Below are 72,089 nucleotides of genomic sequence, written 5' to 3' on the forward strand. Positions count from 1 at the left end.
TGCATGACTGACTTGTATATTTGTTGTTTCTGAAGCATGGAACCGTGTACCGTGAGTACCACAGATCACCAGGGTACTATGATGGTCGTTACTGGACCATGTGGAAGCTGCCCATGTTTGGTTGCACAGATGCAGTGCAGGTGTTGCAGGAGCTTGATGAGATGATTAAAGCTTACCCAGATTGCTATGGTAGGATCATTGGTTTCGACAATGTTCGCCAAGTCCAGTGCATTAGTTTCCTTGCCTACAAGCCTAAAGGCGCTGAATAAATCTATTGATTTCTCTCTTTCCTCTTTTTTTTCCTTTTGGCAATGCAATTTGTTCAATGAGGATGTTTTTGAAATAATTTTCGTTTTCTTGGTTTAGTTTGTATCTTTTTCTCCTTTCTCATCGGAGTTTCTCCGACTGAAATGGGATGGAAGATGCAAGGGTCAATTTTATAACTATTGAACATTTTCTTGGTATCAAATGTGAAACTATGTCGTTTTAAATTATTTTTATGGGTGCTATGAATGAATGATGGATTGATCTATTCTCCTTTTAGAATTCTATAAGAAATGCCTTTATTTTTCTTTAATTTAGTGAAGATTTAATAAGTCAAATAATTATAGAAACTCGATTAATATAAGTTCGTGAGATTTTGAATTCAAGTTTTAAAAAAAGAATTAATTATGTATATAAAAATAAAATTTAAACTTAAATGTGATTAATTTAAATTAATCACCTTCATACATTTTGTAGCTTTAAAAGTAATGTAAGATTAATTAGATTATTTCTAGGTGATAAATGTCTATATCAATTAAATACTAAAAAAATTAAAATTTTTATTTTTATTTTTTTATTTGAGTTCTGGAATATTTTTAGATTAACCTTCACACGTTGAGACTAAGAAAGTGCTTGGTTTGGCTACTTATTTTTAACTTTTAACTTAAAATATATTTTTTAATTTATGAATTAAATTAAAAATGCATAATTAATTATTTAGTAAAATTACTTAAAAATAATTTTTAAATTGTTTAAATATTTAGTTGAAATGTGTTTAAAAGTAATTTAATTTATTGAAATTACTAAAAAGGATATGTAATTAAGTGTTATAATTATTAAAATAAGAATACTATTAATATTTTTAAAAATTATTAGGATAATATAATTTTTTACTCGGTGAAAGAATAGTTTTAAAATAAATAGATAAACTATAAGTAAGATATTGTTATTTTGACTTGTGATTTATTTTAAATAATTATTTTAACTTATAAGTCAAAATAAAAGCTAATCCACTTACGACTTTCTACTTATAAGTAGTTTTGACCAACTTATAAGTTAAACTAAATACCCTCTAATTTTTTTTAAAATAATCTTCATAATACACTCGTTTACCTCGAATTGAAATATTTTAAAAAAAATAATACTATTCTACTTTGAACTTTTAATTTTACTTACACTAAAAGTAAAAAGTATTACTTAGATTTATTTGAGAGTTTTTTTTTATTTAGATTTAATTTATTTTAAATTTAAAATATAAAATATACGATCGAATTCACTCGTTAAATGAATATCATAGACAAGAATTTCAACATAGCACATCAATAGGATGAAATTTTAAATGCAAAGATATTTAGAGATTTGAATGGCTCTGCTTCATCTTATCTACAGCACCTAAAAACCATTCGGTCATGTGAATATATGGACGAAAATCAATTTTACCAACTGTGCTTAGGGGCTGTTGGTTTTCATTTGTCTTGAAGCATATGTGGTTATCAAAATCAATTCAATCCACATTTATTATGAGCAAATATCTACTTCACAAGGATAAGAATATCAACCAACAACTCAATATATGTTTGAAAAACTTTCACTTGTCAATTAGTTTAAACATTGAATCTTCAAGGAATAGAGAGTTGATGGCATGCATGCCTAGGGGAGAGTAGTTTTCGGTTTAAACCGAAAAATCGAATTGAATCAATTGAATTTGGTTCAATCGGTTCGGTTTTAAAATTTAATCGGTTTGGTTTATAATTTTAATAATTTTGGTTAACCGGTTCGGTTTGATTATTTTCATAAAAAAATAAAAAAAAATGAACCGAACCGAAATTATTAATATATATAAGAAATCAAAATAATTGAACCAAATTGAATCGAACCGAATCGAACCGAAATCAAAGAAAACCGAACCGAACCTTAAGATTTTTGAGTTTTGATTTCTAATTTTTTTTGTTTTTATGTTTTTATTATTTAGATTTAATGTTAAAAATATGAAATTTTATAAATTTCAGTTTGATCGATTTAAAATCGAACAGAACCGATATTTATAAGTTCGATTCGGTTCGATTTTCTCTTATCAATCAGTTTGGTTCGGTTTTTAAAATTTTTAATTTTTAATTTTTTATTTTATCGGTTCGGTTTGGTTCAGAACAGAACCGACCGTTTACATAACCCTATACATGCCTACATAATATAAATCTTTAATAATTAAATAAATAAAGTTAATTTTTATAAAAATTAATATTTTAACCTAAAATTATAATTCATAAAATAATTTAAAATTACTCTATATAATAATTCAAATAAATAATTTAAAATTATCTGAATCCCCTTGACCTTGTCTATTTGGCACCTTCATTGCACATACATGAAAAGTACAAAATCATGCAATTTTAACAATCTACCTAATAAAGCCTAGCTTGATTTAATTCAATAATTGAAGATATAGCTCTCGCTCAATAAATTCAGATTTGAATTTCTATTTCTTGATCTCACTACTAAAAAAAAAATTTACCTAATAGAATTAGGCTAAGGATGATAACGAGGTAAGGTACCCTCCAAAATCACCATACCCTAACCTGATTAATATTATTTAAAACTGAACTTATCCTAATCTGATTAAAATTTATTATCAACTAACCGAATCTATCATAAACCTAATTATTATTATTCGAAAAATATCGAATTCGTTTAATTTTATATTTTTAATTAATAATTTACATAAAAATATATAAAAATTATATATATATTTATTATAAAAATATATATTTTATATATAATTTAATATTTATATAAATAATTTCAAGTAACGAATACCAACTTGTAAAATTTAAATATGAACAAAATCACATATTATTCAAATCCGTCAAATTAAAATTCGATTGAATTAAATATCCACAAAAACTGAATCCATTGCAATCCATGGGGTCAATTCTCAACTTTATGCAACAAAAAATTTTGGACAATCAAAGCACCATAGCTTAATAGCAAACAGCTAGGAAACGATGATGTTTTCAAATTAGACAAACACCAAAGTAAAGGAGAAAAAAAAAATCTGAACATTTTAGTTTAAAAATATTTGCAAGAAACGGTGCGTCTTGAGTTAAAACGTTATTTAAAAAAAATAATTTTATTTATTTATTTTTAAATAAAAAAATTTTGGATTGACCAATCAATTCAAAACCGGTCATGTCACGACCCAACCTATGGGCCGGACCGGCACTAGGACCTGGGCCAGCCTAAAGCCCCCGAGGCCCGTAGTAAGCCTTAACTATTCATTAACCCAACTCTAAGGCCCATTTGGGCCCAATATCAAGAAAACAAATGGACAGAGTCCGGCCATAAAATGGACTTTCCAATGGGGAGTTTTCGACTCACCCGACCTGTAAACACAATAAACAATCCATTGGGGAGCTCAGCTTACCCTCCACATACTCATCAACATAATAATAAATGGGAGCTCAGCTCCCTCATCCAATCCATCAAACAGACTTAAAATATTAAGTTTACAGGTCCAACATGAATATAATATTACAGACCAATTTCAAATAATTACTGCTAACACATGCGGAAATTCTAGGAGTAATTAAAATTACACAATATTGATAAACAACCTGCGAGGTAAAAAGGCAAAGTTAACCTGAACAAAATATCCTCCTGTGGCTGTAAAATTTTTGAACAGAGTGAGCGTTCGACTCAGAGTAAAATATCAATCTTAACTATAATCTCTATAACTATCTCAAACTAATGCAACTTGTAGAGTGAAATGCAACATACACAACATTTTCACATCATAACATCAAAAGGTAATTTGGAGCACTCACACACCTGTAGTATCAATCATAACATATGGGAGTGATCCCTATCTGACTCTCTTAAATCCAACCCAGTGCCAATAATTACTCAAGCTCGGACTTCCACTTAATAACCAAATCGAGGGTCCCAATTACTCAAGCCGTGACTACCCCTCGAAGGAACGGTCCCAGAATTACTCAAGCCGTGACTACCCCGTCCTATCCATAGTCCACACCACATCACACGCACGCCACACCGCTGCTCCAAATTACCACAACAACATCCATGGCATATTAATGATTATGAATGCAACATAAATCGTGCCTAGAGTTTAACTAAATAAATATATGCATATAAGTGATGAATTGGCATTATGAAAATATAATAATATCGAAATTACAATTAAAATTAATATATTACTCACGGACTTGACGACAAATTACCGTGGCGGTGAGGCGGAGGAAGAAGGCTGTCGGCTCACGACAATCATATTACATTTATTTAATACAACTGACTCAATACAAATAAAGAAAAGACCAATTACGTCCTAAGTCGTAGAAAATCCTGAGTCTCCCTATACCTAGGACCTACCCAACTGCAAAAGGGCTAAAAACGCACTTCTATACTCACAATCCATACATCAACAGTTCAATCATATCACACAGCCCCTCCTCGGCCCATCAAATCAATCATCCATCACAATACGCAAAATTTCAATTTAGTCCTTATTATTGATCATTTTTGAAAAAACTGCCCAAACAAGCTCTAAAAATTATAAAACTTTGCCCCGCGGTCCTTAGCAATATTACTAAGCTATTGCAAAAAGAATCGTAATTTTCTAAGCTACCACGAATATTTTATGGATTTTTAATCCTATTTAAGCACTAGAAAATTACGTAAAAACTAGGTTCGGGTTTACCTTTGCCGATTCCGACTTCGGGGACGCGCCGACGTCGACAATGGGGGGCTAGCCAAAACCTCGGCCCAATTCGGAGACTTTTCCGGTCACGGGTCTGTCTGGCCCGAAATTTGCAAACCCGGTCAACTGTCGAATTTCCGCGAATCGAGGATACCTACACGAAGCCCATAACACGGGGGTTAGCACATAAATTTTTCAGAATTTTCTAAGCTCATTTAATGCTCGAAATTACACTGCGAAGTTCCGTGGGACCCACCGAAAAACGGTGTCGGAAAAATTCGAAATTTATGTCGTTGCGAAGCTCTCGACGAATGGAGGGTGCTGGTGGCCTCGGTTTCCTCGTGGGATTCACGGTTTTCGAGAAATCTAGCCCAAAAGTCGAAATGGGCTAAAATCTTCCCGAGCAAAAATCGGACAAACCGCTCGATGGATTTCGGCGTTCTTGGTGTCTATGGAAAGCTCTCGCCGAGTAGATGATTTTAGACACAAGACCCGGTCCAATCGGTGGCCGGATCGACCGGATTTGGCCGAGAAATGGAGCAACGCGCTGCGCAGGGAGGAGGAGAGAGAAAAGAAAGAGAAAAGAGAGGGACGACGCGCGGGAGAAGAAAAAGGAAAGGGAGCCGGTTCGATTCGACCGGTCCGATCCGGTCCGGTTCGATTCGGCCGGTTCGATTCGAAATACAAAATTTTAAATTTTTACTCTGCCTCGGGACCGAAAACGAGGTCCAAAAATTCCGAAAAAATTTCGTAAAACTCAGAAAAATACGTAGACTCCAAATATATTTTTAGTTTTGCCACGTGGTCTTTAAATTAATTTTTAAAAATCATCAAAGTTTATATTTTCGGAAAATCGAACACGATTTTTAAAATCCGAAAAATCTCAAAAAAATTCCTAAAATTTAAATAAAATTAAAATATCAAAAATACTCATAAATAATAAAATTTGGGGTGTTACATTCTTCCCCCCTTACAGAAAATTCGTCCTCGAATTTTTACACAAGGCAGAATAAAACACATGATTATGCATTGAACAAGTAAGGGTACTTGCTACGCATGTCCCGCTCTGACTCCCAGGTGCACTCTTCCACTGACTGACTCCTCCACAAAACCTTAACCATAGGGATCTGTTTGGATCTCAGCTGTCTCACTTGGTAGTCCACTATGGCTACAGGCTGCTCCTCAAATGTCAAGTTCTCTTTTAGCTCTATCACATCCTGCGAAGACATGAGAAGGATCAGAATGTATTTCCTGAGCATGGAGATGTGAAACACAGGATGAACGTGAGAAAGGTTGGGTGGTAGCTCCAACCGGTAGGCAACTGCTCCAGCTCTATCAGTAACCTCAAAAGGTCCGATATACCGAGGTGCCAACTTGCCCTTCTTTCCAAATCTCATGACTCCCTTCATTGGAGAAACCTTCAGAAATACATAGTCGCCATCGCAAACTCCACATCCCTCCGTCTGGGGTCTGTATAACTCTTCTGCCTACTGAAAGCTGTCCTCAGTCGTTCCCTGATTAAAGGAACTACCTCTGAAGTGTACTGCACTAGGTCTACATCATGCACTTTCGCTTCCCCCATTTCTGTCCAACACAGAGGAGACCTACACTTTCTTCCATATAATGCCTCATAGGGTGCCAACCCTATCTTTGGAGTGATAATCGTTGTTGTAGGCAAACTCCACGAGCTAGTTGCTCATCCCATCGACCTCCAAAATCCAAGACACTCATGCGAAGCATGTCTTCGATGTTTGGATCGTCCTTCAATTTGTCCATGCACGAGGGTGGAAGGCATCTTGAAGTTCAGCTGTGTGCCAAGTGCCTCTGCAACTTTCTCCAAAACCGAGAAGTGAATCGGGGCCCTCTGTCGGATATTATGGGCGGAACTCCATGCAATCGACTATTTCTCGAATGTAGAGCGGGCATCTTGTGCCACAGTATGTAGTCTTCTGGTAAGAAGTGGTGATTTGGTCAAGCGGTCTACAATTACCCATATCGAGTCATATCCTCGCGTGGTACGAGGCAACCTTGATCCACAAAATCCATAGTAATCATTTCCCACTTCCATTCGGGATAGGGAGCTCTTGCAGCTTCACGACGGTCTCTGGTGTTCAAACTTCACCTTCCGACAAGTCAAGCACTTGGACACAAAGTCCGCTATGTCTCTCTTCATGCCATTCCACCGGTAGCTATCTTTCACATCATGGTACATCTTGGTGGAACACAGGTGGATCTTGTGATGTATAGTGTGCCTCTTGCATGATTTCATTCTGAGGTTGTCCACATCGGGCACACATATCCTAGAACCTTGCACTAGGGCGCCATCATTGGCAAATCCAAACTCACCACCTTCGCCTTCTTTGTACTCTTTCTATGATCTTCATCAATTGTTGGTCTTTGTCTTTGGGAAACTCTAACTCTGTCCCTCAAGTCCGGCCTCACCAAAAGTGAGCCAACAATACCCCTCATCTGAAAGATCTAGGATTAGACCTTGATCCATCAACTCATGTACTTCTGAATCAATGGTCTTTTCTCTGCTAAAATGTGCGCCAAACTGCAGAAGATTTTTCTGCTCAAGGCATCTGCAACAACATTGGCCTTCCCAGGGTGGTACTGGATGGTGCAATCATAGTCTTTCAGAAGCTCCATCCATCTCCTCTGTCTCAAGTTTAAATACCTCTGTTGGAAGATGTACTTTAAACTCTTGTGGTCGGTGTATATCTCGCACACTTCACCGTACAGGTAGTGTCTCCAGATTTTAAGTGCAAAGACTACAGCCGCCATTTCCAAATCATGGGTGGGGTAGTTCTGCTCATGCCTCTTCAGCTGCCTTGAAGCATAAGCCACTACCTTTCCATTCTGCATCAAAACACACCCTAGGCCAACTCTGGAGGCGTCACAGTACACGGCGTATCCTTCACCACTCACAGGTAGTGTCAACACAGGGGCAGTGGTTAGACACTCCTTGAGCTTCTGGAAACTCACCTCACAGTCATCTGTCCAAATGAATGGAACATTCTTCCTGGTCAACTTAGTTAGGGGAGCCGCTATCCTGGAGAAATCTTGCACAAAACGCCTGTAGTAGCCAGCTAAACACAGAAAACTTCGCACCTCAGTGACTGTTGTAGGCCTAAGCCAATCAGTTACAGCTTCAATTTTCTTGGGATCCACTTGAATACCGTCACTTGAAACCACGTGTCCCAAGAATGAGATGCTTTCTAGCCAAAATTCACATTTCGAAAATTTGGCGTATAGCTGGTGCTCCCTCAAAGTCTGCAACACCATCCTCAAGTGCCACACGTGTTCTTCCTCGGTCCGAGAGTATACCAGAATGTCATCTATGAATACGATGACAAAACGGTCCAAAAATGGCTTGAACACCCTGTTCATCAAGTCCATGAAGGCTGCTGGTGCATTAGTGAGTCCAAAAGACATCACCAAGAACTCATAATGACCATATCTTGTCCTGAAAGCCGTTTTGGACACGTCCTCATTCCTGATTCTCAATTGATGGTAGCCTGACCGCAGGTCTATCTTCGAAAAGAATCTAGCTCCTTGGAGCTGATCAAACAAATCATCGATCCGAGAAAGTGGATACTTGTTCTTCACAGTCACCTTGTTCGGTATGCGTAGTCGATACACAACCTCAATGACCCATCCTTCTTTCTCACAAATAGAACAGGAGCACCCCAGGGTGAAGTGCTCGGACGTATGAAACCCTTGTCCAAGAGCTCCTGTAGTTGCTCCTTCAGCTCTTTCAATTCTGCTGGTGCCATCCTGTAAGGTGGCATCGATATGGGGTTTGTACCCGGAATAACATCAATGCAGAACTCTATTCCCCTTTCTGGTGGCAACCCTGGAAGCTCTTCAGGGAAGACATCCATGAATTCTCTGACAACAGGAACATTTTCCATGCTGACACCTTCTACAGATGTATCTCTCACCAATGCCAAATACCCTTGGCATCCACGCCTCAACATTTTTCTGGCACTAATTGCTGACACCAAATTATATGGAGCCACGCTCCTGTCACCATCAAAGCTAAACTCTTCCACACCAGGTATGTGGAAGTATACCTTTTTGTTCCTGCAGTCTAAGGTGGCATAATGAGTTGCCAACCAGTCCATCCCCAGGATTACATCGAAATCCATTACTGGTAGAGGAACCAAGTCTGCTGGGAGGATCTTTCCATCCACTACCACTGGGCTGCCCGGAAATACCATGTCTACATCTATGTTGTCACTAAGTGGGGTAGCTACCGACAAAGGGCATTCTAAGGTTGTAGGGTTTCTACCCAACCTCATGGCAAACACAGGGGAGACAAATGAGTGCGTAGCACCCGGATCTATCAAAACACGAGCCTCATAAGAACAGACCAGAAGAATACCTGCCACAACTGCATTTGAAGCTTGAGCATCCTGGTGGGTCAGGGTGAAAACCCGAGCTTGACCCCTACCCTGAGTGGCAGAACCCTGATACTGACTTCTACCTCCTGATCTGCCTCCAAATCCATGTCCCCCTTGTCCTCGGCCCTGTTGGCCACTGAACTGACTGCCTGCCATGTTGGAAGCACCCGGATACAACTGTCGAGGAACATTCGCAACAGAACCCTGTGACCCCATCTGTGGCTCGCTGAACATGGGGCATTCTCTAGCAAAGTGACCCGGTTGGCCACACCTGAAGCATACTCCTGATCCCATCAAACAAGGTCCTGAATGTCCTCTTCCACACTGTGCACAAGGTGCCAAGGAGGATCCTGAACCAGAACTGCACTGTAATCACGCCAATCGTTACCACTTTGGATCCGTGCACTGGTCCAGATCCTCGTGGTCGGTGTCTGAAACCACTTCTCTTGCTCCTACCCTTTCCTCTGTAATTACCCTGGCCACCACTGTCCGGAGTACCCATGGAAGGGACACCTGAGGAACCCTCTGCTCTGTTTTTCTTTGCTCTTCCGCTGTCATCCACAGCATAGCTAATCTCAATCTGTCTGGCTCGATCAACCACCACATCAAAAGACTGATCCGACATCATGGCCAGGTTCGCATACCTCCTGTCAAGCCCCTTTAGGAATCTTTTCACCTTCATAGTCTCTGTAGATACTGCTGTAGGGGCATATCTGCTCAATTCCAGAAATTCTGTAGCATATTCACCTACAGACCTGCCATTCTGTCTTAAGGCCTCAAAGGCCCACTGCTTCTGATCTCTGAAGCTTTACGCACAAACCGATTGATAAAAGTTCCACAACCGAGCCCATGTCAAACCCTCCATCCGCGGTAACACGTAGTCATTCATCCATTCCCTAGGCATGGGCCCCATGACGTCTTTGCATACATTCTATCAATCTTCTATCGATCACCAATCAGACTGCTCTCGCCGTCATAGAATCCAAAAACCGATATGCATCGTCTGACACATCATAGGTACCAGGCACCAACTTCTTAAAATTTATGATCTGTTTGTAAGGTTCCCCTCTTGGTGCGGTGGACTGCTGCTGCTGTGGAGGGTGGACCATATACTGCGCCATCATGTCGATGGTTCTCTGCAGACCAGCTAGAGTAGCTGCCATGGGGTCCATGGGACCCTGTGCCATGAAAGACTGTTCCTGAACTGTGGGTAGCTGCTCTTCTACTTGAGCAGCTCTAGGCCTCCTACCCCGCCTCCTCGGGGCAGGCGCCTCATCCTGTGCTGACACCTCGTCAGGCACATCTGTTACAGTGCGATGGCAGCTCTCCTGCTTCTACGCATTTTCCTGAAATTCAGCAGCATTAGCCCACAAAATTCAAAATTGCACATTGCACAGCTCTATAGACTCATATTTACACACAATATATGAAGCAGAAACTAGAAGCAAAGACGACAATGCAAGACGAATATGGACCATATTTTTCCGCATGTGACTCCTATTAGACTTTTCCCAACACTTTAGACAACTTTTCCCTAGGAATCTGGAGCCTAAGCTCTGATACCACATTTGTCACGACCCAACCTATGGGCCGGACCGGCACTAGGACCTGGGCCAGCCTAAAGACCCCGAGGCCCGTAGTAAGCCTTAACTATTCATTAACCCAACTCTAATGACCATTTGGGACCAATATCAAGAAAACAAACGGACAGAGTTCGGCCATAAAATGGACTTTCCAACGGGGAGTTTTCGACTCACGACTGTAAACACACTAAACAATCCAATGGGGAGATCAGCTCACCCTACACATACTCATCAACATAATAATAAATGGGAGCTCAGCTCCCTCATCCAATCCATCAAACAGACTTAAAATATTAAGTTTACTGGTCCAACATGAATATAATATTACAGACCAATTTCAAATAATTACTGCTAACACATGCGGAAATTCTAGGAGTAATTAAAATTACACAATATTGATAAACAACCTGCGAGGTAAAAAGGCAGGTTAACCCAGAACAAAATATCCTCCTGTGGCTCAGAAAATTTTTGAACAGAGTGAGCGTTCGACTCGGAGAGTAAAATATCAATCTTACATATAATAAATATAAATATCTGAAAATAATGCAACCTCTAGAGTGAAATTCAACATACACAACATATTCAAATCATAACATCAAAAGGTAATTTGGAGCACTCACACACTCGTAGTATCAATCATAACATATGGGAGCCGATCCTATCTGACTCTCTTAAATCCAACCTGGTGCCAGCGAATTACTCAAGCTCGGACTTCCACTTAATAACCAAATCGAGGGTCCCAGCGAATTACTCAAGCCGTGACTACCCCTCGAAGGAACGGGTCCCAGCGAATTACTCAAGCCGTGACTACCCCGTCCTATCCATAGTCCACACCACATCACACGCACGCCAACGCACGCACACTGCTCCAAATTACCACAACAACATCCATGGCATATTAACAGTTATGAATGCAACATAAATCGTGCCTAGAGTTTAACTAAATAAATATATGCATATAAGTGATGCATGGGCATGCTGAACATATAATAATATCGAAATTACAATTAAAATTAATATTTTACTCACAGACTTGACGACAAATTACTGTGGCGGCTGGGCGGAGGAAGAAGGTCATCCGCTCACCTGACAATCATATTACATTTATTTAATACAATCTGACTCAATACAAATAAAGAAAAAGACCAATTACGTCCTAAGTCGTGCCGAAAATCCGGCAGAGTCTCCCCTATACCTAGGACCTACCCAACCTGCAAAAGGGCTAAAAACGCACTTCTATACTCACAATCCATACATCAACAGTTCAATCATATCACACAGCCCCTCCTGGGCCCATCAAATCAATCATCCATCACAATACGCAAAATTTCAATTTAGTCCTTATTATTGATCATTTTTGCAAAAACTGCCCAAACAAGCTCTAAAAATTATAAAACTTTGCCCCGCGGTCCTTAGCAATATTACTAAGCTATTGCAAAAAGAATCGTAATTTTCTAAGCTACCACGAATATTTTATGGATTTTTAATCCTATTTAAGCACTAGAAAATTACGTAAAAACTAGGTTCGGGTTTACCTTTGCCGATTCCGACTTCGGGGACGCGCTCGGGACGTCTGACAATGGGGGGCTAGCCAAAACCTCGGCCCAATTCGGAGACTTTTCCGGTCACGGGTCTGTCTGGCCCGAAATTTGCAGACCCGGTCAACTGTCGAATTTCCGCGAATCGAGGATACCTACACGAAGCCCATAACACGGGGGTTAGCACATAAATTTTTCAGAATTTTCTAAGCTCATTTAATGCTCGAAATTACTGCGAAGTTCGGGGACCCACCGAAAAACGGTGTCGGAAAAATTCGAAATTTATGTCGTTGCGAAGCTCTCGACGAATGGAGCGTGCTGGTGGCCTCGGTTTCCTCGTGGGATTCACGGTTTTCGAGAAATCTAGCCCAAAAGTCGAAATGGGCTAAAATCTTCCCGAGCAAAAATCGGACAAACCGCTCGATGGATTTCGGCGTTCTTGGTGTCTATGGAAAGCTCTCGCCGAGTAGATGATTTTAGACACAAGACCCGGTCCAATCGGTGGCCGGATCGGCCGGCGAGAAATCGGAGCGGCAGCGCGGCAGGAGGAGGAGAGAGAAAAGAAAGAGAAAAGAGAGGGACGACGCGCGCGGGAGAAGAAAAAGGAAAGGGAGCCGGTTCGATTCGACCGGTCCGATCCGGTCCGGTTCGATTCGGCCGGTTCGATTCGAAATACAAAATTTTGAATTTTTACTCTGCCTTGGGACCGAAAACGAGGTCCAAAAATTCCGAAAAAATTCCATAAAACTCAGAAAAATACGTAGACTCCAAATATATTTTTAGTTTTGCCACGTGGTCTTTAAATTAATTTTTAAAAATCATCAAAGTTTATATTTTCGGAAAATCGAACCCGATTTTTAAAATCCAAAAAATCTCAAAAAAATTCCTAAAATTTAAATAAAATTAAAATATCAAAAATACTCATAAATAATAAAATTTGGGGTGTTACAGGTCAATTTTGTATCGGGTCACACATAAAATAATATATTAAATTTTTTGAAATAAATTATTTTCAAAAATAATATTTCAATTCTCATATAATTATATCTAATTTTTATTTTTATTAAATGAATTATTTTAAATTAAAAAAAATTAAAATTTTCTATTTTAAATATAAAAATTAACTAGAAAGAAATTAAAATTTCATTTTTTAAAGGAAAAAATTGGGTTTTGGATAAAATCAAACGGGCGGGTTTTAGATTCAATTTTTGTCATTTAAATTTGATTAATTTTAATTTAATTTTACTTTCTTATTAGATTGATCCGATTCTGATTCCAAGCTCGAGCCCACCTCTAATGGCAGGGGTTTCCAGTGGACAAGGTGGGCTTAATTAGAACATGGATTTCGCCTGGTGGTGGGATGTATTCGCTAGAGTATAGACCCAATTGGCAAGAATGAGAGTGGGCCTTCTAGGACTGTGTGTGGTATTTAGGTAAAATTTTTTTAACAATAACGACATTATAATAAAAATAAAAATAAAAATAAATAAAAATAAAAAACTTTGACGCATGTTGTTGCAGAAAATATAAAGCCTAAAAATAAAGTAGGCAAGAAAGCCAAAGACTTAAAAAGGCACTTGGTGCTGTTGGGCACTGTAGTTTAGGGTAAAAAAGACATTTTGAAAAAGGTATTATTTTATATATTATTGAAAAAACAATTTAAATTTTTTTATATTATTTAAATTTTTTATAATTAAAATTTATTAATTTTAATTTTAAATTATATTTTTAATATTTTTTTAACAATAACTTCAACAATAATATTAAATAAATCCTTAATTTTAAAACAAATCAAATTGAGTAATAAATAAAATTAAATTAAATCAAATCAAAATAATTCGATTTTATTTTAGTTTGATTCGTCTGTTTTATTTTTTTAGACAAATTAAATTATTTTTATTAGCAATATTAGCTTAACAAAACTAAAATCCAGATTTACTTTAGAAATTACCTTCTTTGGTATTTTAATTTCTTAAAATTAATTATATGTGGGTCAACTAGTTGGATCAGATTCGAGAATAATTATCATTTCTATTGACCTGTGATCCTTTCCACACATGAATTGACATATATCTTATAAATTTATAATATATATATATATATATATATATATATATATATATATATATATATATAAATATAAATATTAAATCATTTAATTGTAGAATATAATTAAAAATATGATAATAGATTAATAAAAAGGTATTTTATTTAGATAATATCTATATTTTTATAGTGTATAGTTAGCAAGGATAAAATTATTCAAATATTTTATATCAAAATAATAAATAAGGAGAAGTGTAATATATATCTAAATAATTTAAAAAAATAAATTGATTTACATATCAACATGTAACATTGCTTTAATTGATATTGTATAGGTTTTCAATTAATCATTTGTATTGGACTTAAAAAAAAAAAAATCTAAGCATGGTTTATGACCATATGATTTATGAAAAAGCATACTATTAAAACTTGGTATGCTTGATGTTATTAATGGAAAAAGGAAGAAAAGTAGGATTTTGCAAATAAAATAAATTTAATATGAGTTAATATGGTTTATATTAAATGAACATTAGAATTAGTTGTTTGTTAGATGAATATTAAATGAAGAGAGATAATAAAATTTAAATTTTAAAAAGTAAATGGCTTAAAAAGTTTATAAGACTTAAATGGCTCACCAGCCATCTAAATGGCTAATAAAATTAAAAATATAAAAAGACTTAGATAGTATTTAGTATAAATGAATTCTATAAAATTTTGTGAAATTTATTTATAAATATAATATTTAAATGTTTGATTTAAATAACAATTCTTTTAAAATTCTTAATAATCAATTTCATGAAATTTATTATAAATAAATCAAAATTTATCAAAATTGATAGAATTTATAAATGAATTTTAAATTTAAAATTATATATATTTAAATTGATAAAATTATCTTTTTATTGTATATCATTTTATTTTATTTTGTTTATTCCAAACACAAATTTTATTTTATTTGAAATGAATTTGATATTTAATATAAAATATACTAAACAAAGAAATTCATTCATAAATAAATTCTATCATATAATTTATTTACAAATCAAATAAATTTTACCATAAAATTGAACCAAAGTTTTAGAGAATTTAATTCACTTCTGACTAAATTATTTTTTTACAACTATTTGAGCCAGCTCAATTTGAGCTATATATCATTATTAAAAAAAAAAAAAAAAAAAAAAACCAATGTCACTGGTGCTTTTCATTGTTTTCTGACAATTTTGATGATCACCCTAGTCGACGAGTTTGAGCTCTGCGGATTCCTTGGTTCTTAAGTTTTGATTATAAGACCAAACTCACGTTAATTTGCTTCTTGATTGTGCGAAGCAGCTTGAAAAGTTGTTGGCGTCCGATCCACTTTACTTAGTAAATTTGTGACCACCAGTGTGAGCCTCTGCACAGTGTGAGCTTCTGCACGGATCATAGTAGTATAGTATTAAAAATATTATTCTCACAAAAAATTATGATTAAATTAGAAATAAATTAATAAATTAATTAGAATATTGAAATTTAAAGATATTGGTAATGAAATTTAAAATTAAAATTGATATTTAAGAAAATTTTAAGTTAAATCAAATAATTAATTAAACTAATTAAATTAGATGACTAAAATTCAAATTGAAATCACTAATTATCAAATTGGCAGGAATTAAATATAACTTTAATAAAAATTAAAGTGATTCTAGAGATAGAGTTTTCAATATTATTTGTATGTGGTTTATCCCCAATTTAGCTAAACACATGAAAATTACAATTTTGAGAGAAATTAATTCTTAGTTTTTTAAAACCTTTTTCAAGCATTTAAAAGTTGGTATTCATCAAATCAAACCCTGTTTTCACGGTATTTCAAACTTGACAAAAACCCAATTAAAGTCTTAATTGATTTTAAAAGTCTCATTAATCCTCTTAACTTATCTCTAACACCAAGAAAACTAAGTTTATTGTAAGATTATGTATCCCAAACATTTACTCTTCAGTCCATCTGTTAAGGATTAAAACTTAACTTAATGAGGGCCCTTTCATCAAACAAGGCAACAAGCTCACAAGCAATAAATAAAAAATGCAGCAAATCTCATTTAAATGACTAAATCAGTTCAAAAACCACAATACAAAGCAATATTTACAGACCCATCTCTAGAATATCAAAGATTTACTCTCAAATCATGATTTCAAGACAAACCCAAGTATAGAAATGGAGAAGAAATGAAAATCTAAGCTAAGGAAAAGAAAAACTCAGTGAAACTGGTGAAGAATCTGCTGCTGGAACGTTGCAGAATATGTCCTCTTGGTTGTTGCAACAATGATCCAAGGTGCTTCTCTCTCTCCTTCTCTCTTCTAGCAAGAATCCTTTTGTTTTTTTTCTTATAGAAAGAAAGAGAAAAATGTGTTTATATATGGTTCAGAGATCTGCCCTAGAATTGGTTAAAAGACAGAAGATTCTGGAGAAAATAATATATTAAATCAGATGAGCGAAAGTGTCACGTCAACAGTTTTCGTTAAAACGTCACAAGCTGAATCGGTTGTGTTGCGCCTTGTGTTACAAATTGTGTAACTTTCAACTTGAGAAAAACTTCATATCTGACAACGATACAACCTGTGACACAAGCTGTGTCATAGATTGTGCAACTTTCTGTTTCTTTAAAACTCAACTTCAAAATTTTCTAATTCAATCCTAATTTCCTCCAAATGGCTACTCTGATCAAAATACACCAAAATTCTTCAAATTTAACCTACAAAACAAATAAATTGCAAAAATTAAACTAAAAAGTGTAAAAAGGCAAAATTAACTAAATATATGCTAATATCTACAGTAATAGCTATAAACAAGGGTAAATTATGTGCAAAAAACTTTACCTAAATGATGATATAAAATGCACACATCAAATTCCTCCATACTCAAACTCTTGCTTGTCCCCAAGTAAAATTTCATTAAAACTCATTTGGAAGGGAATAAAATCAGTCTTTGAAAACACAAAAATCACTAATCCAAATCACCAACTTACCTCTAGCCACCAACATTCCAAATTCCCACCAGCAAAGCACAAAGAATGAAGCAATCACTCTCAACGATTACAGAATAGATAAGAATTAACCAGTCAACCCAAGCAACAAATACCAATAAGCTACAAGAGTCAATTGTGCCTAAACAAACCTAAAAGAAATAGATAGCCAATGTGTTTCAAATAAATGATGAGTAATGTACGGAGGATTGTATTGCCAAACCCATATGCAAGCACAAATTATCTAACTCCACTAATGTAACAAGTATTTTTCAAAGAATCATTAGGTCTTTTTAAGGGTTGTATTGGGGTCAAATGGGGTAAAATTGTGGTTAACAAAGAAAGGGAATAAAGAAAACAAAATATGAGAATAATACTAATTATGAAACTCAAAGTGCATCCAATATTCTTTTTTTCTTCTCTTTTTTTTTTATTTCAATTTTTTAAATATTTCTTTTAATAATAATTTTTTTTAACTCAAGAGGAAAGAAATTCATAATAAATCTCAAGTGCTATTACAGTGATTATATAAAGGGACTACTTTTTATACTCTTTTGATTTTGTACTTGTCCCTATTTCATGTCACACCCAAAATTACCTTTGGGATATTTTGGTGATTTTTTTTTGTGCACTTAATTGCTAAAATATTATTCTCATAAATGGGTGGTAGTGTTTAGGTTTATGGCTAGGTAAATGATTTGAGTTTCAAAGAAATTAGGAAATTAAGGTTCAAGGGGGTTTGCAATGGTTGAAATGAAATTAAGGTAGGTTAAGGCTAAATATGAGGTTTAAAATATGAAGGAATGCCTAAATCATATTCTTATCAAATGCAAGTTAAAAATTTCGCTTTGAAAGATCTAAGATGCTTGTTCTAGGAATGGTAAGACAACAATGACCATTTTCTTCCTCAGAGACTTATTTAGACAATCAAGAACTCAAAATAACTAATCAGAATTTGCATACCTAGATGAATATATTAATTTTTAGCTATTAAGTAAGAGAAAAAAATAATGCTTAAGACTTTGTACCTAGCTGGAAACTTTCATTCCACTAACCATCTAGAGGCAAGTTAGATTGCTTGAATAAGCAACTTCTGAAATTGCAAAGACTGGTTTAAATCCATTTTTTTTAAATGAATAAATGAAATGCATGAATGTATGAATGTATAATGAACCTATATGCAACTAAGTGTGTATAACTAGGTATATGAAGCTATATGCAATGAATATGTGTGAATATGTACAAGTATGAATTAATGAATGATTATGTAACTATATGCAAATGAAAAGGAAAAATAATTTTTGCAAAAAATTTACCCTTTCCCCCATACTCAGAATGGACATTGTCCTCAATGTCAAAAGAATGCAAGGAATGGGATAATTTGGCTATAAATTCAATGGGCTCACTCAAATAATGTGCAGGAAATATATGGCTAATATGTGCATAAAGAATAGATAGGTAAGCCTAATGAACTTAAAAGAAAGTGGATAAGGGGTACCCTGTTTCATAAGTGGTAGCACAACTTGTGCTGAAAATAACACAAGTTGAGATAAGAATTGTTACCTCATTGAAGATGCAGCCAATTTAATTAAAGAAAATGTGGACAGCTGCTGTACTCATTGCAAAAGAAATAGGGGAATGGAATCCATGAAAGTAATTAAACTCAAAAAGTTGAAATAGGGAGGTTAAGCTAAAAAATATAACCATGAGATATCCATTTATCAAGTGAAATTTCAAAGTAGCATATAAAAAGCAAGTGAGCAAAGTATTAAATATTCAAAATAAAAAAGAAAAATGTACTTATAAGCAACTAAAAATACTGAATAAGCAAATGTTTCAAATAAAAGAAAAGCAACACAAGAAAAATATTAACTAAACAGGTCGCTAAAAACACTAATTAATTAAGCAACTAAAATAAAAAACATAAAATATGTAAACTGAAACTAAAAGCTGCTCAGTCACGAATGAAAACTCCTTTGCCCTTGCCATCTAGTGGAGGTGGTGGTGCTTTTGGTGGTTGCTGTGGAGAAATGATGCTCAGAATGAGTGCCTGGTTAATTTTTATCTGCTCTAGCTTAGCTCGCATGGCCTTCAACTCATCTTGCATTTCAGCACTCTTATCCAAATAGATATCAGCTAAATCCCTTAATGCCTAAAAAGAGACATCTGTCATCTGGCGAAAGGAGTATATCTCATCACTGAGATTTTCCATGAATGTCAGGAGGGTTGCCATGGAAGGACCAGAAGCTGTTGATGAAGCAGGTTGTGCAGCTGGTGGAGCTTGATGTGGAGGTTGTGTAGAAGGCTGCTCAGCAGGTTGCTCAGATGGTGTAGAGGAGCTAATTGCAGGAGGGGAACCTGGTGGTGTTGCTGCTGGTGCTGGAATCTCATAAAGCTGAGTAGTCTCATTTTTAACACATAATTTTTGGTTGGCCAAGTGAGGTCCATCCAAATATAGCAAGCCAGTTGTGATAGCAGCACACCTATGAATTTGAGGGTCAAAACCAAAATAGTGTGCAATGGATGCGATCAAACCTTCAAACACAATCTTACCAGTACCCGTAGTAGCTTGGTGTAGCACATGGTGGCAAAAAAATAACCAGGTGAGACTTTTCTACCATTTTTGGCACACCACAAGAAAAATAGGTCATACCGAGACATGGTGCCAACACTAGCTCCTCTCCCTAAAATTGTGTTTGCAATTAACCTTTGAAGCAACTTTAAAGAGTGATTCTCAATTTTAGAGGCTTTACTGTGTCCAGGTTTGAAAATTCCTCCTAAAGGGGCAATTTCTTTCAAGAATTCATGGCCATTATATTCCTTTTTACTGGTAGGCATTCTAATCAAACCATCAGTGGGGAACCCGAATATATGATGAAAGTCATCCATTGACAGTACCCTATCTTGACCCATGCATCTAAAGTTCATTGTCAACTTATGATCCAATTCATATTTATGTTCATTTGTGGACAAGGAAGCCATGAATTCCTGCACTAAAATGGGGTAAACCGATTCCTACTTAAGAACAAATCTCACCCAACCCAAAGCATCCAACAGAGTTTGCATTTCATCATATATATTCAGAGATTTAAGTGTAAACACATCCAAATACCGAGTCTGAACAATTTCTCTACTTTCAATTCTTTTCTTAATTTTCTTCATTTCGGCAGTAGGCAACACCCATTGTTTGGCAGTAATTACAGATGAAGGAATAGAGGGGTTACCTGAAGACTTTCCTAAACACTTTACAGCTAATTTCGGGATTCCAATGCAAGCACCAGGTATAGCAGAAGCAGACGGCTTGGCTGGTTGAGGTTGGGTGGTGAGTTTAGGTTCCTTTCTTTTTGTGCCACCTGTGGTTTTGTGTGGCTTGATATTTTGGCTTTCTTCTTCTTCTGGTATGTAGCAAGAGTTGGGGAAGAAGCGACATCACCAGAATGGGCTACCGACACGTCAGTATCCATGGAGTGGGTGGGTGGAGGTTGTGGCATAGGGTGTGAGGAATGAGGAGGAGAGTTTTCGAAAGATAATGTTGAATCAGCCATGGAGGAGAATAGGAATAGGGAATAAAAGAAAAGAAGTTAATAATGGAGAAGAAGAATGTGAAGAAGGAGGAGACGAAATAATGGAAGAATGGCGGTCGTGGATGGTGGTGCGAAGAAGAAGGAAGTGGTGTTGGGGCTTGCGATTCGAAGAAGAAAAAGGAAGAGGAGTTTATGGGGATTATGGGTTAATGGGATAGGGTTATGGGCCTTTGAACATGGGTTTGAGATTAAAATTGAAGGGCTTTGGATATGGGTTATGGGCTTTTAGGTATAAGTTTGGTGAAATGGGCTACGGGCTATGGGCTAGGGTTGATTAGTTAGTGGGTTTTGGGTTTTTTTTTTGAAATAAATATGGATTATTTGGCTTTTGGGTTTTTGGGCTAAAAAAAAATGTGTTTGTGGATTTTAAAATATAAAATGGGTTGGACTTTATTTTAATAAGTCTGGGTAAGGCCTTAAAATAAAAAGTGAGAGGGGCTTAGAAATCAGGTGGGCTAAAGGGTTTGGACGCAGGCCCATTCTGGTGAATTGGGTTGTCAACCTGCAAAACCCAATAAACAACACAAGTTAGAACATAAACATGCAAGTTGTGCCGAAAGTTATGCAACTTTCTGTCCAAAATTGCGCCCAGTGAACATAAGCTGCAACATAAGCCAAAATCGATTGTGTCGCAGGTTGTGGAACTTTCTGTCCAAATTTGACAAAGTTGCACAGTACTTGAAAATTGAAACAAATTAAATTTAAAGTGATCAGACCTTTATAACATGAGTTCTAATTGCTCAACCTGCTGTATTCATCAAACACTCATTAAAAATTTACAAAGCACCAATTCATACATTCACATTTAAATGATTTTCTTTTTAAACCAAGATGACAAAGTTTTAGAAAAACTTCCTCCTAAGATCAACAAAATGATCAAAACTAACCAGCAAATATTCAGCCATAGAAAGATGAAAAGTACAAAGGAACAAATTTAAAACTAAAATTTAAAACTGAAATTTAAAATTAGAACTAAAACAGAATGACAAATGTTTATTTGCTTGCAATGAATTGTATTCCATCTGCACAAGAAAATCAGAATAATGTCAAACTCTGAATAAAGAGTATAGGAAAACTTAAAACAAATATATGAAAGAAATAAAGAATCAAAGAAAAATTGTAGGTTATGCCCAGAAATGCTAAGTTTAGGTCTTAAGCTTGACCTTACTCAACCAAAGTTTCATGGAGAATGAGAGAGATAGCAGGTTGCTATCTTCTCAATTGGCTCACCAACTGAGTAATGCCTCAACCTTTGCCAATTTACTTTGAAATTAACAGATTTTTCACCAAAAATTTCCACAGCACCATGAGGGAAAACTTTCAAAACTTTAAATCGTCATGACCACCTTGATTTTAGTTTTCCAGGAAAAAATTTTAACCTTGAATTGAATAAGAGCACCAAATCTCCTTCTTTAAAGTCTTTTTTCTTTATATGCTTATCATGCCATTTTTTTGTTCTTTTTTTATAGATCCTAGCATTTTCATAAGCATCAAGTCTCAATTCTTCTAACTCATCAAGTTGTAACAACCTTTTCTATCCAGTAGCTTGTAAATCAAAATTGATTGCTCTTATGTCCCAATAAGCTTTATGTTCTAACTTTACGGGCAAATGGCATGATTTCCCAAAAACTAACCTACAAGGTTTAGTTCCTATGGGAGTTTTAAAGGTTGTTCTATATGCCCAAAGAGTGTCATCTAACTTAAGGGACCAATCTTTTCTAGACTTGCAAATAGTTTTCTCTAAGATTTGCTTAAGTTATCTATTTGTGATTTCTACTTGGCCATTTGTTTGAGGGTGATATGGTGTGGCAATCCTATGCTTTACCCCATACTTTCTCATCAAATTTTCAAATTGGTGATTGCAAAAATGGCTACCACCATCATTGATTATGGCACATAGAGCACCAAATCTAGTCAAAACAAATTTTTTCAGAAATTTCACTATAACTTTTACATCATTGGTAGGTGTAGCAATAGCTTCTGTCCATTTAGACACATAGTCCACCCCTACCAAGATGTATTTATTTCCATATGAGGATGAAAATGGCCCCATGAAATCAATTCCCCACACATCAAATAATTTAACTTCTAATATGGATTGTTGGGGCATCTCATCTCTCTTTGAAATATTGCCTACCCTTTGACACCTATCACACTTTCTTATAAAATCTCACACATGTTTAAACATATTAGGCCAATAGAAACCTGATATTAAGACCTTTTCAATAGTTTTTGAAACACTATAATGACCACCATACTCAGAGGAATGGCAATGGTAAATAACATCATTTATTTCTTCCTCTGGTATACATCTCCTAATTATTCCATCATTAGATCTCCTAAACAAAAGAGGCTCTTCCCAAGAATAAAATTTAACATCATGCAAGAATCTTTTCTTTTGCTGCCAAGATAGATCAGGTGGCAAGACACCACAAGACAAATAATTCACAATATCAGCAAACCATAGAAGTGCAGATTTCAACACATACAGTTGCTCATTCATAAAAAGCTCATCAATTGGCATAATATCATCATCTTTATTTTCAGTTTTTATCCTAGAAAGATGATCAACCACCACATTTTCAACACATTTTTTTATCTCTTATTTTTAAATCAAATTCTTGAAGTAACAAAATCTATCTAATCAACTTAGATTTAGCTTCTTTCTTGCTCATTAAATATCTTATTGCTGTATGATCAGTGAAAACAATTACCTTTGAGTTAACCAAATAAGAACGAAACTTATTGAGTGCAAATACTATCGCAAGGAACTCCTTTTAAGTTGTAGCATAATTAACTTGAGCCTTATCAAGGGTTCAGCTTGCATAGTAAATGGCATAAGGTTTTCTATTTTTACGCTGGCCAAGGACAGCTCCAACAGCAAACTTGCTTGCATCACACATGATTTCGATTGGCAAATTCCAATCTGGTGGTTGCATGATGGGAGTTATTGTTAATGCCATCTTTAACCTACAAAAAGCATCCATACAATCCTGATTAAAATCAAATTTAATATCATGATTCAAAAGATTTGTTAAGGGTTTAGCAATTTTAGAAAAATCCTGTATAAATCGCTAGTAAAATCCAGCATGTCCAAGAAAACTCCGCACTCCTTTGACAGTGGTTGGAGGGGGCATTTTTTCAATAATTTCTATCTTGGCTCTATCAACTTCTATTCCCCTGTTTGAGATCAAATGCCCTAAAACGATCCCCTCTTGGACCATAAAGTGGCATTTCTCCCAGTTCAGCACTAGATCATTGTCAGCACACCTCTGCAAAATTTTAGACAAATTAGTCAAGTATGAATCAAAATTAGTGCCATATACTGAAAAGTCATCCATGAAAACCTCCATAATTTCTTCAATAAAATCAGAAAAAATGGCCATCATGCACCTTTGAAAGGTGGTAGGTGCATTACACAATCCAAATGGCATCCTTCGATAGGCAAAGGTGCCATAAGGACATGTAAAAGTAGTTTTCTCTTGGTCTTTTGGATGTATTGGAATTTGAAAAAATCTTGAGTATCCATCCAAATAACAAAAATAAGAATGCTTGGCTAATCTTTCTAACATTTGATCTATGAAAGGGAGGGGAAAATGGTCTTTTCTTGTAGAATTGTTCAATTTCCTATAGTCTATTCCCATTCTCCAACCTGTAACAGTTCTAGTTGGTATCAATTCATTATTTTCATTTTGAACAACCGTCACTCCACCCTTTTTTGGTATAACATGCACAGGACTTACCCACTCACTGTCAGAAATAGGGTAAATCATTCCAGCAGCTAGTAATTTTAGGATTTCCTTTTTCACAACATCCTTCATTGTAGGATTCAATCTTCTTTGGTGTTCAATAGAAGGTCTACTATTTGGCTCTGAGAAAATCCTATGCATACAAACTATTGGACTAATTCCCTTTATATCATCAATTGTATAGCCCAAAACTCTCCTATATTCTCTCAAAACTCTCAACAATTTGTCAATCTCAATATCGATCAAAGATGCATTAATTATAATAGGATATGTTTCATTGGGTCCAAAAAAAGTATACCTGAGGTTTGAAGGAAGAGGTTTAAGATCTATCTTTGGGGCATCCTCTACCTTTAATTATGGTGGTTTAATCTTCAAAGTTTGCACTTCTTCAAGCTAAAAAATTGTAGCTTCAGAATGTGGTGGAGAGCTCTCCAAGTGTTGTGCAAAAGCAGCTATATGAGGATTATTGTCATCAATGCTCCCACCGTGGACTAGGCAATTTTCAAGAGGGTCTTATGGATAGCTTCTTCTGAAATGCTCTTGAACAATCTCATCAATGATGTCTACCAGCAAATAAGACTCAACTTCTTCATGTTTTCTTTTCATGGCTGGATTGATGTTGAATATCATTTGATCATCTCCCACTCTAAGTGTCAATTTCTCACCATTTACATCAATTAAAGCACCAGATGTTGCCACAAATGATCTTCCCAACAAGATAGGAATTTTTGTGTCTTCTTCCATATCTAAAATGACAAAATCCACCGGTATGTAGAATTTCCCAACCTTGATAGGCACATTTTCTAGAATGCCTTATGTATACTTAATTGCACGGTCAGCCAATGAAAGATACATGTTGGTGGGCTTTAACTCTCCCATATTCAACTTCTCATATATTGAAAGTGGCATTAGGCTGACGCTAACTCCAAGGTCACATAAGGCATTTGCCACACAGTTATCAACTATATGACAAGGAATGGAAAACACACCCGGATCTTTGAGTTTGGGAGATATCTTATTCTGAATTATAGCACTGCATTGCTCTCCCAAGTTAATGGTATCATAATCCTCTATCCTTCTCTTGTTGGTAAGAATCTCCTTCACAAACTTGGCATAACTTGGCATTTGGGATAGTGTCTCAGTGAATGACACATTGATATACAACTTCTTTAGTACTTCAAGGAATTTGCCAAATTATTTGTCTAGTTTATGCTTGATGAATCTTTGAGGGTAGGGAAGGGTGGGCTTATAAGGTTCAGGTGGGATGTATGGTTTCTCTCCCTCATCTTGCTCACTTTTGCTTTCTTCTTTTTTTTTTATTTTTCTAGATCTCAACTGGTTTTTCTTCTTTTATGCTAACTTTTTCTTCTCTCTTGTTTTCACTTTCTTGCCCAATTGTCTTACCACTTCTCAATGTCACACCCTTACATTGTTCATGAGGGTTCTGTGGTTGGCTAGGTAGTTTGCCAGAGGATTTACTTCCTAATGAGCTTGCTTGTTGAGCCAATTAAGTCTCCAACATACGGTTGTGGGCTTGTAATTGATCCATGGTTTGTCTCATGTATTGCATTTCTTCCTCCGATTTGCTATTTATCTTGCTTTGTTCAGCAAAAAATTTCTCCATCATGGTTTCCAAGGTTAGCTTTGGTTCATGAGGTGGAAGGGGTTGTTGTGCTCTTGGTTGATATTCAAGTTGTGGCTGCCTTGTGGGCTGAAATTAAGGTTGAAACTGAAGCCTATTCTACTGCATATACTGTTGGTTATGAGCATAGTTTGAGCTTTGACCTTGTTGAGCAAAAGTTGCTTGTGGTCTCCATGTTGAGTTGTTCACATTAGAGTAAGAATTTCCCATAGGTTTTTGTTCATAACCTCCTGCATAAGTAGCTTGTTCTTGCATGTAATCACCACCATAAGAAGAGTAATCAACTCCACAACTTTGGGTTCCATCGGTGTAGGCAACTTGTTACATAGTTGTAGGAGTTGAGACTGTTGCCTTTGTGCAAAAATCACTAAGTAGCTGAGTCAACTGATCAAATCTTGCATTCATGTAGCTAACTGAGTTAAGTTCATAGATCCCAACCTTCTTTGGCTCACTTGTCATTCTCATGAAATCTCCTCCTGCTTGTGAATCAATTGTTTTCTTATGGCTGGAGTAACTCTGGTGTAGAAATTCTGAACAATCATCCATTTGGGTATTTCATGATGAGGACACTGCTTTTCAAGCTCCTTAAATCTCATCCAAGATTCATATAAAGTTTCATCATCCCTTAGTTCTACCATCAAATTCCTTAAATGAGTGGTCTTCCCAGGTGGGAAAAACTGAGATAGAAAAGCTTGAGATAACTGCTCCCAAGTAGCTATAGTAGCTTGTGGAAATGAGTCATACCACTCTAATGCTGAATTTCGAAAAGAGAATGGGAATAAGGTCAACCGAATCACTTCATTTGAAACTCCTGGTTGTCTTTGTGTGCCACATATCATCAAAAATTTCTTCAAATGAGAATGGGGATTCTCAAGTGGACTACCTCCAAATTGTGAATTTTGAACCATCTGAATGAGACTAGTCTTTAACTCAAATTGATTAGCTCCAATGATAGGTCTATTATCTCTCACATTTGCACATCTAGGAAAAGCATAATCTAACATAGATCTTCTCTAAGGATCATTTTGGTTAACAACTTCATTCTGCCTGTTTTGCTCATTTTCTCCATTATTTCCATCGATAGCTCTATTTTGATTCTCCATATTTTCAATTTTCTCCTCTTGCCCAAACCTTTGTTGTTCTTCTTTTTCTGTTTCCTTTCTCCTCTTAGATTCCTTTTTGTTGGCTCGACATAATTTTTCAATTTTAAGGTTAAAAAACAATTGAGTATCACTTGTACTTTTCGATCGTCTCATAAACAAGAAAAGTACCTGAAAAACACAAGTGACAGCAGTGAAAATAAAAGAAAATAAAAATTCTAATAAGTTTAAAACAATTAAAATCCAACTTAAAAACAAGTAATTCCCCGGTAACGGCGCCAAAAACTTGGTGTTGCTGTGAAATAGCTTTCGCAAGTGCATGGGTCACAGTAGTATAGTTTTAAAAATATCGTTCCCACAGGAAATTATACTTAAATTGAAAATAAATGAATAAGCTAATTAGAATGCTGAAATTTAAAGATATTGGTAATGAAATTTAAAATTAAAATTGGTATTTGAGGAAATTTTAAGCCAAATCAAACAATTAATTAAACTAATTAAACTAAATGACTAAAATTCAAATTGAAATCACTAATTATCAAATTGGGAGGAATTAAATCTAACTTCAATAAAAATTAAAGTGATTCTAGAGATAGGATTTTCAATATTGTTTGTATGTGGTTTATCTCCAATTTAGCCAAACACATGAAAATTGCAATTTTGAGTGAAATTAATTCTTAGTTCTTTGAAACCTTTTTCAAGCATTTCAAAGTTGGTATTCATCAAATCAAATCATGTTTTCACGGTATTTCAAACCTGACAAAAATCCAATTAAAGCTCTAATTGATTTTAAAAGTCCCCTTAATCCTCTTAGCTTATCTCTAACACCAAGAAAACTAAGTTTATTACGAGATTATCTATCCCAAACATTCACTTTTCAGTCCACCTATTAAGGATTAAAACTTAACTTAATGAGGCCCCTTTCATCAAGCAAGACAACAAGCTCACAAGCAATAAATCAAAATGCAGCAAATCTCATTTAAATGACTAAATCATTTCAAAAACCACAATACAAAGTAATATTTACAGACCCATCTCTAGAATCTCAAAGATTTACTCACAAATCATGATTTCAAGACAAACCCAAGTATAAAAATAGGGAAGAAATGAAAATCTAAGCTAAGGGAAAGAAAAACTCAGTGAAAATGGTGAAAAATCTACTGCTGGAACATTGCAGAAGATGTCCTCTTGGCTGCTGCAACAATGATCCAAGGTGCTTCTCTCTCTCCTTCTCTCTTCTAGCAAGAATCCTTTTGTTCTTTTTTTTTTACTTGTAGAAAGAAAGAGAAAAAGGTGTTTATATATGGTTAAGAGGTTTGCCCTAGAATAGGTTAAAAGACAGAAGATTCTGAAGAAAATGATGTATTAAATCAGAGGAGCGAAAGTGCCTTGTCAGCAGTTTTCATTAAAATGTCACAAGTTGAATCGGTTGTGTTGTGCTTTGTGTTGCAAGTTGTAACTTTCTGCCTGAGAAAAACTTCATATCTGACAACGACACAACCTATAACACAAGCTGTGTTATAGGTTGTGCAACTTTCTGTTTCTTTAAAACTCAACTTCAAAATTTTCTAATTCAATTCTAATTTTCTCCAAATGGTTGCTCTGATCAAAATACATCAAAATTCTTCAAATTTAACCTACAAAATAAATAAATTCTAAAAATTAAACTAAGAAGTGTGAAAAGGCAAAATTAACTAAATATATGCTAATATCTACAGTAATAGCTATAAATAAGAGTAAATTATGTGCAAAAAATTATACATAAATGATGATATAAAATGCATGCATCAACTTCTCCTACAGTCCAACCAAATTAATCTTTATTGCTGGAAAATCTCCAAGAGCCAGGAGATTTGTGCATAGTTTTTGTGACCTTTGAAGCATTTTTTTAATAAATAAAAAGAGGCACTTACTCGTCAAATTGTAGGTTTCGTGTAAGTACTTTCATTTTGGAGTTTTGCCACTCATACTCTGAATTACAAATTTTCAATAAATTATGAAATATTTAAACACATTAAAAATAAAAATTTGAAATTATATTTTTGGATAAATAATAATTAATTAATTAATTATGTTCGAATAAATATAGAAATATTTTTATTATTGTCTTTCTTAAGAACTAAGAATAAAATAAAAAATTGTTTATATTTTTTATTATTGATAAGAGAATTACAAGATTTTAAATTTATTGTAAGCTTTTAAAATTTTATGTAATTGATCTTTGTCCTTTATTTTGTTTGTGATATAACTACTTTTCATAAAAAAAAATCTTGTTATTTAAGAGATTATTTATAATAATATTAAAAATATCAAAAGTATTTTATTAAATAATAAAACTTATTATATGTGTTAAATAATATAATTTTTTTTTAAAATTCACTCAAAGCATAAATTAATTTCTATGGTTATTTGGTTCTATAAAAAGTATAATTAATTGTTATGAAAAATAAAATAATTTAACAAAATTCACAATCTATTTTATGAGATTTTCGTAAAAATAATTCTTTTTTCGTAAAATAATTGATTACAAAAATTTTATTAACTTAATAAAAAAAATAAAGTTTCCTCACATAAAAAAACACATATAATATTTTTTTTTTAAAAATCCATTAAATAATATTTTATGAACCTTAAACTTGTTTTTATAATTTTTTAACAAAGTTTACTATATATATGTTTTTTTACATGAAAAAATATTATTTTTTTAAACTAATAAAGTTTTCGTATTTAATTACATTACAAAATAATTATTTTATAAAAATTTTATAAAATGAGCTATAAATTTATATTAAATTATTTTATTTTTTATAATAAAATAATTATATTTTTATATAAAACCAAATAACTATAGAAAATACCCGATCAACATGCACAAAACATATAAAGACATTACATATGTGTAACTCAGTCCACAAATCAAGTGGTGGAGTTAGAATGTCAAGTTAGAGAGGCCAAATAAACGATATAAGGTTATTATAGTGATATGTAAAATTTTATTATACATATAATTTCATTATAATAAAGACTTTAAAAATTTTTAGATTAATAAATAACCCGTAATATATATCTAGATATATAGATTGAATTAAAGTTTATTAATTTGAAATTGTATTTTAAATATTATATGCACACATTATTATAGACATATTTGTGATTTTTCTTAGTTTAAAGTAAAAAATTAAATAAAAATTCAAACACTACGAAGTTACAATAGTATTTTTTTTATTTGAAGGGTCAATCAATAAAAACACATTAACAATAATTATATATTATATCAATGTTAATCGAAATTTTGGTTTAAATTCCGATTATTAAGAAGAATAATCGAAATCAAACACCTCTAATAAATATAGTTTTAATGTAAGTAATTTACTGTCTAAATTACAGAGGAAATATACTATTCTACAATTTTGTTGTTTCAATTTTAACTATTACAAGCCTAATTAAATATATCTATGATTATAAAACTACATGATACTATAAAAATCATATAACAAATTAGTAACCCTGAAAATATTATTGTAAAAAATAAAAGAAAAATTCAATTCATGATTTCCATTATTTACTGCCATCGTCTAGGAGGCTTGACTGAGATGGTGTTGGTAGTTGCAGTTTTCCTCATACCTGAAAGGAACGATAATGGGGAATGTTAAATGGGACACTTAACCAAGAAAAAGGCCTGTTCATTTTACCCATCAGCATTTAGCTTAGAAATACTGATTTTACTTACTTGTTGGTGCTCTTGGTGAGTCTCTTGACGATGATGATGTAGTTTGCTTTAACTTTTGCAGGCTTCGAACCCTAGATAACACTTTATTCCTGAACAAAATAGATTAGACATTTTAGGGTTAGGTTTCGTCCAGTCAACTTTGCATGCAACTCTTCTAATCTGCCTTCTTAGTGAGTGGATGGCGAAATTTTATAATAAAACAATTATTTCATATAAGATATCTCACATGAAATGACAATCCAATAATGAGTAGACATGTAAACATGTGCGAGTTTCAATAAGTAAATATGTATACATTGGTGGGCCCCATAAACTTATAACTACCTTGCATTTTTTTTTAAATATGTAATCATATTTGTATACTTGTTTTAACACTATTTGTTTGTTATTCCATGTTATATACTAACATGAAATAAGTGCTTTATTATATAATTTCTCGAGTCGAATACATAGAAGCCATTATAGAAATTATTTTAAAAAATGCAAGGTAGTTATAATCTTATGACCATTTGTAAATGTGTATAATTTCTATTGACTTGTCATTTCAAGTAGATTATCTTACATGGAATCACCCATGTATAAAATAATTTTTCGAGGCTTGGCCTGTGCCTTCAGGAACTAGGGTGCTGATTTATACATATACTTTTAGGGTAAGGATTGACGCATACCGATGCGTGCATGTTTCTATATATGAATATATGTGGAACTTACCCCTCTGATTCCAATGGTTTTGTGCTCTCGCCCGTTGAGATATCTGGTTCTGTTCCAACAGAAAGACAACCATCAGAAACATCACTTAATCTATCTTCACGATCTCCATCTGCATATCCTAAAATTTCAACATCCTGGTTTATATCTCCTCGAGAATATTTGGATTGCTTGAGAAATCTACTTTGTTGTTTTAAATCCTCTGCGGATTGCTGGGAATCAAGTTCAGAATGCTTATCAATATTTTCTGAACAGTAATCATGATCAGAAGTTGTCTTTGAGGATTGCTTTTGGTTTCGCAGAGCCCCTCGCACGGAATCATTGCTCACGGAGGAATATCCATGCTTCAATGGTGTTCCTTGTTTCTCGCCATTAACACTAGGATAATCGTTTTTTAGATCTTTAAGCAATTGTAATCGCTCAATCTCGCCATCCTTTTCTGAAATTGTGTCTTTAAGAGATGCCACCTGCAGATGAAAGTTCATAAGCAATATTGCATAAAAAGGGTGACCCAGTGCATAAAGCATCCTACATTTGTGCGCTCTAAGGAAATTTGATGTATATAGCTTTACCCTTGCTTTACAGAGAGGCTGTTTTCATGACTTAAACCTGTTACCGTCACACTAAAACCATCCTCTTACAAACAATATTGTATGTGTTCTAAAAATAAAATTCATTTTCTAAGTTATTTCTAAGGTTGAATCATATTTCAACAATTATTAGACTCATTACCAAGTTGAAGCAACATGTCAATCTGATTACTAGGAATTAGAACAAAGAGAAAAAAGATTGAATACGTCAATATGATTACTAGGAACTAAATATATTGATGCTAAATATAAAATTAAAATGAGAGAATGGAAAATATAAAGAAGGAAAACAAACCTGATCCATTAATTCTCTAATATTGCCCTCTTTACTACTTCGTGCAGCTCCTAGCTCAACTCCTGAGACTCTTTCTGCGAACTTTAAGGTACTAATAGTTTCAGAGTATGAACTTACATCAGGATTGAGCTGCACAAACATAAGTGTCTTTGCTTGACCTCCTGCAACAAGAAAAGCCAAAAAGAAAATATTCATCAAGTCTAGTTGAGGTGTGCTACAAGCTATCAGGAATGCTCCGTCGTCATATAGAATTAGAACTTCAAATATAGATTTTAACAGAATGAAGATATCAAAAGCAATACCAAGAGAGGTTTGAAGGAGTTGAGTGAGCTTGCTATTTCTATAGGGTACATGAGAACTCTTTTGTGCAAGAGCAAAAATGACATCTCCTAGGGCAGATAAAGATTTGTTTATGTGTTGTGCTTCTCTGAGCCTATCTCCTGTTACTTCTGAGCGATCTACCCTTTCACTTCCGGCTAGATCCACTAAATGAAGATTACCCTGCGAAGTAGCACCAGTATGCAAGTCCTTTCCATGAACATGAATACTGACAACGCTGCATTCATAGATCTAATGATTTTCTCAACATGTTTTAAACAATTTTATAATATGAAAAAATTATATATGGTACTAGCAAGTATAAGAACCTGTGTGAGCGGCTGCTTCTTTCATTTAATGAAGTGGCACTAACAGCTCTGTTGTTTAGTCCAATGTCCATTAATTCTATAACATCTGAAGTTGATCTCACAGGGTGCATGGTAGCATCAGGCACAACTAACCCATTGTGTTCAGAAATAGACTTGATCCCAAGTGTGTGCAAATCAAGGGAAACAAAATTTCAAGAATATTGCATTCGTCGTTAAAATAAAACGCATTAGAATAAGAAATAAATGCAAATACAACAAAAATTTTGGACTAAATTAGCTAGGAAGCATAAAATGGATTTGAAATTTGAAAGGAGAAGTAAAAGAATTATTTGATTGCAGATATACATCATCAATCAAGTTAGGGGAAAAGGTAGCTTGTGCATAAGCTGTAAAACTCAAGAACCAAATAAAATAAAATGTAAAGGCTGCGTAATTTAGAGTTAATGAATCTGATTAAAAAGGATATCTCTTCTGAGAACCATCATTAGCTAGAAGATCACGCAATTGTTCATTATATATTTCAAGCATTTGTACTCCAACTTCATACATAAAAGAACTGCTTCTATTCTGAGAGATACTGAAAAGATCATTGAGTGCTCGATAATTAACTCCCCATTCTTCTTCTGTTGCTCCATTAGGACCAGTCTGTAACAGAAGGTCAAGTTGAATTAGCATTAATTGATATATCATAGCATTTATTATGAAACTTAAAAAGATGTAGGGAATTCATACCATTGTGTAAGTTTTCCCTGAACCAGTTTGCCCATAAGCAAATATACACACATTATATCCATCAAGAACACAGCGTATTAAGGGTTGCGTATCTGAAAATACCTCCCCTGCCAACATTCAGAGAGATTACCATGTTATATATTGCAATAATTTCAAATCATAGGCAAATTCAATTAGAATTTTCATTTCTAAGAATTATATTTACCAGTGAAATAAGAAATATACCTTGAGTAGAATTTGGGCCGTACACCTTATTAAACCTAAATAATCGATTACCATCCTTCCCTTGTTTGGAAGGATTTGCAACAACCAACTCTCCATTTTCGCCAATATACTCTATTGTTGTTTGTTTTTCAGCCTGACCAGATAGCAATGGCCTTATCCGACAATAAACTCTAATGTTTCCTGTATCAAGGAACTAAAATTGAAAAATTATCTTGAAAATGCACCAATTTACAATATTGTACAGAAAAGACCAAAGGTTAGCACCTTTTAAATCCTGCAGCTCATTGAACAGCTTCCGATTTTCAGCAAGAACTAAATGGTAGTTCTCACCTTCAACTACTAATTTTTTAAACTTTAATCCTGAAAATAGATCAAAAGTTAATCTTTAAGGGGTGACCATCACCACTTGCATAAAATGAGAAAAACTCCCATAAACCAACCAACCTAGGCAATTGAAATCCTCTGAATAGCTTTTTTTAGCTTTCAAAATTTCATGCTTGATGCACTGTGAAGACAACCTCAATTCCTAGAAGTTCTCACGTGTTTAGTAAAATGAATACTGTGAAGTAATATAAATGCAGAAGAAAGTAGACGTGAGAGAAGAGAATACCTGCAGTGCACCAAAATGAAACTCTGTCAACCTCTGGAAAATTATTTCTTTCTTGTTCCATTTCTGCTTTTGTGACTTAGAATATGCCTCAAGCACTTTCACCTTGTTCCTTGAATCGTCCAAGAGTTGCACAAGCTCTTTTAACCTCTTATCAAGGTCTGCTTTAGCATCTTTAGCTTCTGTTTCCATTTGCAAACAACGCAGTTCATATGTCTTTTTGGTTATTTCCAATTCTTGCCTCAATGCTGAAAGTTCATTGTTTGTTTGCTCCTTCTCTTTCACCGATTTAATCATATCTTCCTCCTCTGCTTTTCTCTTTTCATCCATTTTAGATTTCTCAAGTTCAAGTGCTCTTTTGGCTATTTCTAACTCATGCTTCAATGTTGAGAGTTCGATGTTTGTTTGCTCCTTCTCTTTTATCAATTTAATCACATCTTCCTCTCGTGTACTTTTTCCATCCATTTTTGACTTCTCAAGTTCAAGTGTCCTTTTGGCCTTTTCCAATTCCTGCTTCAGTTTTGAAAGTTCAAGGTCTATTTCCTCCTTCTCTTTCATCAATTTAATCACATCTTCCTCCTTTTGTGTACTTCTTTCATCTGTTTTGGACTTCCCTAGTTCAAGTGTTTTTTTGGCCATTTCCAATTCTTGTTTCAAAGTAGAAAGTTGAAGATTTATTTGCTCCTTCTCTTTCATCAATTTTGTCATATCTTCCTCCTCAACTTTCCTTTTTTCATCCATTTCAGACTTCTCAAGTTCAAGTGTCCTTCTGGCCCTTTCCAATGCTTGCTTCAATGTGGAAAGTTCAAGATTTGTTTCCTCCTTCTCTCTTATCAATTTTATCACATCTTCCTCCTCAAATTTCTTCTTCTCATCCATTTTGGTCTTCTCAAGCTAAAAAGAGAGGGGGAAAAAATCACATGATACAAATATAACAACAAACATCCATACAAAAAAAGATTTTTTTTAAAAAAAAAAGAAAATCGGAAAAAAAACTTTTGGAAAGTAAAAATACAGGGTAAATATCACATACGGTCACTCAATTTTATGAATATTTTCATAAAAGTCATTAAACTTCAATTTCTTTCATAAAACTCACCAAACTTTAATTTAATTTTATAAAAGTCACTATGACTGAAAAAAGTTTCTCGCTATTGACCTGTCAATCATTCTACAAATAAAATTACTTAACTAATGGTTGTTGGTGAAGAAGAAACGGAGAAAAGAGAGGAGTTTAATGGCAAGGAAGGTAGCTGGATGCGTTTTATGCATCCTATTTTTATTTTTTTTAAATAAGATAATTTTATTTATAAAATAGTTGATAGATCAGTATATTAACCTAAAAACCTTTAATTTCCAGTCACAACGACTTTTATGAAATCGAATTAAAATTTAATAAGTTTTATGAAAGAAATTAAAGTTCAGTGATTCTTATTAAAACACTCATAAAGTTGAGTGTCTGCATGTTATAGTTACCCATAAAATATATGTGTCCAATCCATTTCTATCAAATAGTGAAGAGAAATTAAAGAATCAAAAAAATAAATAAATAAAAGAGAAACAAAATACATATAGAAGTATATGAAATGGTAAGTATTTATAAGAAGAGAGAATTGGAGATTGAGATGTGTTAGAAGATGTTGTAAGAAAACAGTAACACTATATAAACTAATATTTTGTTTTCTATGAATCATACCTTTATTTGTTGAAGCTGACCCTTAACAATCTGCAACAAATTGCATTATTTTAGTAATTAGAAAAACAGATGCAGTCATAGGTAGTGGACGAGAAATTATTAAGTGCACCCGGTGCACAAGCACCATATCTGACAATCATGTGGGACTTACTCTTTATATTGTAGGAATGACCCACTTTTTTATGAGATAGAGAGCACTATTTGTATCTAATAATTAGCTGTAGTGAACATGTATCCATTTCTGCTACCAACAAGGAAAAAAAATCATACCAAAGTCTCTTCACCAGTCCCAGAAGCAAGGGCTTCAAGAACTCTGATTCTTGATTGGTACTTTTCCTCTCGAGCCTTGAACAAGTTGTTTTGCTGAAAGCATTGATTGATAAAGAACTTGGTATAAAAAAGCAAAGGAGAAACCATTATATGTGAAATGAGAAAACATTCATTACAGTTCTTAAGTGTTCCGCTTGAGTTGAAATGCGCCGTTCAATCTCCTGCACAACTTTTCTTAAAAGACATGCTACACGCTGCAAAACAAAAGTAATATGAGAGCATGCTTCTAAAATAACTCTTATACACAACTATATATGTACATGCATGCATGCATAAAAGAGATTGTACACGTATTTAGATTGTTATATATTATTAGTATATATTAAAATGCGTGTTTGCGTTTCACCAATATGCCTCCATATTGCATACATGAGGTATTTCTCCATTCTTTCTTTCAACGCTTTCATCCAGAATTCCATTCACAACACTCAATAGTGACTGAGTTGGGGCATTCTGCACCAAACATTAAAAAGGAATAGGGATTTTCAATAGAAATACTAACAAAAATTTTAAAAAAATATGAATGCCCACAGACAACTTAAAGACTAAAAACATACATCCAAACTGCTTGATCTCATCATCTCTGAAATCTTTGTTGCAGAGAGATCTGCATAGCGCCCTTGTTTCAATTGAAACACGTCATGGAACTTATGTCCAATATGATGCATCAATGCAGTTGATGCCTCTGTAGAAGGAAAAAGACATTAAGAATTTGAGATGAACCATTCAAATCTTAAAAAACAAAAGATTTCTAAAGTTGATCCAGTAAACATAACAAAAAGTTGTCTTCTTTTGATTATATTTGAAAAGAATTTATTCTATATACACCCAAATAACATCACATTCACACCTGCCATGACAGGAACACGCTGAGCTCGTCGGAATTTTGCATCTTGCAAAACCTTCAGTTTGTCTTCTCCAGATTGTGGAGAAGGAAGCCCATAAGAGGATACACTCCCACAACGACTTCCACCTCTAGTAGTTGTACTAGTAGCAGAAACATTATCTACCTCAAAGGCAAATTGTTCTTTAAGTGCTAAAAGGCAATCCATAACAGTCTTCATAGATCCCTGAAAATATGAATGTCAATGCATAGAGAGAGAGAGAGAGAAAGGAACTAGCCATGGTTGACAGTTTATTACTATTAAAAGGTGCTACAGCGCAACTTATATGGAATGAAAGTATAACCATACGGAAATTCTTGCCTAAAATTAGTACACCATGCATCCAAGACAGAAAATATATGAGTTTAATATGTGGGTCTCACCATGCATCTTGCATATTGGCTTCAGACTAAATTTAGGTAAAAAAAACTTGCTTACACTTAGCAGTAAAATATTCATGTGCATAAAATTATTGCATAGAGAAGAATTAATCGTCAAAATTTTGGATACCTTCTCTAGGTCTGATATTTCAAATTGTTTGATCCCCAATTCACCCATGGTTACTAGAAACTTTTTAATATTTTCTGGGTGTGATGACGTAGAATGATCAGAGACACCTCCCTAAAATAGAAAATAAATTCTGACATCAATAAAACTCAAAGCATAACTCAACAAAAGATAGTCAAGTCACAAAAGATCAGCAACCTCACTCACAAAACCAGGTCTAAGCTTGTTAAGTATTTGAAGTAGAACAGTGCCATCAATCAAGCAGGCTCTCAACTCCTCAGATGAAGCTTTTAGTGGCAAATTCAAATTAGGGACAATACTGTTTATCCAGTCTATCAATACTATTTGCTGCTTTGCTATAGATGAACAAAAGTAGAAACAAACAAGAAAGAAAATGAGAAACTTAATTCAAAAAACAAGTGCGCAGTTATAAAGAAAATCTGCTTTACTTACCCTCAGTGTCATCATTAAGGATTATAGTTGGCTCAAAAACATCTGAAACACCAGAAAATTTTGAGCTGTTGATTCTTCCATTTTGTTTTATGAGGTTATCCGACATCGAATTCATAATTGAAATTAGGAAGGGGCATTTAGCTTCAAATCCAGTAATCAAAAAAGACTGTAAATGAACAATTGTCCAACATTATCATAAGCAGGCCTGAAAAGTAATTAAATATGAACATCACAAGGCAATCTATTTATTCAAAATGATTAAAGAAATCTGCATTGATGAATAAAATGTTGCCACTAATTGGGTGTGTCTTGAATTGCTAGTGAACAATATACACCCATTGAGAGCATTGTGATAGGACAATAACACTTGAAAAGAGGCTCCTATAACCTTCTCGATAGACTATATGAAATCTTTTATTTGAATTGTTATCCCAAAATTGTCAACTTTCACAATTAATTTTTGGCAAAGTCACCACCTTTTTTTTTTTTTTTTTTCTATCTTCTATTATTTAGAACTTTCAAGTGGGATTTATGGGTTCAATATCTAGACCCTTCCTCTAAAGAACATACAAAAGATCTACAAGAATCCTGAAGTTCGGGCCCCATCAAGCGCAGAAATGTAAAAACACTAAAGGATTTCATAAACACTACAGGATTTCCTGAACACAAGTGTACGTTCTACATGCAATGTGTGAACAATTTGCAATGAAAATTTTCCAGATCTGGGTTGAAGAATGGATAAATTATTGTAAATGACCTTACGGCAATATTAACCCTTCACCATGAGAAGAAATTCATAGCAAACCAAAGACTTCTAATATAAGCTTTGAAGATTTGAAAAGGGAAAAATAATAAATTAAAAACAAAAAAAAAGTTATTTGTGCACTATAAATAGGAACTTTCTTTCCATAAGCACAAATTTATTAGTGAAGAAAATAATAATCACATTAATGGATAAATTCAGCTGTAGAGGGAAATTGGAGAACAATAAGGAAGGAGGACAAGTCTCAAAATGATGAATTTGGCATTGAGATTATCAGATAGTTACAATACAATTTCTTTTCCTCTTAAAAAAATCATCCTAAAATTCTTATAGTCTTCATCACTAAATTCAGAATGTGATATGCAAATCAGAATTAACCGATGTTAACAAACCAAAGATGATATTCATAGAGGACCCAGAATATGATTACCAGAACTAAAACAAACAAATACACTCTAGGAAATGTTACATAAAGGAAATGATGACTGAAAATATTGGCACAAAGAAGAAAAGCAATAATAAAAAAATAATCAAGATCCATAAAAGCCAACCTGAGGAAAGCAAAAAGAAGGAGAGACATGAACGTATGCACGCCGTTAATGAAGGTGTATCTCATGTCCTGCAAAGAAAGAAAGAAAAGAAAAAGTTTCTACCAGAGACTTAGATTTTTTTTTTTTTTAAAAAAAGTTTAGTGAAGATTTGTTTGGTATTCCATATACGTTTATCTGTATGAAATAATGGATTCATGATATAATTTCTTCTGTATACGTCTCTAATCATTCATGTGTGTTTTTGCCACGTTCTCTTCTCTTCTATGGTAGTCAGTGAAATGTGGAAACTAGTCTTTCCTTAGCTTCTGTTGTTTCTCTAACCTCACATCATCTTTCCACCTCTCTTTACAAATTACTATATATTTGCTATAAAAAAGAAAAAAAAATGATTGGATTGTAGCTAGATATTAAGAAAATTTTAAGATGTTTGCTCTAACCATCATATCTATATGTATCTTGTTCAGACCAAATGATTATTGAATTTGTCCACACTCAATCTAATTGGTAATTTATCTAAAAACTCCATCATTAGGGTACTCATTAATCATTAGAGATAATCTCTCCTATTAAATAAAAGTAACGACTCTGTTTGAAACATCTTCCCTCAACATAATAGGATCACAAAGAGATATAACTTATTAAGTCAAATTACGAATAACATAATTACAACAATATAAATAAAAAAATAGAAAAATACACTTAAGTATCATTAAGTACCACGTGGTTTAATCCTTTATTAAAAGAGATTAAGGTTCATTTTTTTATACTCAAGGATTTGTGATTTAATACCGTTAACACTTAAAGAACAAAGTTACTGACATCATTAAAAAAATGATGACTAAGAGTCAATGTGGCAGGGAAAAATTGACATCCCACTGATGTCAACACTGTGTTAGCATTTTTAATATTTATTTTATTTTGACATTTAAGTACAAAAGGTTGTAAACACAAGTCCTGAATTTGCAAAAAAATGGGTTTAATTTTTTTGCACTTGCGAATTTATGCTTTAATGTCATTAGTACTTAAAGAACTAACATCATTAAAAAAATGATAATTAAGAGCCAATGTGGCAGGAAAAACTGACATCGCACTGATGTCAATGGTATGTTAGCATTTTTAATATTTATTTTATTTTGGCACTTAAGTGCAAAAGGTTGTAAACACAAGCCCTGAATTGCCAAAAAATGAAAATCCATGCCCTGAATTGCTAAAAAAATGAAAGCTCATTAAAATACAAGATATTTAAGTGTACTTTCCTTTTTTATTTATAAATAAGTCCTTATAACTTGATAAATAAATTCTTAAATATTATAATTTTTTAATAATATAATTATAATATAAAAGAAGAGAGAGAAAATTAAATATAATCCCTTTGCCCCTGTATTTGTGCGCGCGCATGTGTATGTATGTGTCTCTTCCTCTCTCTATCTCTCTCTCCTTTTATATTATTAAATAATTATAATATTTATGGACATGATTACCACATTATCAAAAACATAGTGACATAACATACAAGGGCCCATTGACTAAGTCTAAGAGCAAGATTATCACTTAGCTTGATTGTATTCAGAATTAAAGAAGTTTGGCTAAACTTGGCTAGTCCATAGGAGTTGGGTGCACGTGAAAGTGTATGGACTTAAGTTAAAATAAAGATAATGAGCTGAGTATGAAGAAAATAAGCCCATATGTGTGTAAAAGGAATTTGCTATTTGAAATTGACCAAGTCAAAGAAATCAGTTAAAGATTGTAATATTCTGCAAATAGGGAAGGAAATAAGGTTGAAAAGTTGACCAAATCTCCTCAAATTCATGCATCAACTTGTGGGTAGATTTTTGAATTATTTTTTTAAAGATTCAATATTATTTCTTATTTAAAAGACTATCCAAAGTTCCTATTTAATAATCTTACTATCTTTTTTACATAGTGCTTCTAATCAATCTACACAAAGGCCATCTCTTGTAAACTCAAAAGCATTCTAAGCTATTCATTACAATAGAAAGTATTGCTTCTTCTTTCTTATCAAACATTATTTTTTGTGGCGAAGTTTTGACTTATCATATGAACTCCTTATGTGCCGTCTTCATTGGAATTGTATTCTTTGTAGCGAAATTACTATTATCAAAGTTTACATTTCATAATTATCCTCTTATTTTTGCCTTTTAATATTGTTGTACTTAATTCACAAAATACTAGTCGAATTTCTTATTTGTCAAAATGTAAGGACTTGTTTGTAAACAAAATGGGAAACTATACTTAAATGTTCCATAAGTTTATACTTTTAGCGTTCAAGGCCTAAGCTTTCTTTTTTATGACAATTCAGGGCATGTGCTTTCGGCCTTTTGTACTTAGGTGCTAAAATAAAATAAGTACTAAAATGTTAACATGACATTAACATCGGCGCCATGTTAACTTTTTCCTATAACATTAATACTTACTTAGCATCCTTTTAATGTTGTTAGTCACTTAGTCCCTATAACATCAATATATATATAAATTGCAACTCATGAGCAAGATATCATCAACCAATAATCCTATCGGTTGCCAACCTATAATAGAAGAAGAAATATCATGAATAAGCAGCTAAGATTTAGACTCAAACTGAAGAAAATCATAAACACAAGGTTTTCTAAAACATGTTAATGCAAATACTCTATGATCCATCATTTGATTCATTAGTCTCTAAAATAATCACATGTAAACATGAGTTGTTAAGTATTTCATAGTTTTAATGCACATTATTTGTAAAATAACAAATGCTTCACAAATGGTTGAATTGAATCCTCTAAAGAGCCAAGAACCAAACAACGTGCTTTCATAGTTTTTCTTAAGAGTAATGAACTCTCTTTATCAGTGTCCAAAAAACACCCAAGTATGGCCCTTAAATATATGATATGGCCACCTTTGGCCAATGGTCATACCTTCTTGTATGGACAATACGTAATTGCCATATCGTTACAATAATCACTTCTTTTTTTCTTTTTTAATACGCAAATAGAAAGAGAGTGGATCCAGGTTGACTCAAATGGATGACTTAAACCATATTTCTTTTAAAGAGAGATTGAAGAGTATGACTAAGCTCTTAGCTACAAGAACATCAAAAACACCATCCACCTATATCATTTTTCTTCAATTCCTAAAGTTTAATATTCAATTGCAACTGTCGATTATGAGATACTGAATCAAAAGCATTATGAAGTTCTTACCAAACTGAATCAAACTGTTCCTCAATTAGCGAAGAAAGTAACTTGGAAAGGAGTATTTGATCACACTGAAACCAAGTTTGATAAGCAAGATTAGGAACAATTTGATTAGGAGAAGAGGTGGAGGGAATGGTTTTTGATGGTGTAGAAGAATAACCATCAACAAAGCTATGAAGATTTTGGTAGTTTAGAAGAGGAACAAATTGCATTTTCTAGGCTAAAATATTTTTGGTATTTAGCTTAACAAAAAAGTTGTGACTTGTGGATGAAGTAGAAAAGGTTGTGGTGGCCATAGCTGGTTGAGAATCAGCAGTTTTGGATGTAATAATCATGGCTCTGATACCAAGTAAATGATAATGATTAAAAAGGTTTTTTGTGCATTGATTGAGCAATGGAGTTACAACTTATATAGGAATTACAAACAAAGGAAATGCTAAGAAGCAAATATTATGATAAGAGATGAGAAACAGATAAAGCTAAAAAGATTTATACAAATAATACAAGTGGTTAAAGAGAGAAATGAATGTATATCCTTAACTTTCCTTGCAGACAATACAACCTGGCCCAAATAAACATTAACCACCGCTCTTAAGCCACCATAGAGGACCCTTATAAATAATACAGGTGGTTAAAGAGAGAAATGAATGTATATTTTTAACTTTCCTCGTAAACAATATAACCTAGCCCAAATAAACATGAACTGCCACTCTTAAGCCACCATAGAGGACCCTTGCATTATTGCAGTATCTATAGAGCAAGGTAAGGTATCCATGAGACAACACCACATGAAATGTTAGACTTGCAATGGAAGTAGCAAAAACCAAACCAATTTCAATCCTTACCAAGCAAAGGACTAGCTAAAGAGACATCATATTAGAATTAGTCCATCCTTGAGTCAAAACATATCCTGACTTCATAAAATAAATCCCATTCTTATATTGAGACCAAAAAGAGTATCTAGTGGAAAGAAAAAAAAAAAGGCTCAAATTAATCTTTGACTCAAAAGAAAGGAAAACCTATCTCATCATATCAACCTTTAATGTCCTATTGACTCTATTAATAAGCACATCCAATATAGTAGTTAGCGAAAGAACTTCTATAGTAACTTTTTCACATGAGGACCACCATTCAACTAGTTATCAGATGAAACATTAATAGAGCAACCATCACAACATGCCAGCATAGACCTTACAGAGATTAAATTAATAAAATTAGAAGGTTTGTCTAAAATTATAAAAAGCTTATAAAGGTTTTGATTTTTTTTGCATTTAGACTTTATGTTTATTGAAAAGTGTAAGTCAAGTTGGAGGAATTGTAAATAAGAGAAGAAATATAAGTGATGTAAGGAGATGACTTACTTTAATTCATTTGTAGTCGGTGATGTATGCATTTTATGTCATCATTTAGGTATAATTTTTGCATATAATTTATCCTTGTTCATAGCTATTACTATAGATATTAGCATATATTTAGTCAATTTTGCCTTTTTACACTTTTTAGTTTAATTTTTGGAATTTATTTGTTTTGTAGGTTAAATTTGAAGAATTTTGGTGTATTTTGATCAGAGCAGCCATTTGAAAGAAATTAGAGTTGAATTGCAAAATTTTAAAATTAAGTTGAAGAAATCGAAAGTTGCACAACCTGTGACTTGTGTCACAGGTTGTGTCGTTGTCAGATATGAAGTTTTTCTCGGGTAGAAGGTTTCACAACCTGCGACACAAGGCACGATACAACCGATTCAGCTTGTGTCCTTTTAATGAAAATGGTTGACGTGGCACTTTCGTCCCTCTGATTTAATACATCACTTTCTCCAGAATCTTCTGCCTTTTTACCCATTCTAGGGCAGACCTCTGAACCATATCAAAACTTCTTTTTCTCTTTCTTTCCAAAAGAATGAGAAAAAGAGGGAGATTTTGCAAGAGAGAGAGAGAGAGGAAGAGGAGCTCGTGAAATCGTTTTGCAGCAGCAGCAGAGGACGTTTTCTGCAACACTCCAGCAGCAGATTCTTTATCATTTTATTGGGTTTTTCTGTTCCTTAGCTTAGATTTTCATTATTTCTTCATTTATATACTTGGGTTTGTCTTGAAATCATGATTTGTAAGTAGATCTTTGAGATTCTAGAGATGGGTTTGTAAATATTGCTTTATATTGTGGCTTTTGAACTGATTTAGTCATTTAAATGAGATTTGCTGCATTTTGATTTATTGCTTGTGAGTTTGTTGCCTTGCTTGATGAATGGGCCCTCATTAAGTTAAGTTTTAATCATTGACAGATGGACTAAAAAGTGAATGTTTGGGATAAGTAATCTTGCAATAAACTTAGTTTTCTTGGTGTTGGAGATAAGCTAAGAAGATTAAGGGGACTTTCAAAAAATCAATTAGAACTTTAATTGGGTTTTTATCAGGTTTGAAATACTATGAAAATACGGTTTGATTTGATGAATACCAACTTTGAAATGCTTGCAAAATGTTTCAAAGAACTAAGAATTGATTTCCCTCAAAATTGCAATTCTCATGTGTTTGGCTAAATTTGGGATAAACTACATGCAAACAATATTGAAAACCCTATCTCTAGAATCACTTTAATTTTTATTGAATTTAGATTGAATTCCTCCCAATTTCATAATTAGCAATTTCAATCTAAATTTTGGTAATCTAGTTTAATTAATTTAGTTAATTATTTGATTTAGCTTAAATTCCTCAAATACCAATTTTAAATTTTAAATTTCATTTTTTTTATATCTTTAAATTTTACCATTCTAATTAGCTTATCCTTTTATTTTCAATTTAAGCACAATTCCATATGGGAACGATATTATTTTTAAAACTATACTACTGTGACTCGTGCACTTGCGGAAGCTATTTCACAGTTAACACATCAAGTTTTTGACGCCGTTGCAGGAGAATTGTCTGTTTTTAAGTTGGATTTTAATTGTTTTAAACTGATTAGAATTTTTATTTTCTTTTATTTTCACTGCTGTTTCTTGTATTTTTCAGGTACTTTTCTTGTTTATGAGACGATTGAAAAGCACAAGTGACAGTTCAACCCTGAAATTAAAAAATTATGTCGAGCCAACAAAAAGGAATCTAAGAGGAGAAATGAAGCAGAAAAAGAAGAACAACAAAGGTTTAACCAAGAGGAAAAAATTGAAAATATGGAGAATCAAAATAGAGCTATTGGTGGAGATAATAGAGGAAATGAGCAAAATAAGTAGAATGAAGTTGTTAATCAAAATGATCCTCAGAGAAGATCCATGTTAGATTATGCTTTTCCTAGATGTGCAAATGTGAGATATAACAAACCTATCATTAGAGCTAATCAATTTGAGTTAAAGACTGGTCTCATTCAAATGGTTCAGAATTCACAATTTGGAGGTAGTCCACTTGAAAATCCTCATTCTCATTTGAAGAAATTTTTTATGATATGTGGTACATAAAGGCAGCCTGGAGTTTCAGATGAAGTGATTCGGCTCACCTTATTTCCATTCTCTCTTCGGGATTCAGCATTAGAGTGGTATGACTCACTTCCACAAGCGACTATAGCTACTTGAGAGCAGCTATCTCAGGCTTTTCTATCTCAGTTTTTCCCACTTGGGAAGACCACTCATTTGAGGAATTTGATGGTAGCTTTTAAACCAAGGGATGATGAAACTTTGTATGAATCTTGGATGAGATTTAAGGAGCTTGAAAGGCAATGTCCTCATCATGAAATACCCAAATGGATGATTGTTCAGAATTTCTACACCAGAGTTACTCCATCCATAAGAAACACAATTGATTCACAAGCAGGAGGAGATTTCATGAGAATGACAAGTGAAGAATCCTATGATTTATTAGAGAAGATTGCTCATAATACCCATTTATGGGGAAATCCTAGAGCACTTGAGCCAAAGAAGGCTGGGATTTATGAACTTGACTCAGTTAGCTACATGAATGCAAGATTTGATCAGTTAACTCAGCTTCTTAGTGATTTTTGCACAAAGGCAACAACCTCAACTCCTACAACTATGCAACAAGTTGCCTACACAAATGGAACCCAAAGTTGTGGAGTTGATTACTCTTCTTATGGTGATGATTATTTGCAAGAACAAGCTGCTTATGCAGGAGGTTATCAACAAAAACCTATGGGAAATTCTTACTCTAATGTGAACAACTCAACATGGAGACCATAATCAACTTTTGCTCAACAAGGTCAAAGCTCAAATTGTGCTCATAACCAGCAGTATATGCAGCAAAATAGGCCTTAATTTCAGCCTCAATTTCAGCCCATAAGGCAGCCACAACCTGGATATCAAGCAAAAGCACAACAATCCCTTCCACCTCATGAACCGAAGCCAACCTTAGAAAGCATGATGGAGAAATTTTTTGCTGAACAAAGCAAGATGAATAGAAAATTGGAGGAAGAAATGCAACACATGAGACAAACCATGGATCAATTACAAGCCCACAATCATATGTTGGAGACTCAATTGGCTCAACAAGCGAGCTCATCAGGAAGTAAATCCTATGGCAAACTACCTAGCCAACCACAAAACCCTCATGAACAATGTAAGGTTGTGACTTTGAGAAATGGTAAGAAAGTTGGTCAAGAGAGTGAAAACAAGAGAGAAGAAAAAGAGAGCACAAAAGAAAAAATTCAGTTGAGAGCAACAAAAATGAAAAAGAAGAAGAAAGCAAAAGTGAGCAAGATGAGGGAGAGAAACCATACATCCCACCTGAGCCTTTCAAGCCCACCCTTCCCTACCCTCAAAGATTCATCAAGCATAAGCTAGACAAACAATTTGGTAAATTTCTTGAAGTGCTAAAGAAGTTGTATATCAATGTGCCATTCACTGAGGCACTATCCCAAATGCCAAGTTATGCCAAGTTTTTGAAGGAGATTCTTACCAACAAGAGAAGGCTAGAAGATTATGATACCATCAACTTGGGAGAGCAATGTAGTGCTATAATTAATTCAGAAGAAGTTACCTCCTAAACTCAAAGATCTGGTTGTGTTTTCCATTCCTTGTTATATAGGTGATAATTGTGTGGCAAATGCCTTATGTGACCTTGGAGCTAGTGTTAGCCTAATGCCACTTTCAATATATGAGAAGTTGAATATGGGAGAGTTGAAGCCCACAAACATGTATCTTTCATTGGCTGACCGTTCAATTAAGTATCCAGAAGGCATTCTAGAAAATGTGCCTATCAAGGTTGGAAAATTCTATATTCCGGTAGACTTTGTCATTTTAGATATGGAAGAAGACACAAAAATTCCTATCTTATTGGGAAGACCCTTTTCGGCAACAGCTGGTGCATTAATTGATGTAAAGGGTGAGAAATTGACACTTAGAGTGGGAGATGATCAAATGATATTCAACATCAATCCAGCCATGAAAAAGAAACATGAAGAAGTTGAGTCTTGTTTGTGGGTAGACATTATTGATGAGATTGTTCAAGAGCATTTTAGAAAAAGCTATCTATAAGACCCTCTTGAAAATTGCTTAGTCCATGGTGGGAGCATTGATGATGACAATCACAACATAGCTGATTTTGCATAACACTTGGAGAGCTCTCCACCACATCCTGAAGCCACAATTTTTTAGCTTGAAGAAGTGCAAACTTTGGAGATTAAACCACCATCATTAAAGGTAGAAGATGCCCTAAAGGTAGATCTTAAACCTCTTCCTTCCAACCTCAAGTATGCCTTTCTTGGACCTAATGGAACATATCCTACTATAATTAATGCATCTTTGACTGATATTGAGATTGAAAAATTATTGAGAGTTTTGAGAGAATATAGGAGAGTTTTGGGTTATGCAATTGACGATATAAAGGGAATTAGTCCAACAATCTGTATGCATAGGATTTCCTAGAGTCAAATAGTAGACCTTCTATTGAACACCAAAGAAGATTAAATCCTACAAGGAAGGATGTTGTGAAAAAGGAAATCCTGAAATTATAAACTGCTGGACACAAAAGATTTTTTGCAACTTGATGAGTTAGAAGAATTGAGACTTGATGCTTATGAAAATGCTAGGATCTATAAAGAAAGAACTAAAAAATGGCATGATAAGCATATCAAGAAAAAGGACTTTAAAGAAGGAGATTTTGTGCTCTTATTCAATTCAAGGTTGAAATTTTTTCCAGGAAAATTAAAATCAAGGTGGTCATGTTCATTTAAAGTTGTGAAAGTTTTCCCTCATGGTGCTGTGGAAATTTTTAGTGAAAAATCTGATATATTTCAAGGTAAATGGGCAAAGGTTAAGGCATTATTCAGTTGGTGAGCCAATTGAGAAGATAGCAACCTGCTATCTCTCTCATTCTCCATAAAATTTTGGTTGAGTAAGGTCAAGTTAAAGGCCTAAACTTAGCATTTCTGGGCATAAATCACAATTTTTCATTAATTCTTTATTTCTTTCATATATTTGTTTTAAGTTTTTCCATACTCTTTATTTAGAGTTTGACATTGTTCTAATTTTCTTGTGCAGATGGGATACAATTCATTGCAAGCAAATGAGCATTAGTCATTTTGTTTTTATTCTAGTTTTAAATTTCAGCTTTAAATTTTAGTTTTAAATTTGTTCACTTATACTTTTCATCTTTCTATTGTTGATTATTTGCTAGTCGATTTTGCAGAACTCATTGCCCTTTTTGTTAATTTTAAGAGGAAGTTTTTCCAAACTTTGTCATCTTGGCTTAAAAAGAAAATTATTTGAATGTGGATGTGTGAATTGGTGCTTTAAAAATTTTTAATGAGTGTTTGATGAACATAGCAGGTTGAGCAATTAGAATTCATGTTATGAATGTCTGATTACTTGAAATTTAATTTGTTTCAATTTTTTTCAGGTACTGTGTAATTTTGTCAAATTTGGGCAGAAAATTTCACAACCTGCGGCACAATCAATTTTAGTTATGTCGTAACTTGTGTTCACTGAGCGCAATTTGGGCAGAAGGTTTCACAACCTGCGGCACAATCGATTTTGGTTGTGTCGTAGCTTGTATTCACTAGGCAACATTTGGGCAGAAAGTTTCACAACTTTTGGCACAACTTACATCCCTGTGTTTTAACTTGTGTCGTTTATTTGGTTTTACAGGTTGACAACTCAATTCACCAGAATGGGCCTGCGACCAACCCCATGCCCAAAAGTCCACTAACCCATTTGATTTAAAAAAAAAAAAAGAAAAAAAAACACTAACTAACTAAACCAAATCCATTCCCAAGAGCCCATTATCATTTCCTTTTTACCAAAAAACCTACCCCTAACTAACAAAGCCCAAAGCCCATAACCCATATTCAAAACCCCTCACTTTTACTCCCTAACCTGAACCCATACTCGATACCCAAAATCCCCACTACCCCCTTCTTTCTCTCGTTATAACCCCCGACATAACCATAATCTCCGCCCCTGTTCCTTCCCTCACGCCACAATTCTCGCCATAACCCAAGACCCACAACCACATTCTTCTTCTTCTACTCCTTCCTCGTCTCCTTCTTCTTTGTTTTTTTTTTTTTTTTGGCTCTTTCTCTTCCATTTTCGCCATGACCGATTCCCTTCTTTCCTTGAAAACTCTCCTCCCCAACTCCACAGCAATCACCAAAAGCACCACCACCTCTACCAGATGGCAAGGGAAAAGGAGTTATCATTCGTGACTGACCAGCTTTTAGTTTCAGTTTACATATTTCGTGTCTTTATTTTAGTTGCTTAATTAATTAGTGTTTTTAGCGACTTGTTTATTTAATATTTTGCTTGTGTTGCTTTTCTTTTATTTGAAACATTTGTCATTCAGTATTTTTTTTTTTAGTTACTCATAAGTACATTTTTCTTTTGAATCTTTAGTGCTTTGCTCACTTGCTTTTGATATGCTACTTCGGAGTTTCACTTGATGAGTGGATATCTCATGGTTATATTTTTTGAAGCTTAACCTCCCTATTTCAACTTTTTGAGTTTAATTGCTTTAATGGATTCCATTCCACTATTTTTTTTGCAATGAGTGTAGCAGCTGTCCAAATTTTATTTAATTAAATTGGCTGCACCTTCAATGAGGTAACAATTCTTATCTTAGCTTGTGTCATTTTCAGCACAAGTTGTGCTACCACTTATGAAACAGGGTACCTCTTATCCACTTTAGGCTTACATATCCATTCTTTATGCACATAATAGCTACCTATTTCCTGCACAGTATTTGAGAGAACCTATTGAATTTATAGCCAAATTATCCCATTCCTTACAATCTTTTAACATTGAGGACAATGTCCAATCTGAGTATGGGAGAGAGGGTAAATTTTTTGCAAAAATTATTTTTCCTTTTCATTTGCATATAGTGACATACTCATTCATTAATTCATACTTGTACATATTCATATATATACACTGCATATAGCTTCATATACTTAGTTATGCATACTTAGTTGCATATAGGTTCATTATACATTTATACATTCATGCATTTCATTTATTCATTTAAAATTTTTGGATTTTTTAAACCAATCTTTGAATTCCAGAAGTTGCTTATTCAAGCAATCTAACTTGCCTTTAGATGGTTAGTGGAATGAAAGTTTCCAGTTGGGTATAAAGTCTTAAGCATTATTCTTTCTCTTACTTAATAGCTGAAAATTAATATATTCATCTAGGTAAGCAGATTCTGATTAGTTATTTTGAGTTTTTGAGTGCCTGAATAAGCCTTTAAGGAAGAAAATGGTCATTGTCGTCTCACCATTCCTAGAACAAGCATCTTAGATCTTTCAAAGTGAAATTTTTAACTTGCATTTTATAAGAATATGATTTAGGCATTCCTTCATATTTTAAACCTCACATTTAGCCTTAACCTACCTTAATTTTATTTCAACCATTGCAAACCCCCCTTGAACCTTAATTCCCTAATTTCTTTGGAACCCAAATCATTTACCTAGCCATAAAACCTAAACACTACCACCTATTTATGAGAATAATATTTTAGCAATTAAGTGCACATAAAAAAAAAAACTTGGAGGATTGAAATATCTTGAAAAGTGCTAGAGTAATTGTGAAAAACTGATAAAAAAAAAGGGTCACCAAAAAATCCCAAAGGTAATTTTGGGTGTAACATGAAATAGGGACAAGTACAAAATCAAAAGAGTATAAAAAGTAGTTCCTTTATATAATCACTGTGATAGTACTTGAGATTCATTGTGAATTTCTTTCCTCTTGATAAAAAAAAAAAAAGAATATTGGATGCACTTTGAGTTTTATGATTAATATTATTCTCATATTTTATTTTCCTTATTGCCTTTCTTTGTTAACCACAATTTTACCTTATTTGACCCCATTATAACCCTTAAAAGACCTAATGATTCTTTGAAAAATGCTTGTTACATTAGTGGAGTTAGATCTTTTATGCTTGCATATGGGTTTGGCAATATAATCCTCCATACATTACTCACCATCTAATTGAGACACATTGGCTATCTATTCCATTTAGGTTTGTTTAGGCACAATTGACTCTTGTAGTTGGTTGGTATTTGTTGCTTGGGTTGATTGGTTAATTCTTAGCTATTCTGTAATTGTTGAGAGTGATTGCTTCATTCTTTGTGCTTTGCTAGTGGGAATTTGGAATATTGGTGGCTAGAGGTAAGTTAGTGGTTTGGATTAGTGATTTTTGTGTTTTCAAAGACTGATTCTATTCCCTTCCAAATGAGTTTTAATGAAATTTTGCTTGGGGACAAGCAAGAGTTTGAGTATGGGAGAATTTGATGCATGCATTTTATATCATCATTTAGGTATAATTTTTGCACATAATTTACCCTTGTTCATAGCTATTACTATAGATATTAGCATATATTTAGTCAATTTTACCTTTTTACACTTCTTAGTTTAATTTTTGAAATTTATTTATTTTGTAGGTTAAATTTGAAGAATTTTGGTGTATTTTGATCAGAGCAGCCATTTGGAAGAAATTAGAGTTAAATTGCAAAATTTTAAAGTTGAGCTAAAGAAACCGAAAGTTGCACAACCTGTGACACAGCTTGTGTTACAGGTTGTGTCATTGTCAGATTTAAGTTTTTCTCGGGCAGAAGGTTTCACAACCTGCGACACAAGGAGCGACACAACCGATTCAGCTTGTGTCGTTTTAATGAAAATGGCTGACGTGGCACTTTCGTCCCTCTAATTTAATACATCACTTTCTCCAGAATCTTCTGCCTTTTTACCCATTTTAGGGCAAACCTCTGAACCATATAAAAACTTCTTTTTCTCTTTCTTTCCAAAAGAAGGAGAAAAAGAGGGAGATTTTGCAAGAGAGAGAGAGAGGAAGAGGAGCTCGTGAAATCGTTTTACAGCAGCATCAGAAACCATTTTCTGCAACACTCCAGCAGCAGATTTTTCATCATTTTACTGGGTTTTTCTGTTCCTTAGCTTAGATTTTCATTATTTCTTTATTTATATACTTGGGTTTGTCTTGAAACCATAATTTGTGAGTAAATCTTTGAGATTCTAGAGATGGGTTTGTAAATATTGCTTTGTATTGTGGTTTTTGAACTGATTTAGTCATTTAAATGAGATTTGCTGCATTTTAATTTATTGCTTGCAAGCTTGTTGCTGTGCTTGATGAATGGGCCCTCATTAAGTTAAGTTTTAATCATTGACAGATGTACTGAAAAGTGAATGTTTGTGATAGATAATCTTGCAATAAACTTAGTTTTCTTGGTGTTAGAGATAAGCTAAGAGGATTAAGGGGACTTTCAAAAAATCAATTATAGCTTTAATTGGGTTTTTATCAGGTTTGAAATACCGTGAAAATAGGGTTTGATTTGATGAATACCAACTTTGAAATGCTTGAAAAATGTTTCAAATAACTAAGAATCGATTTCCCTCAAAATTGCAATTCTCATGTGTTTGGCTAAATTGGGGATAAACCATATGCAAACAATATTGAAAATCCTATCTCTAGAATCACTTTAATTTTTATTAAATTTAGATTTAATTCCTCCCAATTTCATAATTAGCAATTTCAATTTAAATTTTGGTAATCTAGTTTAATTAATTTAGTTAATTGTTTGATTTAGCTTAAATTCTTCAAATACCAATTTTAAATTTTAAATTTCATTTTTTTTATATCTTTAAATTTTATCATTCTAATTAGCTTATCATTTTATTTTCAATTTAAGCACAATTCCCAGTGGAAATAATATTATTTTTAAAACTATACTACTGTGACCCATGCACTTGCGGAAGCTATTTCACAGTTAACACATCAGTCGGCCATAATTGGAGATATATGTGTATTTTTAAAGAGGATTGAAATTTATTTATGATGGCAATCAACTAATAATAGGGATGAAATCTCATAAATTATACTATATGCTTCATATTTTATTTTTTGGTACACATGCACTATTCTTGATACAATTCAATTAGCAGAAAATTATAGGATGTAAAAAAAAAAGCAACCTCGGTATCTTAAAGTGCCTATATATCTAAACTCAAGCATTAGCAATCCAACAATCTTTATAGTAGTAAGAGGAGTAGGAGCGGCGGCAGCAACAGCAGTAATTTTTATAATGGTAAGTAGTTTTCATAAATGTGTAAGTCATACCATTAGATTGTAAATATTATTTAACACACACACATATAAGGTTATTTTATATTGTTACTTTATACCAATTGTTCTCTTAAATTTTTAGAAATCAAATGATCTATAACATTATATTATATACAAAAATACAATATAAAATTACATATAAAAAAGATTAACTAACAAGTATATAGAATGAGTAAAGATAACGTGGACGTTAATAAAATAGCTAGTGTATATAAGTAGCTATTATTTTTATGTAAGTTACAATATATTAATATTTATTTATTCTATACACCTATAATTTTATAAAGTACATCTATATATAATTTTGTTTTCATTTTTTTTTCTTTTTACACTACTTTTATACTTTTCATATTATTAATATTATATTTTAGCATACTATTAATATTACTAAATAAAGATAATAATTGAATATATTATATTTTTTTAATATATTAAGAGGATATAAAAAAATTTTGATATTTTAAAATAATGAAAATAATCATATGATTTAACTAACCTTAAATTATTCCATATTTTTAATCAATATCTCAATTATGTTGCTATAATTTTTTTTTTTTTTGGTTATTTTTATTACAAAATCTTGATTGATTAAAAAATTTGAGAGATAAAAAATATAGTCTACATAAAAAGTAATAAAATAAAATATGAAGTAATTAACAAAAAAATAAATATTATATCATTTTCATATATTAAAATTAGAAATATATAAATTATTAAAATTATTATTAAATATACAATATTATTTTTTTAATGTATATACATCTCATGATATGCATATATTTATTATTATTATTATTATTATTATTATTATTATTATTATTATTATTATTATTATTATTATTATTATTATTATTATTATTATTATTATTATTATATTTCATCCACTGTTATACAATAATTTATAAGATTGATGAATAAATCTTTAATAATGCCCATTGAATTATATTTTAGTGAACTAGTTTTGAAGGATTAATAATTTAATTGAAAAAGATTGACTTAAAATTTTAAAATTTCTTAACTATTATAATTGATAAAAATATTTTCTTTTAAAACATATATATATATATATATATATATATATATATATATATATACTAAAAAAGTCAAAATTAAGATAATAAGATCAATAAAATCTAATAGAATTAATTTATATTAAGATTAGATTATCAAATTATAATGTAAGGTCAACTTTATAATCACAAAAAAATTTATTAACATAAAAATATTTTTGCTTGATGAGAATATATATTTATATAATATATAAATGTACGAAGAGAGGAGCGAATATTAGCTTTATCCAAATTGCCTTTTATTATTTAAAGTATTTATAATTATATTTTTTATTATTTTAATTTAACTTTAGAATTTATATAAATTTAAAATTTTTATGACTTAAGATTTTATAATCTATATAATTTTAAAGTTTATATAAATTTAAAACTCTTAATCCTACTTGTATTTAAATTTTACTCAATTAAATTTTTATTATAACATAATTTAAAATAAAATTTTATAAAAATACTTTCACAATTTATATTATTTACAAAAATAGAAAATATTTTATTTATATGAATAACTTTTTTAATGAATCTTAATAAAATTTTATCTCTATTATAATTATTTATGAAAAATATTTTAATACAATAATATTTAAATATACATATAAAAGCAAGAAAAAAATTAATTTTTATAAGTCAAACATGTGAATTCTTTTATTATTTTTTTGAAATTTTCTTTTAATTTAATTTCTTATAAATTTATTTAAAAAACATTTCATGTAAAATAAATTTATATTTTTAATTATAAATATATTTCTAAAATTTTTAATTATTGCATTAATATATATGTTGGTAAATTTATCGATAAGCTTTATATATATAAATATATGCAACAAAGGAAAAATATTATAAAAAATTAATATTCGTTTATTTATAAAAAAAAATATTTAATTATGGTATGTAATATATAATAAAACTGTATGAATCTAAAATTTTTAGATAATATATAATTATGCATATAAAATAAATTATATATATAAGAAAAAAAATATAAATAAATAATTATATATTATTTAAAAACTTGAGTTTAATTATAAAATTAATATAATTAATAGGATGACTAAATTTTATAATACTGATTTTTTATTTTAAAATAATACATTATTAAAAATTTAAAAATATTAATGTGTGTATATATAAAAAATATAATAACTTTTTAATAATATAATTCTATCTTAAATTTACAAATAGTAAATACATATAAAAAGAATTAAAAATCATACTGTAAATATAGAATTGTTATTTTAATTATACTCAACTCAACTCAACTCAACTAAACTAAGCCTTTATCCCAAAAATTTGGGATTGGCTATATGGATTCGCTTTCTCCACTCTAAACGATTTTGGGTTAAATCTTCAGAAATGTGTAATGCTTCTAGGTTATGTTGTACTACTGTTCTCCAAGTCAATTTAGGTCTACCCATTTTTTTTCTATCCTCTAACCTAATGTGTTCTACTTGTCTAACTAGAGCCTCCGTATGTCTACGCTTCACATGACCAAACCACCTCAATCTCTCTTCTCTCAACTTATCTTCAATTGACACCATTCCTACCTTTTCTCTAATACTCTCATTACGGACTTTATCTAGTCTAATATGGCCACTCATCCACCTTAACATTCTCATCTCTGTAATTCTTATCTTAGATGCATATGACTCTTTCATTGCCCAACACTCACTACCATATAACATAGCCGGTCGTATGGTTGTACGGTAGAATTGTTATTTTAATTATATTTAAATATAAATATAAATTAATATTTGATATAAAAAGAGTTCAATTTTTATAAATATAAATATTATATCATTTAATAGAATTTTCATTTTTTTTAGATTTAATAACTTCTTTTATTAAAATTTGATATTTATTTTTAGAAAAATTATTTAAAAAAAATTAATTTAAAAATATGCTATAAGTTAATTTAATAAAATATTTTACTGTAAACTGAATAATTGTTTATACACTTTTTACTATAATCATTTCAATTAAAATTAATAATATGCTAACATTAGTATTTTTTTATTCTATTAATATAGATTTTTTATTTTTTAAATATTAAAATAGATTTTTTAGTTATTAATTTATTAGTATTAATATATTTGTCAATCTTATTTTAAAGTTTTCTCATATATGAAATTATGTAAAATATTATATATCAAATAAAAATTAATAATATTGATATTTGTTAATATGAGTGTTTGCAATTAATTTTAGCAAACAAAAATTAAAAATTGAATTGAAAATAACTAGAAATAAAAAATATCAACATTATATATATGAAACTATAATAAATTAAATTTATTTATTATATCTAAAATTATTAAAAAGATTTGATAAAAATTTAAATTTTTTATGCCGATTATATATGTTACAAAAAAAATTATAAAATATTAAAAGTTAATTAGTCTTATAAGCCCAATACTTTATTATTAAAGAAATTTAACATAAAAATATATGAAGCAATAAAATAATAAATAGTTAAATTTATGTAGTTATAAAACACTAATTATAAAATTAAATTATAATAATAAATTTTTTACAATATATTTCATTTCTATAATTTTTTATTTTCATTAATGTACCTTCATTTTCATTAACTCAATTTAAAAATTATAAATGTACATACAACATATATATCATGAAAAATGAAAAATTATTATATTATCATAATAATAATCAAAATAATAATAATAATAATAATATTGTATAAAAAATTAATCAAAAATCTTGTATAAAAATATTAAAATTACGCATACATACAACTAGTGCAGAAAAAGTGCAATGCATATTTTGAAAAAAACTAATATATATATATATATATATATATATATATATATATATATATATATTAATGTTTTTTAAATTTTAATATTTTATTTAATTAAAAAAATTAAAAAATTTTACATCTTAAAATTAGTAAAAAAAATTAAAATTATATTAATCAATAAAATTATAAATATATAGTGCAATACAAAAGCATTTAGCTAATTGATATATTACATGTCTAAGTTATATAGCTTTTTGTAATAAAAAATTCTCCTCCATTTAGAGAATACTATCCCATAATTGAAATAATATTTTATTTAAATTAAGCGCTATTTGCCATTTTATTGAAAGGCCAAAAAGTTGCTTTTTTTTAAATATTATTTTGATAGTATTAAAACATAATTTTAAAAAATTATATTAAAATTTTTATAATTAAAATATATTGAAATTAATTTTAATCATTAGAGATAATCTCTCTTATTAAATAAAAGGAACGTCTCTATTTGAAACATCTTCCCTCAACATAATAGATATAACTTATTAACTCAAATTACTAATAACATAATTACAACAACTTAAAATTAAAAAATGAAAAGGTGCATTTAGGTATCATGTGATTTAATCCTTTTATTAAAAGGGATTAAGATTTTGTTGTAAAAAAAAGACTAAAGTTTCTTTTTTTACACTTGAGGATTTATGCTTTAACGTCGTTAGCACTTAAGTAATAAAGTGAGTAACATCGTTTAAAAGAAAATGATGACAAAAAGCCAATGTGACAGGAAAGAGCTGGCGTCGCACTGTGCCAAAGCCACACCAATGCTATGTCAACATTTTAATATTTACTTTATTTTGGCACTTAGGTGCAAAAGGTTATAAATACAGGCCCTGAATTGCAAAAAAAAAAAAAAAATTGAAAGCTCAAGCCCTGAATTGCTAAAGAAATGAAAGGTCACAAAAACACAAGACATGTAAGTGTACTCTCCTTTTTTATTTACAAATAAGTTCTTATGGCTTGATAAATAAGTTTCTAAATATTATAATTATTTAATAATATAATTATAATATTCAGAAAAAAAGATAATTAAACGTAACCCCTTTGCCCCTCTCTCTCTCTCTCTCTCTCCTTCTTTCCTTTCCTATTTGTGTCTCTCTCCCTCTCTCTCCCTGCATATTATAATTATATTATTAAATAATAATAATATTTATGGACTTATTTATAAATAAAATGGAACGGTTCACTTATATGTTCTATATGTTTGCACTTTTAGCATTCAATGCCTGAATTTTCTTTTTCCTGATAATTCAAGGCATGTGCTTTCAGCCTTTTATGTACTTACATGCCAAAATAAAATAAGTACTAAAAATGTTGACATGACACTGATATCAGTGCCATGTCAATTTTTTCCTGTCACATCAGTGCTTAGTCAGTATTTTTTAATGTTGTTAGTCACTTAGTCCCTTTGTACTTTTTCGATAAATATATATATAATTAAAATTGCAACTCATGAGCAAGATATCATAAACCAATAATCCTATTGATTGCAAACCTGTAATAAAAGAAGAAATATCATGAATAAGCATTTGAGAGTTAGACTCCAACTGAAGAAAATCATAAACATAAGGTTTCTAAATCTTGTTAATGCAAATACTCTATGGTCCATCATTTGATTCATTAGTCTCTAAAATAATCACATGCAAACGCTTTCATAGTTTAAATGTACTTTATCTAGAAAATAACAAATACTCCATAAATTGTTGAATTGAGAGTCTTCTAAAGAGCCAAGAACCAAACAAAGTGCACACTTAATGGACATATAAAATTGCAAACTTGTTTGTTATGTTTTCTCTATTTACTTTCATAGTGTTTCTTAAGAGTAATGAACTCTCTTTATCAATGTCAAAAAACACTCGAGTATGGCCTTTAAATATATGATATGACCAACTTTAGCCAATAGTCATGTCTTCTTGCATGGACAATACATAAATGCCATGCAGTTATAATAATCACTTCTTTTTTTCTTTTTTAATACACAAATGAAAGAGTGTGGAATCAGGTTGGCCCACATGGGTGACTTGAATCATATTTTTTTTAAAGAGAGGTCAAAGAGTATAACTAAGCTCTTAGCTACGAGAACATCGAAAACACCATCCACCCATATCATTTTTCTTCAATTCTTGAAGTTCAATATTTAATTGCAATTGCTGGCTTTGAGATATTGAATCAAAAGCATTATGAAGTGCCTACCAAACTTCATATGAAGTGGTCAATCTAATTACATAAGGAAAATTATCCTCAGTCAGTGAAGAAAGTAACTTTGAAAGGAGCATCTGGTTAGGGATGAGCATTATTCGGTTTAAACTGAATAAACTAAACCGAACCGCCTTAATTCGATATTTCAGTTCAGTTTTTAAAATAATTCGGTTTAGTTCGATTTTATATGATAAAAATTTCGGTTATTTCGGTTCGATTCGGTTTTGAAGAGAAAAAAATTGGTTAAACTGAACCGAACCAAATAGTAATTTTATTTATTCAAATCAAATCAAATTGAACCGAACTGATTTTTAAATTGATTTATTTTTATGGGAATTTATGAATTATATATATATTTGATCTAATTTTGATTTTGGTTTGAACCTAATAACCATTAATCAATGAAATTAAATAATTTATATATATATAAATTATTTAATTTCATTGATTAATGGTTATTAGGTTCAAACCAAAATCAAAATTAGATCAAACAACTTGAAAATCAAGTTTAAATTAATAAATCAATAAAAAATGAAACGAACAGAACTGAAATAGAGTAGTTCGGTTCGATTCAATTTTTCATCCATTTTGGTTCAGTTGTGTTTCTAAAATCTGTAATTTGATTTTTATAATTTAATATGGTTCGGTTTGAACCGAATGCTCACCCCTACATCTAGTCATGCTAAAACCACGTTTGATAAATAGGATTAGGAATAATTTGATTAGGCGAAGAGGTGGAGGGAATGGTGTTTGATGGTGTAAAAGAATAACCATCAACAAATCTATGAAGATTTTTGTAGTTTAGAAGGGGAACAAATTGCATTTTCGAAGCTAAAAAATTTTTGATATTTAGCTTAACAGAAAAGATGTGACTTGCAGATTAAGGAGAAAAGGTTGGGGTAGCCATGGCTAGTTGAGAATCAATGGTTTCAGATGCAATACTCATGGCTCTGATACCATGTAAATGATAATGATTGAGAAGATTTTCTATGTATTGATTGAGTAATGGAGTTACAACTTATATAGGAATTACAAACAAAGGATAAGTGTTGTTATAAGAGATAAGAAATAAATTATAAGAAACAAATACTGTGATAAGAGACAAGAAACATATACAACTAAAAGGATTTATGCAAATAATACAAGTGGTTGAAGAGAGAAATGAATGTGTATCCTTAGCATTCCTTGTAGATAATATAGCTTGGCCCTAATAATCATGAACCACAACTCTTAAGCCAGCCATAAAGGACCTTTGCATTACTGCAACATCTATGGGGTAAGGTAAGGTATCCATGAGAAGACACCACATGAAATGTCAGACTTGCAATGAAGGCAGCAAAAACCAAATCAATTTCCAATCCATACCGAGCGAAGGACCAACTAAAGAGACATCATATTAGAATTAGTCAATCCTTAAGTCATAACATATCCTGACCTCATAGAATAAATCTCATTCTTAGACCGAGAACAAAAAGAGAATCTGGTGGAAAGTAAAAGGGAGGCTCAAATTAATCTCCAACTCAAAGGGAAGGAAAAGCTGTCTCACCATATCAGCTTTCCATGTCCTATTAACTCTATTCATAAGCACATCCAGTGTAGTAATTAGCAAAAGAACCTCTATAGTAACTTTTTCAAATAAGGACCACTGTTCAACTAGTTATCTGATGAAATATTAATAAAACAACCATCACAACACGCCAGCATAAACCTTATAAAGATTAAATTGATAAAATTAAAAGGTTTGTTTAAAATTGGAAAAAGCTTAAAAAGGTTTTTGATTTTTTAAGTCATTTAGACTTTATGTTTATTGAGAAGTGTAAGTCAGGTTGGAGGAGTTGCAAAAAAGACAAAAAGCATAAGTGATGTAAGGAGATGACTTACATTCAGTAGTTTGTAGTCAACCATAATTGGAGACATATGTATATTTTCAGGAAGACTCAAATTTGTTTATGATGACAATCAACTAATAACAAGGATGAAATCTTCTAAATTATACTATATGCTTTTATATTTTATTTTCTATGTGTTATACTATTCTTGACATAATTCAATTAACAAAATATTATAAGATGCCGAATAACTAGGGTATATAAGTAGTTATTATTATTAGGTAAGTTACAATATATTAACATATATTAATTCCACACGCTTATAATTATATATATATAATTTTGTTTTCATTTTTTTATTTTTACACTACCTTTTATGCTTTTCAGATTATTAATATTATATTTTAGAACACTACTAATATTATTAAATAAAGATAATACTTTAATATATTAAAAGAATATAAAAATTTTGATATTTTAAAATAATGAAAATGATCATACAATTTAACTAACCTTAAATTATTCCACATCTTTGATCAATATCTCTATTATGTTTTTATTATTTTTTTTTGTTATTTTTATTATGAAATCTTAATTGATTAAAAAATTTAAGAGATAAAAATATAGTTTACGTAGAAAGTAATAAACAAAAAAATAAAATATTATATCATTTCATATATTAGAATTATAAATATAGAAATTATTAAAATTATTATTAAATATACAATATTGTTTTTTTAATGTTCATACATCTTATAATATGCATATATTTATTATATTTTTTCAGAATTTCTTAATATATTTCATCAATAATTTATAAGATTGATGAATAAATCTTTAATAATATCCATTGAATTATATTTTAGTGAATTAATTTTGAAGGAATTAATAATTTAATTGAATAAGATTGAATTAAAATTATATATAAACAAACTATGAACTAAAAAGTATCAAAATTAAGATAATAAGATCAATAAAATCTAATAGAATTAATTTTTATTAAGATTAGATTATCAAATTATAGTGTATGGTCAATTTTTATAATCATAAAAAATTTTGTTAACATAAAAATAGTTTTACCTGATGAGAAATATATATATATATATATATATATATATATATATATATATATATATATATATATAATACTTATTTTTATTCTTAAATATTTTAATTCTTAAATTTCTATAAATATCTTTTTTAATTTTTTTTTAATTTTTAATATTTTATTTAATTAAAAATTTAAAATTTTACATCGTAAAATTAATAAAAAAATTAAAATTATATTACGCAATAAAATTATAAATATATCGTGCAATTCAAAACCATTTAGCTAGTTGATATATTACATGGCTAAGTAATTTAGCTTTTTGTAATAAAAATTGATCCTCCATTTAGAGAATTCTATTTCATAATTGAAATAATATTTTATTTAAATTAAGCTTTATTTGCTATTATATTGAAAGGCCAAAAGTTGATTTTTTAAAAAAAAAAATATTTTAATAATATTAAAAATTAATTTAAAAAATTATATGAAAATATTTATAATTAAAATATATTGAAATTAATTTTAATTTAATTTATAATACACTAAGTTATATTTTTCTTAGAAGGTGTTTTAATTTTTAATTTATTAAATTATGTTATTTAATTTATAAATTAATTTAAAAATAAATAATTAATTATTTAATTAAATTATAAAAATTAAATTTAAAAAATTTAAATATTTAATTAAAATACTTAAAAAGATTTTAATTTATCAAAATGATAATATATATATATATATATATATATATATATATATATATAATTGAGTACTATAATTATTAAGATAAAGATAGTATTAATATTTTAAAATTATTAAAATATCATAATATTTTAATTAATATTAATTTTTTTTTTAATTTACAAATAAAATCAAAAACTAATCTATTGATAATTTTTACCCTTTTACAGTTTTATGGTAAGTTTTAGTGCTCCAATAAAAAAAAAATAATAATAATAATTATAAAAATAAAAATTATTCTTTTCATTTGATTTAATCCATGCGCTTTCTACTCCATCTCATGTGAGATTACTTGCTGCTGCTCCTCTTGCGCGCGCTCTCTCTCTCTCTCTCTCTCTGCTTTGGCTTCCACTTCCAGATCTGATCCTAGAAATAGTTAAGGTATGTTTTGAAACCCTTTTTATTTATCTTCTTCTACCTTAGATTTTGAGAGTTGTGCCAATTTTTCTTGGCTTTCACTCTATTGATTTGATATTTTCACTTCACATTATTTTCCAATTTTGCTTAATCTCACTACTTGAAGTGGTAGCTGTAAGCTAAAAATGTAATTTCATTTGGTAGATCTGTCGTTGCTTTGTAATTTTGCATTGGACACTTCTCCCCTTGGAGGATTTTGTGTGCTTTTTTTTTTCTTTGTAATGACTCTTACTTGAAGAGAATGAGGATGATATGGTTTTTGGATAATTTTCTGTTTCATACATTGTATTGGAACTGCAATGAGGTAGATCGATGCTGCTATTTTGCCTGGTTGTAGTTGTAGGTAGCTTATTTATTTAGGAATAGAAGGTATGAGATATGGGAAGCCTTGCCCTTCCTTTATCTTTAGGTTTTATATTTTGCTTGTTTTGATTTTTGTTGTTTAACCTATGCTTTTGCTTGTTTGTTTTAGCTTTCCTGTTTTGCAACTTGTTTATGAATTGCATAGCCTACTGTCAACCACTTGCTTTTGTAATGGAATGCAATCTACAGTTGAATGCAATCCTAGATTAAGCCTCAAAGTTAAGCTTTGAAGTGATTTTTATGAATTTCACTCAGAGGTGAGATTGAATCAGAAGCCTAAAAGCTTTTTTTTTTTAATAACAGCAATTTGTGTCATTCAGGCTTGCTTACTCCCTGTGTTAGAATTTTTAAGTAGTCTAAGATAAGTTTGCAATGCGGGTGAGTGGTGGTTTTGGCCTTTGTGTTCACTACTATTTAAAGAAAATAAATGGGTTCACTGCTCCTTCCTAGCACGCTGTTTCACATCCTTTTGTAATACTTCACTGAGTAGCATAATTTTTTGTCTTATCAAGCGCAAATGATCATAAAATTAGCTGGAGATTGACCTGGATATGTGGAGGACAGGTTTAATTCTGTGCAAATAATAGAAATAAGTAAAACTGTGGTCAATTTTTTGGAGCATATTGGGGGAGGATGCAAATATCTGGTTCAGGTAGGAGGCATAAGGTTAAAATGTTGGGTTCTGCTTTAATTAGTTATATTTCAATTTGTCGATTGACCTTTATTAGGCAACATAATATCTTCTTAAAATGCATGGCTAGCATGACAATTTACTTCAACTACTTAATTAAGTTTTCAGTCAGAAAAAAAAAAGTTTGGGTAGCGCAGGTAGTAACAATTGGGCTTGGGAAGATATGGGTAGTGCAAAGTAAATTCTAAAAGGTTTGAGATGGGTTCAGGTAGTAAATATCTAATAGGGTTTGGGTTTGGGTAACCTCAATTTCACAAGTATCCTACGGCCTACCTCTCTTCATTTATTTGTTAAATTAATTTATTGAGTCATGTTTTGCTAATCGTAGGTCATATTCTTTAAACTAGGGGCAGTTCTCTATTTTGTGTTTAGCTGAATTCTGTTACTTCTCTTTTTAGGAAGTTCTGCAATGATAGAGAGTGCACGAATTCAGCTGAACCGATGGCAACAGGCTGCAGTTGCGCTTGGCTCTGCAGTGGGTGCATTGGTAGACCCACGAAGAGCAGATTTGATAGCAGCTCTTGGAGAAACAACTGGGAAGCCTGCTTTTGAAAGGGTTCTTGAGAGGATGAAGAGAAGCCCAGAAGGCAGAGTGAGTCTCTTTGTTCAGATTTCTTCTTCTTCAGTATATTTTTTTTTCTTTTAATTTGGATTTGTGAAATATTAAATGTTGATTTGGGAAAGTCCACTATATTTTATGATTGATGAACCATTTAAGATTTCCTGTTATGATTGCTCTTTTTATCAATGTCTTACCTACTAATGCAGTCACGAAATCTTGTGTCCCTTACTCCCTTTGGCTTTTGACTACTCATGTTCTTAGATGAAATGTTTATAATGAAAAAGATGTTAGTTTTGGTTGTCTAGCAGACTTGATGGCAATAGAAAATCCAAATTGTGAATGATATTTGAAATAATTTCTGGGAGCCACTTACTAAGGATATCTCTGGAACTCTTTGTTGTATTTTCAAAGTAAGAGTTGGCACATATTCAATTTATATGAATACTGTAATCAGAAGTGTATCTGGGCTGTTGAACACAGCGCTAATACGGCATAAGCTCACTATTTCCTTTTTTAAATAGCATCCACAGTTACAAGTAATAAGCTCCTATGATGGACTGCCAGTGAATTAACCTCACAGCTAGTTGAAAAAGTGGCGTTAATCTAAAATCATCAATTTTTCTATCATTCTCTGGCTTGTTGTCAGACTTCAGGTGCATACCAATCTTTTCTTCCCTTTCCCTTACAGAATATACCTCTTATTTTTGGGCAATTGCTAGAGCCTTTTTTTTTTTTTTTTTGTGGTGATTGATATTGATAACAATAGAATGTCAATGGGTGTTTTGGGCAAGTGGGGGCTAGTGGGCCTTTTAGTTTACGGTGGGCTCACCATCATTGTGGATTTCAGGGGATTGTTTGTGAATCCCATGGCGTCATTCAACTGGTAAAGCCTAGAAAGCTGGACCTATTGTAAAGATACTTCCCTTAAGATATATGATTTGATCTATATTTTGGTCTGTTTATCTAACGATTTAGCTGTTCTTTAAGATTTTATGTTGAAGAGAACTTTTTGTGTGAAGAAGCCTAAAAAATTAAGATCAAATTTCCCCATGAAAGGGTTCTGTCTGAATCTTTGTTTGTGCATGTCTATGAAAGCTAATCATGTATGACACTCATGTTGCAATTAGAAAAACCAACAAACTTATCTTTTTAACAGGCGGTTCTCTTAGAGAGACCACGTGTTATATCTGCAAAAGTGGGGCATGCATGGGAGTTGCCAGCAAACACATTTGGTGCTTCTGTCTGAAGCTTTGTTTGTGCATGTCTATGAAAGCTAATCATGTATGACACTCATGTTGCAATTAGAAAAACCAACAAACTTATCTTTTTAACAGGCGGTTCTCTTGGAGAGACCACGTGTTATATCTGCAAAAGTGGGGCATGCATGGGAGTTGCCAGCAAACACATTTGGTGCTGCCTATGCAAGATTCATGGGATCCAGAAACTTTTCCCCAGATGATCGCCCTCCTGTGCGGTTTATGGACACAGACGAACTGGCATACGTAGCCATGAGAGCTAGAGAAGTGCATGACTTCTGGCACACCCTATTTGACCTCCCCACGAACCTAATTGGTGAGTCAGCACTGAAGGTGATAGAGTTTGAACAAATGTACCTTCCAATGTGTCTAATGTCTGTTGTAGGGGGCACAGCAAGATTTAGTGAGAAGCAAAGAAGATTGTTCTTTCAGAGCTACTTCCCATGGGCCATCCGAGCTGGAATGCAGTGCACAAATCTCATGTGTGTATATTATGAGAAGCACTTTCATGAGGAATTAGATGATGTCCGCAGAAAATGGGGTATAATTCCTGCTCCTATTGCTCCTAAACAAGATATAGCCTGATTGAGGATTACTTTACCGTGTCACTCAGAAAAATATGTACAGAAATAAAGAAAGATTTGTTGGCGAACATGATATTGTTTCTTCATTACATGTTATTTATGTTCACTAGCAAGCCTCTCAAGACATGCATATTCATTTGTGCATGAGTGAGTGTGTATGCTTGGATAATCCATGCTGCATTTATATTGAGCGAATTCATTTATGTTTTAATAGCATTGACAAGGGACCACAAAATATTGGTCTGTAACAGCTGTATTTATAAAACTGACTTTTTCCCCCTTTCTGCACTTCTTGAGCTATTGCTGATGGCATTGTTACTAGTTCAGGTCCTCGCTGTTGTTTCTAGTTATTCCTAGTTGTGAATGGAATGGTAGATTAATATTTGATGATATGGCAGATTCCTATTGATGGTATTTAACTCTTCCTACCATTGAGAACCCTTCAATTCATTTGTCATGTGCATGGATGTCAAAGGGTTGGATATTTATGGATATCTAATTTAATTAAACTCTAATGAATAGGAATGAGCATTTGGCTAATCAAATTAAATCAAATTGAATTTTCAACTAACTGAATTATTTATCTATTCTAAAATTATTAACTGAAATTGAGAGAAAATCGAAGGTAATTAAAATTGAAAATATTCGGTCACTTATTGATTATAATTGAATTAATCAAAAAAATTAAAATATACATTTTATTAGGAGTGTGCGGTTCTGGTTTAGTTCAAAATCAACCTAGTAAGTGAAATCGAATTGAAATTTTATATGGTTTTGATTTGGTTTTTTGTTGTTTTGGTTATGGTTTTGTACGTTTTTTGATTCTTCGATTGTGTTTCAATTTAGTACGTTTCTATGATTTCAGTTTGATTTTTAGTTCTTGAAATAATTTTATATAATTATTTCTTAAAAAAGTTATAATTGAATTAATATTTAATTTTTGAATTAAGTTATTAATGTATAATATATCATATATTTTTTAATTATTTCTAAATTATATATTTTTTAACTATAAAGTGCATATATAATTAAAGATTAAATATATTATATAATATAATAGTATAAATAGTATACTATATATTTTAACTACTTATTAATTATATAATTTTTAATAAGAAGATACAAATACAATTATGAATCAATATCTATAGTGTTATATTACATTTATAATAAAGGATTATAAGGTAATTTAATGTATTTATAACCAAAATTATTAAAGAAATATTGAGAAATGAAATATAATATTATGTTGTATTTAGTTTATAATTATATGTATATATATAATTATAGAAAAAAAGTACATAATACATATAAAAAATTATAAAAAAAATATATGTATAAATTTGACTCTCGATTTGGTACAATTCTATTTTAATTTTTGTACGATTTTGATTTAGTTATTAATGAAGAATCAGAATCAAACTAAAATATCAAAATAATTTCAGTTCGGGACCTAGGAGCTATGCATAACCTTATATTTTATATTATCAATTAATTGATTAAATATTAATAAAAATATATTTATAATTTTTTATTTACAAAAATAATAAATATGAATTAATATTAATAAAAGCATAATTATAAGTTAATTATTATTATAAAATAATGAAAATAGTAATTATAAATAATATGTCACGACCCAACCTATGGGCCGGACCGGCACTAGGACCTGGGCCAGCCTAAAGCCCCCGAGGCCCGTAGTAAGCCTAACTGTTCATTTACCCAATGCTGAGGCCCATTTGGGCCCAATTTCAAGAAAACAAACGGACAGAGTCCGGCCATAAAATGGACTTACCAACGGGGAGTTTTTGACTCACCCGACCTGTAAACACAATAAACAATCCATTGGGGAGCTCAGCTCACCCTCCACATACTCATCAACATAATAATAAATGGGAGCTCAGCTCCCTCATCCAATCCATCAAAACAGACTTAAAATATTAAGTTTACAGGTCCAACATGATAATAATATTACAGATCAAATTCAAATAATTACTGCTAACACATGCGAAAATTCTAGGAGTAAATAAAATTACACAAATATCGATAAACAACCTGCGAAGTATAAAAGCAGGTTAACCCAGAATAAAATATCCTCCTGCGGCCTGTAAAAATTTTTGAACAGGAGTGAGCGTTCGACTGTAGAGTAAAATATCAATTTTAACCATAATCTCTATAACTATCTATAACTAATGCACCCTGTAGAGTGAAATGCAACATCAACATCATATTCACATCATAGCATCAAAAAGGTAATTTGGAGCACTCACGCACCCTGTAGCATCAATCATAATATATTGGGAGCTGATCCCCTATACAGCCCTCTTAAATCCAACCTGGTGCCAGCGAAGAACTCAAGCCGGACTTTCGCTTAATAAACCAAATCGAGGGTCCCAGCGAAGAACTCAAGCCGTGACTACCCCTCGAAGGAACGGGTCCCAGCGAAGAACTCAAGCCGTGACTACCCCGTCCTATCCATAGTCCACACCACATCACACGCACGCCAACGCACGCACACTGCTCTAAATTATCACAACAACACTCATGGCACTTCAACAGTTATCAATGCAGCATAAATCGTGCCTAGAGTTTAACTACATAAATATATGCATATAAGTGATGCATGGGCATGCTTGAACATATAATAATAGTGAAATTACAATTAAAATTAATATTTTACTCACAGACTTGACGACAATCACTGTGGCGGCTGGGCGGAGGAAGAAGGCTGTCCCGGCTCACCTGACAATTATATTACAATTATTTAATACAGTCTGACTCAATACAAACAAAGAAAAAGACCAATACGTCCTAAGTCGTGTCGAAAATCCGGCAGAGTCTCCCCTATAACTAGGACCTACCCAACCTGCAAAAGGGCTAAAAATGCACTTCTATACTCACAATCCATACATCAACAGTTCAATCATATCACACAGCCTCCCGCCCATCAAATCAGTCATTCATCACAATATGCAAAATTTCAATTTTGTCCTTATTATTGATCATTTTTGCAAAAACTGCCTAAACCAGCTCTAAAAATTATAAAACTTTGCCCCGCGGTCCTTAGCAATATTACTAAGCTATTGCAAAAAGAATCGTAATTTTCTAAGCTACCACGAATATTTTATGGATTTTTAATCCTATTTAAGCACTAGAAAATTACGAAAAAGCAAGGTTCGGGTTTACCTTTGCCGATTCCGACTTGAACGCGCCGACGTCTGACAATGGGGGGCTAGCCAAAACCTCGGTCCAATTCGGAGACTTTTCCGGTAACGGGTCTGTCTGGCCGGAATTTTGCAGACCCGGTCAACTGTCGAATTTCCGCGAATCGAGGATACCTACACGAAGCCCATAACACGGGGGTTAGTACATAAATTTTTCAGAATTTTCTAAGCTCATTAAATGCTCGAAAATACACTGCGAAGTTC

General features: G+C 32.1%; 3 protein-coding genes and 1 non-coding gene across 6 annotated transcripts in view; 2 read left to right on the forward strand and 2 right to left on the reverse strand.

Moving 5' to 3' along the window:
• The window catches only part of LOC110661450 (ribulose bisphosphate carboxylase small subunit, chloroplastic-like), a 1,969-nt gene extending 1,475 nt beyond the window's left edge, over nt 1-494 (forward strand). Inside the window, exon 3 of the mRNA XM_021820079.2 lies at nt 36-494. Coding sequence (XP_021675771.1) covers nt 36-269 — 234 coding nt within the window. The 3' untranslated portion in view covers nt 270-494. The remainder of the gene's footprint in view (nt 1-35) is intronic.
• Nucleotides 495-30,949: 30,455 nt separating this feature from the next.
• Nucleotides 30,950-40,656, reverse strand: LOC110661449 (kinesin-like protein KIN-14K). Of its 3 annotated transcripts, none has more exons than XM_058153917.1 (22): nt 40,341-40,656; nt 39,027-39,192; nt 38,772-38,929; nt 38,577-38,687; nt 38,033-38,252; nt 37,740-37,867; nt 37,552-37,635; nt 37,299-37,376; nt 37,123-37,215; nt 36,853-36,882; nt 35,160-36,050; nt 34,994-35,075; nt 34,814-34,909; nt 34,550-34,729; nt 34,325-34,431; nt 34,058-34,237; nt 33,593-33,756; nt 33,248-33,501; nt 32,946-33,106; nt 32,064-32,527; nt 31,353-31,441; nt 30,950-31,246 (listed from the first exon to the last, which is right to left on the reverse strand). In XM_058153917.1, exons 2-22 carry the CDS (start codon nt 39,139-39,141, stop codon nt 31,185-31,187), a joined length of 3,747 nt encoding a protein of 1,248 aa, XP_058009900.1. In that variant the 5' UTR covers nt 39,142-39,192; nt 40,341-40,656; the 3' UTR covers nt 30,950-31,184. The 3 variants fall into 3 exon arrangements, with proteins under 3 accessions (XP_058009900.1, XP_058009901.1, XP_058009899.1); XM_058153918.1 differs by having other exon boundaries at nt 38,781-38,929; nt 39,027-39,231; XM_058153916.1 differs by having other exon boundaries at nt 39,027-39,231.
• A 6,488-nt stretch (nt 40,657-47,144) lies between these two features.
• LOC131183591 (small nucleolar RNA R71) lies at nt 47,145-47,251 on the reverse strand. Its single transcript, XR_009151634.1, has one exon. It is a non-coding gene; the product is annotated as a small nucleolar RNA R71 (small nucleolar RNA).
• A 17,777-nt stretch (nt 47,252-65,028) lies between these two features.
• LOC110634777 (ubiquinone biosynthesis protein COQ4 homolog, mitochondrial) lies at nt 65,029-68,949 on the forward strand. The gene is made up of 3 exons (XM_021783916.2): nt 65,029-65,169; nt 66,658-66,851; nt 68,156-68,949. The coding sequence occupies exons 2-3, from the start codon at nt 66,669-66,671 to the stop codon at nt 68,660-68,662; spliced, it is 690 nt and encodes a 229-aa protein (XP_021639608.2). The 5' UTR covers nt 65,029-65,169; nt 66,658-66,668; the 3' UTR covers nt 68,663-68,949.
• Nucleotides 68,950-72,089: the final 3,140 nt, after the last annotated feature.

This window comes from Hevea brasiliensis, chromosome 9 (assembly GCF_030052815.1).
Source record: "Hevea brasiliensis isolate MT/VB/25A 57/8 chromosome 9, ASM3005281v1, whole genome shotgun sequence".
Classification (NCBI taxonomy): Eukaryota; Viridiplantae; Streptophyta; class Magnoliopsida; order Malpighiales; family Euphorbiaceae; genus Hevea; species Hevea brasiliensis.

Coding starts and splice junctions, on each gene's coding strand:
- LOC110634777 (XM_021783916.2), top strand. CDS start 66,669: ATGATAGAGAGTGCACGAATTCAGCTGAACCGATGGCAACAGGCTGCA. Junction 66,852..68,155: donor AGAGAAGCCCAGAAGGCAGA/GTGAGTCTCTTT, acceptor TCTTTTTAACAG/GCGGTTCTCTTGGAGAGACC.
- LOC110661449 (XM_058153917.1), bottom strand. CDS start 39,141: ATGAATTCGATGTCGGATAACCTCATAAAACAAAATGGAAGAATCAAC. Junction 34,910..34,993: donor AGAGGATTTCAATTGCCTAG/GTTGGTTGGTTT, acceptor ATCTATTTTCAG/GATTAAAGTTTAAAAAATTA. Junction 34,432..34,549: donor CGGCCCAAATTCTACTCAAG/GTATATTTCTTA, acceptor GAATGTTGGCAG/GGGAGGTATTTTCAGATACG.